Source organism: Carya illinoinensis, chromosome 11 (assembly GCF_018687715.1).
Source record: "Carya illinoinensis cultivar Pawnee chromosome 11, C.illinoinensisPawnee_v1, whole genome shotgun sequence".
NCBI lineage: Eukaryota > Viridiplantae > Streptophyta > Magnoliopsida > Fagales > Juglandaceae > Carya > Carya illinoinensis.
In genome coordinates, this window is record NC_056762.1 from 38,337,449 (window position 1) to 38,396,742 (window position 59,294).

Below are 59,294 nucleotides of genomic sequence, written 5' to 3' on the forward strand. Positions count from 1 at the left end.
ATCTTCCCAATATTTTACATGTTCCAAAAATTAAAAAGAACCTTATTTCTGTGAGTCAATTTACCAAGGATAATAATGTCTTTATTGAGTTTCACTCATCCCATTTTTTTGTGAAGGACGAGGTCACGAAGAAGGTTCTTCTGCAAGGCACGCCTAAAGATGGTCTCTACCCATTCCCATCTTCCGTCTCGTCGTCATCACCTTCTTAGTCTTTTTCCTGTCAACGTGTTTCTTTGGAAATGTAGCATTGCCGTTTGGGACATCCCAATTATCAAACCGTAAAGCATCTTGTGTCTAAATTCTCTCTTCCAGTTTCTTCAAATAAAACTCCGAGTATTTGTTCTGCATGTCAACAAGGGAAGAGTCATTGTCTTCCCTTCCCAGTTTCTCAATCTATTTCTGCTTATCCCCTAGATTTAATTTTTTTCGATGTATGGGGTCCATCCCCTATTTTATCCACCAAAGCCAATAAATATTATGTTTCGTTTGTTGATCATTTCAGCAAATTTATTTGGCTCTATCCTCTTGCAAATAAATCTGATGTCTTGACTACTTTTACTCAATTTCAAAAAATGGTTGAACGTCAATTTAATCGCCAAATAAAGTGTGTTCAAACAGACTGGGGTGGTGAATTTCAAACACTTAATCGGTATTTTCACAAAGAGGGAATTCAACATTGTGTTTCTTGTCCTCACACCTCTCAACAGAATCGGTCCGTTGAAAGAAAACACCGCCATGTTGTTGAAACCGGATTATCCTTATTATCTCACAGTCATATTCCTCATTGTTTTTGGGATGATGCTTTCCTCATGGCCACCTATCTTATTAATCGCCTTCCAACTGCTCCTCTCGGCATCTCCCCTTTTGAAAAATTATTTCACAAAGCACCCGATTTTTCCACCATGAAAGTTTTCGGTTGTGCTTGTTATCCATATCTCTGACCTTTCAACAAACACAAGTTGGATTTTAGGTCCAAACAATGCGTCTTCATTGGCATTAGTAATCTCCACAAAGGTTACAAATGTCTTGATCCTACCTCTGGCAAAGTGATTGTGTCTTGGCATGTAATTTTTGATGAGTCTCTGTTTCCATTCAAACCACCCACATCAATTTCAGTCCATGCCGAATTACCCCCTGCGTCGTCCACTTTACTTCCCTTTTTCATCCCTTCAAATGACAGCTACACTCCTGTCGTTCATAATGTCTCATCCCTCCATGGTCCCACATCCCACTCGGATACCACCGAAACGCCATCGTCTCATTTATCCTCTTCCCCTACTGAGTTAACAGTCTTTTCTCCCATGTTTTTGTCTTCCCCATCGTCCCCTCCAACTGCATCTCCGGTTCCAACTCCATCCGAAGCTGCCTTGCTGACTGAACCGCCTCCATCTCGTTCTCACACGATGACCACCCGATCACAGAACAATATTGTGAAGCCCAAACAATATCTTGATGGCACTACCAGGTACCCTCTACCCACTGCTCTACTCGCCGTTTCCACCATTCCCACCGATCCCACATGCTTCTCTGAAGCCCATAAATTCCCAGAATGGCATGAGGCCATGGATGCAGAATTTTTAGCTCTCATGCAGCAAGGTACGTGGTCCTTAGTTCCTTATGAAGCTGGCATAAACTTGGTTGGTAACAAATGGGTTTACAAAACAAAACTCCGATCTGATGGCACGCCTGAAAGACGGAAGGCACGTTTTGTTGCGAAGGGCTATCATCAACAGGACGGGTTAAACTATGATGACACTTTCAGTCCGGTCATCAAGCCTACAACCATCCGGTTGGTTCTCAGTCACGTCGTGTCTCACACCTGGCCTATTCATTAGATAGACATAAGCAGCGCCTTTCTCCATGGTTTTCTCTCTGAAGTTGTTCACATACAACAGTCGGTGGGTTATGTCCATCCTCAATATTCCACTCATGTTTGTAAGCTGAACAAAGCCTTATACGGATTAAAACAAGCCCCACGGGCTTGGTTCTCACAGCTTAGTGACAAATTGGTGGCTCTCGGATTTATTAACTCTCAGTCCAACAACTCTCTCTTTGTCTATGCCTCGGATTCACTTATCATGTATGTACTGGTGTATGTCGATGACATTTTAATCACCGGTTCAAACTCAGGTGCCATCACTAATCTCCTTGCTCAGCTCAACTGTGACTTTGCAGTGAAAGACTTGGGCCGTTAAATTATTTTTTAGGCATGGAGGTTATTCCTGTATCCGGCGGTCTTCTTCTTTCTCAAAGACAATACATTCTCAGTCTCTTGAAACACACAAACATGCTAGAGGCTAAGCCAGTGTCCTCTCCCATGTCCTCCTCACAGCAGCTGTCACTTTTTAATGGCAACCCGTGCCCTGATGAAACTTTATTCCGCAGTGTGGTCGGAGCACTTCAGTACTTATCGCTTACTCGCCCAGACCTCTCATTTGCAGTGAACAAAGTGTGCCAATTTATGCACAAGCCAACAGACATCCATTGGACTGCCGTTAAACGCATACTGCGGTACATTAAATTTTCTATTGATTTTGGTTTGCTCATCAAGCCCAGCCCCTCCACACAACTTTCCGTCTATTCAAATGCGGATTGGGCTGGCTCATCTGATGATCGTAAATCCACCTCTGGCTACTGCATCTATTATGGCCACAACCTCATTTCATGGAGCTCCAAAAAGCAGCCCACCGTGGCTCGCTCAAGCACCGAGGCCGAATACCATGCTGTTGCCCATGCTACTGCCGAGACTTTATGGTTATTATCTTTACTTCGTGAACTTCAGATTTTTATTCCTTCTCGCCCGATGCTATGGTGTGACAACATAGGCACAACTTATTTGGCTGCTAATTCCGTCTTTCATGCTCGTACTAAGCATGTCGAAATAGATTATCATTTTGTCTGCGAGAAAGTTAATAATAAATCATTGGATGTCCGGTTCCTGTCTAGCAAGGATCAAATAGCCAATGTGCTCACCAAACCACTGGTTTCTGGGTGTTTCTCTCATCTACGAGACAAGCTCAACTTGCAACTTCCCCTGTTGAACTTGCAGGGGCGTGATAAGGATAAACTCAACTCAGATTCAAATATTCAAAAGCTTCCAAGTCCATCCCAAAGTCTTCGGATACTGACGTCTCCAACTCAGATTTATAGGAGATAATGTTTACCATTTTATGTATATCACTTCATGTAACTGATTCCATATTTCTTGTAAACAGTTTACTATATATATACACTCTCTCGATAGCCATTAAAGGCAGAGAGCACAACCCAGAATTTCACCTTTTGTTATATTGATGATTTCATTTTAATGGATATTTATGAAAGGAGATGAAAGATAAATGCTAGATGTGTAAAGTGTGAAGATCAAAAAAATGAAGAGTGGCTGGAATGAAAGCAGGGGAAGAAGAAGATGAAAGGCCGTTGTGTGCATAAGAAAGGTTTAAAAACAAAAACCCTAAAGTGAAACTTTAGAGTGATTTTTTTTTTATATATATATATATAAATAAACAAATGGGCTGGGTTCTACAGTTTGATCAAAAGCCAGAATTATACCATGGTCTCTGAGCAGGTGCATTGATCTTCCAATTATATGAAGTCACGTAGATTCCACCCAACTCACCCAGGTATCTTAGAGAATCCCTTCTCCGCCACAGCCTTCCTTAGTTTCTTCGCACCATCCAACCTCTCGACAGAAGCATAAATGTTGGTAAGAAACAAACAATAAGTAGTTGGATCGAGCACCAGCTCAATGTCAAGCAGTTATCTCCCCAACCTCAACATTGCAATGTGGCCTGCAATCAAGAAGCAAAGCTCCCTAGACCTCAGCATGAGCTTGCATTGGCATGCTTTTTATGAGCTCATGTGAAGGCACGACTCCATGGCCCTTAATGGAGTAAAAGCACCAGTACCCTTCCTCAACCAAAATAGCATGGTTGTAGATAGTTAACAGCGCAATAGTCACCAGCATGGTGACTCTTATGCTGTTAACTGTATACATTAGAGGAAATATGGGCATTTATTATCCCTTCAAACAACTTGACCGCATAGACTATCTTACCATTTATCCCACATCCCTTCAAGCAATTAGATCCTTTTCCCCCAAGTCATGAAACCTAACTTATGTTGGGTTTGTAGTGTTTGGTTTAATGTTGTGGCGACCTAATTTGAAGACCTGACTTAGCAATGATTTGTTACAATTTTTTAGTAGATTTTCAATGAGACTTGTGTCAGGAGTGCAGGCTTGGGCCAATCAGCACTATTTTTTTTACTCAGAAAGCATTAGGCATAAAGTTTGCTCGACGTTTGCGCGACAAGTGGCTTGAGTGAAGTTCAGGCAGAGAGTTCTCTTAAGGCTCGCTCAACAAGTCACTCTAGTAAACATCGAACAGAGAGTTCGTTCGATGAGCGCTCAACACTCCGCTCAACTGAGTATTGCAAAAGAGTAAAAATTAAGGTTTTTGTCATTTAACCCAATAAATATGCTTATTATGAATAGTGTGGCTGAATAAATAGTAAAATTTCGTCCCAACATGTATTTTGTAATTTCTCAACGTAATAAGATTCTTTACAGCTATATGGATATAGATACGTTGTCGAACCATGTAAATTTGTGTCATATAATTGTTTGTTTATTATCTCGTTTCTTTTTGTTTTTATCATCCTTTTCACAACAACTTATACATATATGGCTCAATCCAAAACCCACATTTAGGATCTCAAAGTTGTGAACAAGTGTGAATCATTCGGTCATCTGGCTCAACCATCTGGTTGAACAGCTCAATGGCCTCCTTAGGTTGACTATTTTGAGCATAGCATGTGACGCTCCCAAATTTCCATTTGGGATTGGATGGACATTTGAAGCGTCGAGACATGCAACACAATGTTACCTGCCACCGTTCATGACATATAAGATGCAATGTTCCTAACATGCATCTAACATTATGCAATATTCGTAGCAGATAAATTTTGCTTTAGCAATACTATGCACCAAATTGAAAATATCCCAAATGCTTAAAACATACTTCATATATAAAGACCCATTGAACAACTAAGATCATAACACTAGTCTAAAATGCTTATGATCCAAAAAGTATTGGAGATGCAACTCCATCATACAAGTAGTAATTTACGTTAACTACTATATTAACATTGACGTCGCATCATCGCTCAGTCAACTGTGTCTAGTTGGTCAGCTCTTGATTCTCCTTCAGGTCCTGTAACAAGATCTACCATTCGGGAGGAATGGTAGTTGGGACTACCACAGTGAGATTTGATTACAAATCTCAGTAAGTTAACAACAACTTTCACATAGGCTAATGATGCATGGATGACAGTAAAAACATGAATGTATAATCAAATTCATAAGTAATTAAAACATAACTTGACGTACAACATAGCATAATTGGCATAACTTAAATTGAAACGTGAACTGAACTTGACTTGACATGAACTTGATCTGAAACTTGTCTTAACATGAACTTGTTCTGAAACTTGACTTAACATGAAAAATACATACTCCACAGTTGTTGTGGCCCCATGTACATAGCATAATTGACATAACTTAAATTGAAACGTAAACTGAACTTGACTTGACATGAACTTGATCTGAAACTTGACTTATCATGAACTTGTTCTGAAACTTGACTTAACATGAAAAATACATACTCCACAGTTGTTGTGGCCTCATGTATTCTACACATCACAATGCAGTTAAATACATACTCCACAGTTGTTGTGGCTCCATTCATTTTACATGTAAATACATACTCCACAGTTGTTGTGGCCCCATGTATTCTACACGTCACAATGCAGTTAAATACATACTCCATAGTTATTGTGGCCCCATATATTCTACGCGTCACAATGCAGTTAAATACATACTCCACAGTTGTTGTGGCCCCATGTATTTTACGTGTCACAATTGTTGTGTCTCACGTAGTGTATGCGTCACAATTGCTGTGATCCCATACTTCGTGTGCCATAGTTGTTGTGGACTTCACGAAACTAAATGTAACTCAAGATGAAACGTGACTGGAATACGAAAGGACTGAAACCCTGACGTAATATAACGTGACTTGAACATAACTTGAAATACATGACCAACTTGATATAGAAACATTTCGTAACATGGCATAACATATAATAGACAACATATTTAACATGACATACTTGCAACAGTGAATATTGCATGACTCGACATACATGTAATAGATGGCATACTTAGCATGATGTACTTGTAATGTACAGCAATACATGACAGAATATATTATGTAACAGATAAAAACTTATGACAGAATAAATTCTGTATAACAGACAATTACGTGATGACTTGGCATGGCATGACATATATGATAACACACATACATACACTGTAGTTCTTTTACTTAGCACACATACACAGTAGACTGCTAATAAGTTAAAAGCTAACTTACCTCGATCTCTCCGTTTCTTATAAAACCTCAAGCGCGATCACGAGGAACTGTAATTAGTGATTTTAAAAGTTAACACTAAATCACTAATAATTTGAAATATGTAAAATACTAATTTAAAGAGTAAAATAGAAATTTTACTCTTTACATGTAGGAAAATGACCGGTTTACCCATAACTTAAGGATTTTGCATACTAACTCCAAAAGTCACCAAAATTTACATGCCTCATGTAAATTTTATCCTCAACTCAAATATCAATTTAGAAAAATTTAAAACTAATCACAACTATTAAAACTCTATAGGGCCGAAATTCCCATATGCTATTTCCATTGATTTTTGTTTCTAACTCGTTTTGATTAACCTTTTGATCTATGACTTATAAAGATGTGATCTTAACCATCACATGGTTTAAAAAGATGTTCTAAAACATATATAAGTTTCTAATTCAAGATCACATGGTTAAACATTAACCAAAACATAAATTGAGCCAATAACATCCACACTTTGGCCTATCCGAATATCTCTTTGCATAAAATTTCATATCTTTGAAACTAACATCAAATATTTTTAAAATAATAATATAACATGTATATAAGATGCTTAGGATCCTCCAATAAAATTATCAAAGTCATTGGAATAGGTTTAGACCACCAAAGAGTTAAACTTTCTCAAAACAGAAACTGTTTTTCCTCTTCTAGTTTCTAAGTTTCTAAATCTAAGAAAAAATTTCATCAAAACCTTTAATCATGCAAAAATCCTCAACCAATAATCATATATACATGTTAACAATACTTCATAAAAGTTTCGGACCAATATCTATCCATTAGCTTGGTCAAAAATTTCAAACTATAACATATTCTCCAGTTTATCTCCCAGAATGACCTTTCTATAGTTTACACAATATTTGACTGACCAAATGATCTTCAAATGGGACAAATAATATATCCACGTAAATTAGACTAAAAAAGGAACAACTTATATTAAGGAGATTTTATGATAAAATACTTATAAAAGCTTCGAAATGGGTGTGCAAAAGAACTCCTAAAAGCTGTCCGAGAGAGAGTGTTTGGTATTCTTTTAATGGAAAGTGTAAATGAATATAATTTCATGGGGGGTGGCTGGAGATACTTATGGATGAGATATGAAATAGATGAGGCTGGAGTGAGAGTTGAGTGTAGGTCTCTCTTACCTAGAGTGAGAGTTAAGTGTAGGACTCTCTTACCTGATAATATCTACAAAAATCATCTCAAGATATTTTTTACCCAATAATATCCATGAAATTAGCTTAAGATATTTTTATCCAATAATATCCACAAAATTAACTTAAGATATTTTTATCCAATAATATCCACAATTTTGAACCGACGTTTCGTCCGAAAATATGAAAAAGTGTTATTGCGTCATAAGACCTTAAATGACCCTCCGAGTCTAATGGCACAAACCATAATACATTTTAACACTTCTAACTATCTCCAATAATAAAAAACATACTTCTGACACCATAGTAAATAATAACACTAACTATGTAGTTAGACTAAAACCTATACGATTAATAGATTCATGAAAACTTATGGAGTCTTCACGAGATTCCTAAAGCTAATAGAAATTTCACAATTAAATTTCTAGTGGGCTGTTACATAGCAAGCCATCATTGATCATAGCATTATATGAGAGAAGTTTTTTCTCATCAATATGCTCGAAGATTTTGCGAGCAGAGTCAACATTATGACCCATGCAACATTATCTCTTCGAGGCGTTAAGTCAATTCAATCAAACATGCCTCTAGCCGATTCTATACTCCCACAATCAATGCGTCGATGACAGTAATCATTGAATTCCAAGAAACCTAGCTTTTTTCCGGCATCTATTGAAACAAAGAGCATTCCTGATCCATATTTCCAACTCTCGCATACCCCAAAACCATTGAATTCCAAGATATAACATCTTTCCTTGTAATCTTATCAAACACCCCTCTTAAGTCTACGCCAAATTCGCAGATTTCAAATACATAGATAAGATGGAATTAGGCGATTGTTCAACAAGTTCGTTAGTTTTGTTAGTTACTACAAGCATTCATATTTGCAAAGTATGAGGTATTTTCATCCTATTCGATTAAACAGTTTTGTCTGTCGTTCTGGTTTGTTTCAACTTTTAAGAACATTCTTAATAGATTATGTAAAATCCATCCATTTGTAAAATTTAAAGAATTTTGCTCAAAATGCACCTTTAACCGAATCTTACATTTCTACTTTCCAGTTTGCTACAATATTATCGCTACATGTTGCAGGCATTGTTTACAAATGTAAACATTTTAAAGTTTATTTCTCTCTCTTCTTGTACTCTTTTATCCGCTTGACCCTATTTCACAAAAGCCCATCTATGTTTTGTGATTATCGGCTGCGGCTGGGTGGGGTTGGCACGATAACAATTCTTCAGGCCGTAATTTAATAAAAATGGATGGAGCATAGAAGTTAAACAACACATCAGATTGACTAACCGATTCAAACCTAGTGAAATTTATTAGAGTTAAATAACACATATCCATAATATACTTCGAAAATATTCTCATAATATAATCCTTCATATTTTTTGAATCAATTTTAATTTTGATTTAGTTTATAAATATGGATTGATCAATAAGACATAATTATGTGACATTGTATATGAGGAGATATTTCAAATATCAAAAGATATGAGATATGAGGATATCGTTGGTAGTTAGAAAAATTATTTAAAATGAATAAGAAATATTAAAAATATAATATTTAAATGATATAAAGAAAAAAATAGATAAGTTGATATATGATATATTGTAAAAGTCAGTATGAAGAGCATTCACAATGGATTCTTTATCCTATTCTTTAAATTACATCACCAAAACCCATTTTTTCAATTTTATATACTGATTTTTACATTACACTATATATCAATTTATTTATTTTTTATATTATTTAAATATTAATTTTTTATATTTTTTTAATTTCAAATATTTCTGATAACTATTAATGATCTTCTCATATCTTTTGATATTTGTAATATCTCTCCATATATCATGTCATATAATTATGTCCTATTTTAGATTAATTTAGATTTATAAATGAAACTAAAATTGACATTGATTCGAAATATAAAAAAAAAAAAAAAATTATGTCCTATTTTAAATTACATAGAAAAAAAAACAGAGAAAAACAATTGAGAAACCCAATTCCATTTTTAAATACACTTTCGTGGATTCTCTAGAGAAAAATGTAAATAGATAAGCAAATATGACCATGGTCAATGACACACAAGGGTTGAAACGAAATTATGATAAATGGAAAAAAAGAATTCAGAGGAGAGACAAATAATTTTAAATGTTTTACATGTATTAACAGCAATCTCTAAATGTAACGAAATTACTGTAGCTAATTGGAAAATAACAATGATTTAAAACATCCAATATATCTCTATTTTGATCAACATTATTCATATTTTAAATAAAGTTATATTTTACATGAAAAATTTAGTTACAAGCATAATTATGTAATAATATATATACCAATCTAATGTGATTGGTCAAAAAATAAATTTTATTAAAAATAATATTAATTTAAATTTTAAATATGAAAAAATTAATATTAATATGCAGACTAATATATGATTTTGTTTTTATATAGCAAAATCCTATTTTACAGCATCTTCGGGAAGAGAAGTATTAGGATGATGGGCTTGGACCAAGAGCAACTAAACGAAGTGTGATGTTGTGTAGTGGGTCTAGTGGCAATCTGCTGAGCCCAAGCTCCACCTCGATTATGAGCTTCTTTGGTTTTTTTCTTTTTTTCTTTTTGGCAATTTGAGTTTTTTTATTGTTAAATCCTCATACAAAGCTATAGGTTGGACTAGTTTAGTTATACAGTTTAGATGAAATGATATGAGATGTTTTGTTAAAAATTGAATAAAATATTATTATAATATAATTTTTTAATATTAATTTTATTTTAAAATTTGAAAAAATTGAATTATTTATTATATTTTGTATGAGGATTTAAAAAAATTGTAATAATGAGATGAGATAGTTTAAATTTGAATAAACAACCGAGGCGTTCACAAAAAACTCAAAACCCAGAGTCTTGTAAAATTATTTTTCTATGAAAACACAAAACTATATACTAAAGTATAGCAACTAGATTTTAAACTTAAAACCAACCAAAACAATGAAACATTAATTATAAACTGATGCCAGAAAGCGAAATAAGTATCAAAACCAGATTTTTTGAGGTCAACTGCAACTTCATTTGCTTTTTTCCCTACTTTATTTTGAAACATAGACAAGCCTAATTAGTAATTATTATCCTATATTAATTAACTAAGGTTGTACAAGCACATGTCACGAAAGCTACATGTTAGTGAGCCCCTACCATCCTCTATTATAATAAGTTGGGCCCCTGATTTTAACTATCACTATGTCTGGCTTTCAATTTCGGCAATTCTGACCCCCATCACAATAGTTTTGTGTTTTTCGCGACGACTGATGATTGTTCTTTTGAATACGGCTCTATATCCATATTTTAATCCATATGTAATATATTATTTGAATTTTTCTACTCAGTAACCCTATATCATATATCTGTTAAAGAAAAAAAATAAAAATAAATGTGTGGTATAAGACTATTGAATAGAATTTTTTCATATCATGAGCTTTATATGAATACATATTTTTGTAAATAAAAATTCTATTTATAAGTCAATGTGAATAAGATACATAATAAAATACTTACATGATATAATTTATTTTAAAAAAAAATTATAATTTAAATATTACAAATCAAATCTTACCATTTAAATAGCGTGGATATATATGTGCTTGATAATAGAATAACTATTTTAAAAATGTTTACAACATTTTTTTGGATGTGAATACTCTTCCACCTGGCTTGGATCTTTGTTAATTTATCCTCTCTAGTCTCTTCCATGACCTTCCAATAGAGACAAACATAGAGAGACTGCTTTATAATAAAAATTCTTCCCCAAAACCTAAAATCTGTTGTTGTAGTTTATAAGTTTGTGTCAAATTACGTATATCTTTGCTAATATATATCTTATTGTTTTCTTCTTCTTCTTTTTTTTATAGATAAATACTATAAAAAAAATCTTACATCACATCTTTCTACCTAATTAATATGTGATTTGTAATCAAGGACCTATGATATAATGGCATATAACCCAGTTCTAAATAATTAATCATATATTACTTAGCTGGATGTATATGATGTAAGATTTTCATGTAGAATTTTTCTTTTTTACCTATATTATTCTTCAATCAGTTGACTAATCATTGATCATCATGTCTAAAGAGTAATATTACATATAGTCGTAGAGTACGCAAACGTCATATTTTGAAAAAGAGTAAAGTTTATTATTAAAAAATTAATTTCTTTTATGTGTATCTTTTTTATTTATTTTTTTAAAATTATTATGTAATATTTGTATACTCACGACTATAACTATCATTTCTGATATCGAAATTCTACCAATAACAATACTTATATAATTTATATTTATATAATTTGGGATGGATCCCCGGAAATATAACTTGAAGGACGATCAAATTTAAAAAATAAAAACATTAAAATACAACGGCTGATTGTAGTAGAAAATGGGGATCCCCGCCAACAAAAACCATCAAGAACTTCTGAAGCGACTGCCCAGTACTAGTATTTTGAATTGTCAAAACAACTAGAAAGATTTTCCAAGGGAATGATTATTCAAAGCATTGAAAGAAGAGGAAACTGTGGAAGATTGAACATGCAGAATGAGCAAAAATGGCCAGCTTTCAGACCAAGTAGACCCACTGGTTTTAAAGCTTCTTTCAACGAAGCATGAACATCAACAGTCACTACATAAAAAACCCATCATTTTGGCGTTGATGATGCATCTTCAGGCAGGCCGCATGCAAATCAGTTTTTACACACATTGATCATCAAGTAATCCTAATATATTCACACACACGACAAAAGGGCATAAATAATAAAAGAGATTGGTCTTTTTTTGTTTAAATAAATAAATTCTCACAGCAAGTGTACTGCCACAGTCCACGCCCCAAATCATTTTCTCAAATCAAATCATCATCATCGTCCCCACACACAAGTCACCGATCAAACGGTGGGGGCCAATCATGGGGCTCCGAGTAGATAGCTCGATCTAGTAATCTACCCCACCACATCATCACATTTTGCTACGTATTTTCTAGTCTCTCTACCACTTTTGGTTTTATTCCCTACAGACCTAATGAAAAAGAAAGAAATAGAGTTGGATTTTAATGGAAAAAACCTTTAAAACAAAAGAAAAAGAAAAGAGAGAACAATGAATGTCAAGAAAATGATGGGTTTGACGTGCTTTTTGGAGTCAAGCTGAAATATTAACTATGTTTGAGTATGGAATTCATTTTAATTTATTTCAAATTAATTATTAATAGATTTATTAATTTTTTAAAATTTTATAAAAATTTAAACATATTTAAACTTATTTCATACATTTAAACGTATATTTTAATATATTTTATATATTTAAACATATATTAAAAAGATATTTAAAATATTACTATTTATAAATCAACTTAAATTATCTAATATCAATCCATTTCCAAAACACTGAGACATCTAGAGAAAATGGTAGGCAGTAATAATCAGTGTAAACATCTATAGATGTTAGCATATTTATGAGAATGTGGCTTTTTATTGTCAATCTGAGAAGTATAATAATACGCTCATAATCTGGGAAGAGTGGAGGTGTGCAGTGGGAAAAAAGCAATCATTGCTTAATAGGTGTGCAGTGGTAAGCAGCGTGAGAGGACAAATGATGAAAAAAAAGGAGTTGCAAAGACTCCAACCCAATCCCATTACTCATTCATGCTTCTTGAGTTATCTTCGATTGATTTTTTATTTTGATTTTTTATCTTTCACTTCTTATAATCTTAGCTCTATCCCTTTCCATCTTTTCCATCTCAATCTCAAGCAGATAGACATTCAAAGAGCCTTTTCATAACCCACTGTTTTCTGGTGGTGGATTCATGAGGGAAGATCATGGTTGTCAAAAGAGATTTGACACAGGTTGTTTGACATATATGGGGGTTGTGTACTTCCCTATCAGTGTGTTTCCCCCTTTTTTTATTGCCTTTTTTAAAGATTCAACAACACGACTATAATTTCAATCAACGTGGTTTTTTCTTTTTATTTTTTCTTCTATATTTTCTTATAAAATTTCAAAAAACGAGTCAGTTTATTCGGAAATTCCTCTCTCCTCCTGTCTTCTGCACTCTCTGCAGTGTGGTCACCGTTGAACGGCGCCTCCCACAAACTCTCAAACTGACGCATTACAGAAATTATTCTGTAAATTAGTTAATCAATAGAAACTATAGATTAAAATTGAGAAAAAATACAATACAGAAAATTTTGAAAAAATATTCATTATCGATAAAATTTGACTTTTTTTTTATATAAAATCTGTAAGTCGAGCTTAAATAACTTCAAAATTCGAGATTATGATGACTTTTTTTTTTTAAATGAGATAATCAAAATTATTATATGAAAATCAACAACATAGATAAACAATAATCTTGCAAAAATTTGGTTAAAATTGAAATCAAAATTATGTCCAAAACTTCAAATCAAATATTTAATAACAAGAAAAAAATGAAAGTAAATAGATGATTTATGGGAAAAATAATAGATATTGCCCCCATTATAAGAAAAATATTTAGCTTTTCTTCCCATATATGAGCAGATTCACCTTCTTAATGCAGTCTTACACAATCAACATAGAATCTAGATCATGATACCTCATATCAATTTGGGCATCATTTCAAATATTCCTCAAATATAAGATACTTTTTAATTTTTAATTTTTTATTATCTATTATTATCTAATCATTATTCAAATACAAAAATCAATATAACTTTTTGAAACTTCAAAACAAAATACAAAAATTAATACAAATTTTTCAAGCTTTAAAACAAAAATTATATATATTTTTTGTTTAAAATTTGTTTTTTTTTTTGTTTAAAATTTGTTTTTTCATTTTTTAAAATTCAACAAAACATTTTAATTTAAATCATTTTATTATTATTATTCCAAATGTCCAAACAAGTTCTTATCGTGCAAGGCATTGTTAAACCGTGGTCACACCGTGGGAGGCCACGGAGCGAAGGGAAGAGGGTTTTGCCTAGGCTCAAAAAGGAGAGAGAAGTTTTTGAACACTGACATGCTTTTGAAATTCAAAGGAAAAAAATAAGAGTGACAAATTGTGTTTTTGGGTTATCAAGACATGGACATTTAAGGTTCTCAAGACATTTAATTGTGTTTTTGGGTTATCAAGACATGGACATTTATACAGGTCAATCCAAATATAATTTGTTAAATTAAATATGTTAAACTTCCAAATCATAACCCAAAACATATAGATAATGGGTTGTGTCATATAACATATTTTGACCCGTTTAATAATTAATTAGTAATATATTAACACGATATGATTCATTTTAACTCGTTTATTTCATGTAAATGGATTGAACAAAAACGGATAATTCATTTGACCCGATTTATATAATTTTACATAAAATTTAAAATTTATATTTATTAATAACCACAATATCTTAAAAAATATATATTAATATTTTTTAAATTTTAACACATAATAAAACTAAGTTAAAATCAATATTACAAACTATACAATAACAAATATGAATATTGGTTTAAAATTATAATCCTAATAATAAAAACATAAGCATATTGAGAAATACTACTACTATAACTTAATAATAATAAAAATTTAATTTTGAAATAGGTTATAAACGAGTCAAAAATGATTAATTTCGTATTAAGCAGGTTGATCTTTTTATAAATCGTGTTTTAATAGGTCAATTCGTTATAATTCAAACTCATTAACATCAAACTCAAATTTACTAATTTTGTATCGTGTATTTATATTGAATTCACGGATCATGCCACATATTACTACCTTTAAAAAAATAATAAAAAGGAAAAAACCCATATGTTAAATCAATTAAAATACCATATAATCCTAAATTCTAATCATTCTCAATATTCTTAAAAACTGGTTTTTCTTTTATGATAAGATTAATAATGAGTGGTCTTTCTTGGTTGGTCCAACTATGATATGTCCTTCTAATTTCGCGAGCTGTGTTTCTGACGTGGATAATAGAACAATATCACATTGGGTATTTTTTTTTTAAAAAAAGTCTAGTTATAAATATATTTATATATTAATTTATTATAATTGATTAAAAAATAAATTTTATTAAAATCAATATTAATTTAAATTTTAAATATAAAAAAATTAATATTAATATATAAATTAATACACGAATTTATTTATATATATAACAAAATTCTTTTCTTTTTCCTCTTTCGTGCTTCACAAAACCGTCGGTATCGATAGTCGAGTGTCGTATGGTTTCCCACGTCTCCCCATTTAATCGTTGAGGGATGCCACTTGCCCTTTCATCGACGTGTTGAAGCGGGGATTCCGGATTCCGCTTTCCTTCTTGTCAGAGCTAAACAAGTCTTGGTCAGATGCGTGTTCTCTGATCCATTATTGGCTTTATTTTGTGATCTTTTTATGAGTAATACTTCTCATTACCTATTTTTATCTTTATATATATATATATATATATATTCAAATTTCTCTTTTTGACTTTTCTTCTCCCCTCAATTTAGTCATATTCATTTTTTCGTAATAAAATATTTAGATATTATAATTTAATTTCAAAAATAAATTCTAAAATTTAAATTTTAAAAATTTAATTTTATAATTTAAATAATATAAATAATATACTCTGCATAATTTAAATACAAAAAAGATGGTAAAGTAATATCACATATGGTTTGAATTTAGATATATGATGAAATGGTTTTAGATCAAACATGAAAGTTAAAATAAAATATTATTAAAATATTATTTTTTTAATATTATTATTATTTTAAGATTTGAAAAGGTTGAATTGAGATTTTAAAAAATTGAATTGTTTATTATCTTTTATGTAAAAATTTAAAAAAATTAAAAAAAAAAATTATAATAATAAAATAAGATAAAATACTTCCTAAATCCAAACGATCATAAATACTCCTTAAATAGTACGAATTATACTTGCATGGCAATTTTAAGGCACAACAATAGAGATATGAATTGGATGCTCGGACCCAAAAAAGGTAAAATTCATTAAAAAAAAAAAAGGTCCATTTCAAATCTAGGTTCAAATATTAAGAATATGTTTGAAAATATAATTATTCTTAATATTTTTAAATTATTTTATTATTATTTATAAATTATTTGAAATATTCCTAATATTTAAATAGAGAGTAACTCTGAAAAAAAAAATACAATTTAATTTACTAGGGAACGGAACAACAGAAATAAAAATTTAAAGCGAGAGAAAAAATATGGTAACAAAGGGTGCATAAAACAGTGGGGGGAAATGCATATGAGTTATGCTATTGATAATTCTCATGCATTATATATTACATATTTTTTAAAATTTTATTTATTTTTAGATATTTAAATTCTTCTATTGATTATTTATATATCACATATTTAATAAAAGAAAAAAAAAGTTTAAAAAATAATAAAAATAGTGATATATGTTAGAAGAGACTAAATAGAATCTTTGAATGCGTACTAGGAAGGGAGGTAAGCAGGCAGGCAGGCACTAGGCAGTGACCCGAGCCGTTTGAAATTCCCGCATAATATAACAGACAATCCAGATTCCAGCTCATCGCTATACCCAAAGACAAACACTAGTCCCTTGAATATATACGATCCAACCTGTCATAGTCATATTTCTACTCTCTCTCTCTCTCTCTCTCTCTGTGTATCCGCCGCTCGTTAAAACCCCCCCCACCGAACATTCTCTGCCTCATTCAGAATCCCCGCCGTCCGATCTCCGAACTCCAATGCTGCCGTACCAGACTCTCGACGAGGCCTCGGTCGCTCTCGGCCGAAACCTAACCTATGCTGAGACCCTCTGGTTTCACTACTCCGCCCGCAAGTCCGATTATTTTCTCTACTGCCATACCATTCTCTTCCTCTTTTTCGTATTCTCCGCCGTCCCTCTCCCTCTGGTCTTCATCGAGCTCGCGCGCTTGGCTGGCTTCGACCGCTACAAGATTCAGCCCAAGGCCAGGTTGTCTTCCGCCGAAGTGTTTCGCTGCTACAAGGACGTCATGCGCATGTTCTTTCTCGTTGTCGGTCCTCTGCAGCTCGTTTCCTACCCTTCTATACGGGTATTATGTTTGTGTGTGTACTTTCTTCCTGTGGAGAATTTTTGTAATGAGATTTGGGTTGAATTTTATTTTCTAAAGGTTATAGGAAACTTGGGCTCGTGTTGTTTTTGTTACTCAATGCTTTCTTTCGTGGGTTTAAAGAATTCTTTTAATGTTCGAATTTGATTTTAGGGTGAGAATCATGGGCTTTTGAATTTCTTCCATTTCTTAATTTTTAAACTTTATGATTATTTACTGGGTTTTCAATGCAATACAGTTTCTGTGATTATTGTTATGTGATTTCTCTGATTCGAGCTTTTGGCACTTGTGGAAGTACTCATTGCGAGTTTTGACATATCTGTATTCTGTGTAATGAGATTTTCAAGCTTTTGAGTTAGTAAGAAATTTTGTTTAGTTTTCTGTTCCATGTTTAGTTTTTAGTCCTGTTTTTTAATTAAGTAATGGGGTTTTGTATTTTGGGGAAATTCTCTTTTCCATTGCTTATGGGATTTTTCTTTTCTTCCTGGAATATCTTTTTGCAATATTGAATTTTAAGCAATTTCCTGTTCATTCACAGATGATTGGGATTCGATCGGGGTTGCCATTACCTTCGGGATTGGAAATTTTTGCGCAGTTATTAGTGTATTTCATGGTGGAGGATTACTCGAATTACTGGATCCACAGATTTCTGCATAACAAATGGGGTTACGAGAAGATTCATAGAGTTCATCATGAATACACAGCTCCAAATGGATTTGCGGCGCCTTATGCGCATTGGGCCGAGATTTTGATCCTCGGGATCCCATCTTTCCTCGGGCCGGCCATGGTTCCTGGTCACCTGGTTACATTCTGGCTGTGGATTGCTTTACGGCAGATTGAGGCGATAGAAACGCATAGCGGGTACGCATGCTGCACATGCTTCTTTTACTGCCCTCTTTATTGCTTTATTGGACTGCGACAAAATGATGCCGGCTTTAGAATTTTTTTCTCCTCTTTACTAATATAATTTCCATGTAAAAGTACGATGGATTTCAATGATCTGCAATAGTGCCTTTACCTTTTTGGTGGTGGGTACTAGGATCAGCGAGATGCCTTCTACTCGTCTTTTCTTTTGTTTTCTTCTTTGCTGTGTTGTTGTTCTGTTTTTCATTTGTGAGGTACTGTTAATTTCTATACAAAAAATTTGCAAAAATGATGATTTATTTATTTAAAGACTATAATGTGAGGAAAATATGTTGAATCTATGCGAATTTCAGTCAAGGAATATGTTGCAAAGTCAGGGAACATGATGTCTTTCCACATCAGTGAAACTCCATAGTCCATACTCTGTTTTTCTTTTGGATTGTTTATATATATCCTTTTGTTGATGCAAAGTTGTAGGATGATGGGTGTGAAATGTGAATGTGGTTGCATGAAGGGCTTAGTTACAATGGCTAAAAGGCAACCTAAAACTTCTGCATCAGTTTATTAAAAAATCGTGTCTCCTGCGTTACATGTGAGGTCTGCATCATTGATGATTATCATTTCCTTTTTGAACTTTATTATAAAAGCTTCTGGCCATGTAGACTTTAACTGATTGCTGGTTGGACTTTCTCAAAATCATTTTTGGTTATAGGTGACACTATAAAACTTTCTTTGCTCATTAATTAACTTGAAGTTTGACTGCCTGTTTAATCCAATATTTTATAATTCTCTTTGGATGTTATGTCTTGTTTTTGCACACCACAATTTTGGTCATGATTATGAAAAGCAACTTAGTAATTTAGATATGCACGATTGTACATAGCAGCGTACTAGAATTCAGTAAGAGGATGGGGAGACAAGTAGAACAAGAGGCAATGTTAAAAATGAAGGTCTAATTGCTGGAAATAACCGAGAACTCATTTTCCTTGTCCTTGAATCTAGGTCTTTGGACATGCCTCTGGAGCTGAGAGGTAAAATAGAAATTAGGGCCTTTTTCTAATTGCTTGGAAGTTTAATTCCTAAGAAGGCACTTGTGCCTCCCCGACACATGGAAGGCAGATCTGGCTATATAATGATTATGATGATCCCTGCTTTCTAGGTGGGGTATTAACAGATGACCACTTTTGGTCTTGTGAGTATTACAGCAGGTCCTAGGTGGGTTTGACTGAGAAGAAATATCCTAGTGACACTAGCAAGTTATTTCAGGTAGTTGCTTGGCCGGCATGCCTAATATTTATATGTTTTGAGCTAATGGCTTCTTACATTATTTAGATTTTTTAATAATCAGTTTCAGTAAAGCTGTATTGTTTCATTTTAACAAGCTAGTGTGTATCCTTGTTGTCTTCACTGAACTTTTACCATTCTTGTAAAAAGCAGATGATGTTATTTATGTGTTGCGATACAGGTATGACTTTCCTTGGAGCCCCACAAAATACATCCCATTTTACGGTGGTGCTGAGTATCATGATTACCATCATTATGTTGGAGGGCAAAGCCAGAGCAACTTTGCTTCAGTGTTCACCTACTGTGATTACATTTATGGAACTGACAAGGTAATTTACAATTTCTTTATTGTGTTTTTAATGTGTAGTTTTCACAGTGAATGCAAGTTAAAAATGTTTCTGAAATGACTTCTTTTGATTATTTGCATCAGGGCTATCGGTATCAGAAGAAGCTCTTTGAGAAGGTAAACCAGTAGTACTAGGTCAATGCTGCTTGAATTATTCTGACTATTTAATTAATTTCATTATCTGGAGCATAAGAACAATATTGAGTAACTGAGTAATTTTCTTGACACTTGTATCCCCTTCATTTTATTCTCATTGATTTAGTATACTGATATATCTAGTATGCAGATTAATTGGATGTACCTTAGGTTGAATCACCTTACTTTATAATAATAATTATTTTAAAGTGGTTGTAAATTGGATTTTTTTATTTATTTTCTTGTTCCTTCTAATGTTGTATTTTCTTTGCTTTTTATGTAATCCAGTTGAAAGGGGAATTGAAAACCGGTGGTGAACAAAATGGAGGCTCATACCATATTTCTACCCAAGATCTTAAATCTGACTAGCTATGGTACTGCAGAACCCATCTGGAACAATGCCCTTTGTTATGCTTCTCACCCATGACAATTTTCTGAAATATGTGATTAGAATTTAGTCCATGCTAGTCAAAGTAGAAATCTTTAGTGGCCAAGGAGGAAATTGACTTGGGGCTCTTCAAAATTCTGTGCGTGTAGCTTCTTCTGCTTCTTTGTTCGCAGCCCGCCAGAGAAGGGGGGGGGTGAACCTTTTTTCTTTGATGTTGTGCTTATAACGGATTTTCGTGAGATAGGATTATGGATGGTGATTTTTGCAATGTCAGATAAATGTTGTTCTTCAATCTCTGTTTCAGGTTTCAACAGCTAAGTATGAATGAAGTACGTATATGCAGCTCCTGCCATTTGAGAGATAAATTTTTCTTTTTGACAATGTATAATGAACAATTAGAGCCCTGTTTAGTATTGCTTGGTTGATTCCCAGAAGTGCATGTTCAAGGTGTATCTTTCAAATCGACTATAGTTGGAGAAAGACAAACGTCAGTTTCTTCAAGTCTAGTAAAGCGTTGCCCCGCATTTATAAAATAAAAAGAAAAAGAAAAAAGAAAAAAGAAAGAAAGAAAAAAAAGCGTCTAGTACCATGTTTCAATGGCTAAAGAAAATAAAATGCTTGCAATTTTGTAATGATTCACATCATCTGAAGTGGTGTCATGGACAATGATGAGTCATATTCTACTACAGAGATTCTTCCATTGTGATACTTTTTGACTACTTGAGTGGTGGGTGTCAGCCCAAGTGCTCTTCGGTTTGCAATTATTTGATAGCTCCATATCAATATGGGCTCTTTTGGGCTTTACCATCAGCGAAACGTTCTTCAGCCTATGCACAAAACCATTACGACTACTTTTATTTTATTATAAATCAAACAACAAAGAGCCCGTCTAGCTCAGTCGGTAGAGCGCAAGGCTCTTAACCTTGTGGTCGTGGGTTCGAGCCCCACGGTGGGCGTTATTCCTTCCTTTTTGCCAGTTTCTGGTGTATTCTTTTGGGGCTTACATATTGGATCTACTTTGCTTATCTCTCTCTCTCTCTCTCTCGACTGGCCACAAATATTTTGCTGCCTGCGTGAAGTCTTGTGTTGCATGCTTTTAAATTAATGTAGAGTTCCAAATTACAATATATTCTTGGAAGTAATGCTCGTGTTGGATTGTAAAAATGAATTCAGAAGATGATAACAAAAACATCAAAGGACGATATGTTTTCGTGAATGGTAAATACAAATAAAGAGGATTGTATTAATACGTAAGTTGCTATATATGGTTTCATGGCTTCGTTTAAATTGTGGGGTGATCTCATCTTATCTCATCTTATCATTATAATTTTTTTAAATTTTTAAATAAAATATAATAAACAATTCAACTTTTTTAAATTTTAAAATAATAATAATAATAATATTTTATTTAATTTTTATCTTTCATATAAAATTATCTCATTTCATCTCTGAATCCAAACTAAAAAAAATTAGATAGATAAACTAGAAAAACTGTGAAATTACTATTTATTTCAAAACCTTAAAGGAAATAGGTAAATTTAATTATTTATATTACATCTTGACACTTTCTCGGGCTAAACTCTTCATCAATCATGAGTGGGTTCAACAAATTAAATATTTAATTAAATAGAGTAAGTGAAAGTAAGATTCAAACTTAGGATTTTTACTCTCATATTAATATATCATCATGTATAATTATTATTTATCTTAAAAGTTTAAGTCGAGATGTAATTATTTATATTATATATTAACAAAAACAATTAGCAAAGCGAAGCAAGAGGCTTTACATTTACTTACCCAAAAAAAAACTTGTATCTGAAATAGAAGAAGAGTTTCGGCTAGATCCAATGTCATGAATAACACCGATTCCTTTTAATAGTGAGGCCCTCGGTCCTCCTGCTAAATTTATAACCAGGCCCGTCAATGCTGGTTGTTGTCAATATCATAAATCCTTTTTGGGTCTTTTAAGGCACCCTTAAATTAGAACAGGCTAGCTCCTGAGTTCCCCCCATTGGCCGGCCCATCAACTTTAGGAAGAGTTTTCAACTCCTCTCTTTTTTGGCAAGCACTTTGTTGATAATGCAAAAAACTATGAACACAACCTAGAGATCATCATGAATATTGGAAACCATTAATATTGATTGATGGCTCTCCATTTGGAAAATCATGCTGCATGGCTGCATTCCCATCATAGCCTCAATTAACTCCAAAGAGGCCCATCAAACAATTATCCCATAAGAGCACTAACTGTATGATCTATCATATAAATATGGTCTAAGGTGATGATGATCATGCAATCTAAGGGATATTTTATTTATTTATTTCTGGGTTCGATCTAATCTAAGCGAAGCGATCTCTAAAGTGGAACAACACAGACATTATCATAATTTCAATTAGCAACCCCCCCGGGGGGGCGCGTCACTCATGTGCTTGATCCATCAAGCAGCCTCTTTGTAGGCCTCCAGTCGAAGCTCCTTGGCCCATTTCTCTTTTCTACACTTTTATAAAGTTGGGAAATTTGCAAATTAGCATTCTCTCATTATGTCATAGACTTTATGCCCTAATTTCTTTTGTGGCATCATTGGTTCTATTTTCTCAAAATTCCAAATTTGACCCACATATAATGACAGAGAGAGAAAGTGAATAAGTGTTTTTATTATACCAATTGTTCAAAGACTTAAGAGGCGAATTTCACCAATTCATGTACTAGCCACAATCAATAAAATAAAAAACATGACGTAATAAATAAATCATGATATGAGGATATTTTGTTTAAAGAATTTTTCAAGAGAGAAAAACAGTTTGAATGTTCACTCAATGATCTAGAGATTGTAAGTTAAAAGCTTTATTGAATTTAAACCAACTAGGTTATAAGAATACTAGTAGTGGGATCAACAAATTTGGTCAAAATTTGACTAGGAATTTCACTTTCACAAATTTTGCTAGTCACTTTTCAACATCATTAAATAACTTACTCAATAAATCTATCACTATTCTATTACAATATTAATTTTGACATTTTCATTTATTTTAGTTATAATTGTAATTTAAATATTTATTCGTTATTAAAAAATTACACATTAACTTTTTAACTTTTATATTATTCCAACGGATAAAACTTTCTAACGGTCCATTTTCTATAACGGTCATATTTTTTCAATTGATATATTCTTTCAATGGTCATATTTTTTCAACAGTCATATTTTTCAAGCATAATATATATGCAAATTAAAGTAAAAAGCAATGCAAAGGATTAAATATATTTAAGAAACAAAAACTATGAAGTGCAACAAGTAAGAATCGAAAAGCAAGAGGGAGAGGAAATTTTTTATGCCAAAATAATATCTGGCCAGCAGTTGGGGCTCAACAAACTTGGCCAGTGGAATTAATGAAAGCTAAAATTACTATAGTTTTATTGAGTCTACTTCAACCAATTTTTATGCTTCCTAATCAAATGTTGGCTAAATTTTAATTTTGTTGAGCTCACTACTAGTACTCTAACATTAAATGAGTACGTAGCTTAATTTAGAATTCCGTGATGATCTCTTGTTTGCCAAATTGGAACTCAGGCCAACATGCTAGATAGACAAAAATAGTTTAGGATTGGAAGGGCAAATTAAACATCACAAAGGTTTTCTTTTTCTCTAAGCAAATTATAATAATTTTAAAAATAATGCTCATAAGATTGGAAACAGTAGGTAATGATATATGTTTGTATAGGTAGGGTATACGTACAATTGTCTAGGCAAAACGGAGGTCTAATGCAATTAAAAAACCAATTATTGCACATTTGGTTGAGCGCATATATATGTCCCACACATGACTGGTGTGAGCTTCGATTCACCTTGCAGAGCCATCGCGTGAGATCGAGTTGTGCCAGCATCGATATATATCTTGCGCCAAAGCTCATGCGAAGTAGTACTCATGATCATGCATAATGCATCGAAATCATGCGAATTTGCGAGTTTTTGTAGTACTGCATGTCTTCTAACCTAATTTTATTTAGAAATTTTTATTTAATTACCAGGCCAAATGAGTTTTTTTGTAATGTCTAACGTGGAAGAACTTCTTGTAATATTTCAAAATGATTAATGGCACTCTAAAAGCTCTCATGAACAAAATGAATGGAAGATCAGTGCGTAGTACTTAATTCCCAGCACCCACGCACGCAGAGATCAGGCAACGGATAAATGATCGATGCAGTTAATTAAAATTAGAATAATCTAGAAATATTTTAATTAGTTTTAACATGGGTTGGATCCTACAAGGTTTGAAACACAATGTGAAATCCAACACCATTAAATTCAAGCTGCAATTATACGGCTAGCAGTACTACTCGAGATGATAATTAGGGTTTGCTGAGATGGAGTACGTACGATCGAGTACATACCATAGCCAAGCAAACGAACGAGATCAGTTTGATCTCGTATAGTGTTCTTCATTTGGGTTGGTTCGTACAAAATAACAAGTTAATTTTTGACGTTGCTTTGAATAAGAAAAGAGAATTTGGTAGGGCATCAGTGCACTTGTCTGGTATGAGAAAACGAATTTAGTACGACTTTAAACAGGAAAAAGGAAAAATATATGGATCAAGCTAAATATATTCAAGGCCTACCAGATAGAGTAAAGTATCTCGGACATATTCCTTTATCTTCGGGATTGAAAGATCAAAAGCATTATATTACCTGAGGCCCACAGAGGTGAAAGGAGACGACGATCATCTGTTCATGCATGTCCTTGCGAAGGACAGTCTGCCCCAGTTAACAGAGAGAAATTGGAGGGATAAAGAGCTGACTTTGTAGACAACTATGTTATTGCCATTACGGATTCTGCAATCAGCTGGTTAGACTTTAAAAAGAAAACAGCCTGACCCAGGTAGCTTAGCCATAAACGTTATTCAGTAATATGGTACAGTATGCTGGTATATATATATATATATATATGTTGCGCAACTAGCTGTGTCATGGCCGATGATTTTTTTTTTTCATATATATTCTTTTAAAACCTAGTCAATTCCAAAACCAAATCAAAGCTTAAAACAAAGATGTCAATATACTAATTCTTGGATGCTACATTCATTCATGTTGTGTTTTATAATTCAAACTTTCATAAATACAACTACGTACGTACGTCTGTTTGTCGTTCCTTTGGAGTACTCTTGTCTCCACGCATGCATGATGCATCCCAATCTATAAGACCACTTTCTTGCATCGCTTAATGTTAATATGGATGTGTACCGGAAGAATGAAAGGTGATCGATCAGAATAACCCTATTAATTCGTTAATTAGTTTTAATTGAATGGAAATTAGAATCATGAGTAATAATGGATTAATTGCATGCATCGATCAAGTTTGGGATATATAGGTGATATAATTAGGTGATCCCAATTTTATTTTATTTTTATTATTTTGAAAAATGGATCGGCAGGCCAGGTGCTGACTAAATGGACACATTAATCCTACTAAACTTTAAAACAATTGGCTCAAAGGTGGAAAATTAAGACATAGATAATTAAATAATTTTAATTACTTTGGTACGTACGTATATAGACGTTATTCTAGGTCAATATTCTAGACGCGGTTGTGAGTTGTGATCATGTTATTATTATTTAATTTTGGTCACGATATATGTGCAATACTCAATAGATCAAGTAATAAGATTTGGTGACATGCAAGGTAAAAGTACTAGCTATATTTTTATTTATTTATTAATTAGATTTATGAGTATTTTGTTTGAAAAAAGGGGTACTACTCTTATATATATATTAATTAAAATTAAGGAGATCAATTCAAACACCCTGTCTCGATCGATCTCTCAATAACCCTCTTGATCGAGCAACGGAGATGATCATGATCATGATTTTTTTTGACTTTATAGCATATATTTTAGTTTTACAATATTAGTACGGCGTTTCTCAAATTGAGTAGAAATCAGACATTTCTTGTGGGCTTTATAATGTGGCTTTTATATATTAAATGGTGTTAGGTGTTCTTTTTATATGTAGACAACACTAACCTATTTTTACCCACAAATTACCAAATGATCATATTTTAACTATTAAATTATTAATTACTATCTATATATGTTTTTTTAATTTTTACCCACAAATTAATTACCACATCATGATACAGAAAAGTACTACTGCATCAATTAACCGATCCGATCCCTAAAGGAATAAGTTTTGATTGTGATGCATGGTTAGAGCACTATTAATATTATTTAAGCATCGATCAAGTAATGATCATGCATGCAGTTATCTTCTGCATTAACACTAACCAGCGCGGCGGATAGGATGCAATTAAGATGGCCGGACTCTTTCATGACGTTCTCGATCTGAAATTTGTTGGCAATTTTTAATTGTCATTTTGAAATTCACATGCAGATTGAACTATATATATATATATATCTTTTGTTATCCAATGTCAAGTTTCAGCACCATGGCCAAACCGCTGAAGCATCATTAATTTTAAAAAATATTGCGTTGGGTTTGTATACTCATTGCTCATATAAATAAAATCTTGATAAAAATTAGATAGGTCATGGCAACATTGTGAGTTAGTAATTTTAATTGTGCCTAAGATGACCTTCCTATTTTTCTTGGGTTGAAAAACTGAAGAAGATCAAAGCCCCAATTGCAACAAGATGCATGCTCTTCTTCATGAGTTGATTGCTGTATTGAGCGCTGGTAATGTTTGGTTCGATTCGCAATCTTATAATATGCGCTCAAAACAAAATTATAGGATAATTAAGATATGATATATATTGTCGAATTCGGATCAAATGTATTAATTATACATAATTATTAAACTAATCGAATTTGTCATTTGGATCATTATATTAATTCAATCATTTAACATACCATTAATTATATTAATAAATAGATCATCAAAACAAGTTGAAACAAGTACTCATGGGTTTGCGGTTAGATTACTCAATCATAATTTGACCAATTCCATGAAATCTTTCAAGTTTCAACTAATTTACGGGTTGATTAATTTGGGTCATCCATATTAACTGATTCAATAAGTCAATTTGTTGGACATAACTCAAAATTATGATCAAAGTAATATATATTAATCTTACGGTATACTCATATATATGGAGATCCAAAACTAACCAATATATGTGAGAAAGAATATTACATATATACAGTCTCACGGATTGTCTTTGTTTTCAAAGAGAATGCTAAATGTACTCAAGGAAAACTTATAACAAAAAACTTACTTTTCTACATGTCAGTTATTGATAAGCTGAAAATCATAAAATAAAACTAATTAAATTAATTTTATAAATAAAAGTGTAACTAAAATTGTAAGTATACGTAGCACTACTTAAAAATAAAACCACTTCTTAAGAGAGAAAAACAAGGCAATGATATATTAGCCTAATCCGATTAGGTAATTAGAGAGAAAAAAGGGGGACAACCTAAGCATTGGGTGCTAATTATTATTATTATTGTTGTTGTTGTTGTTGTTTATTCCTATATAAATAAAAGAAGCTAATTGATCATGAAATTGCTACGTTTCTAATTTATAATGATCCTTTTTTGGGTGATGAGACACTTATATAACTTTTATAGGCACCAGGTCACACATGACACAACAACAACGTCCTAATTCGAACTTAGTGTCACTCTCATTTCTTTTTATTATGTTTATTAATGTTTGTCGATAACCCCATTAGGGCCAAAGATGTCAAATCTGTTTTCAAAATTCTAAATTCTTGTGGTAAAACGGGGGTGGTGGATGACAGTTGGGGTTTATTGTATTCAGCATTGACTATTAATAAACCATTTTTATAACTTATAAAAGGTAATGATCTTAAGTAATTAAGCTAAAAGTATAGGGTAAAAAAAAAGACAAAAATCTTAGTGGCACAGCTATTTTAGAAACTGGAAAAATACGGGTTAGGTAACTTGGCTAAAGATTAACATGTTTGCCAATTCATTGATATTGTAATTTGTCAATGTTTAGGGACAAGACTTGATTGTCGTAACATAGAACAGGAAATAGAACTATATAATATTAAATAAAAAACAGTGACCAAATATCTTGATAAAAAATATATATATTTAAGTAATATCATAGATAATATGTAAATAATAATAAAATCATTTGTGAATAATAGTGACCAAATATATATATATATATATGCTTCTATACATATTAAATTTAATAACACAAGCATAGTTACCTTTATAATTAAATATGTAATATGTAACCTAGTTATTTATGCCTAGTCATTTATATTTATATATTGAATATTATTCATAATTATATGTTAGTTAATTAAGTACTTAAGTGATTAATTATAGGATGTATTCTTATATAGGACTTAGTAGTTTCATTATATACTACAATGTATAACAATAGAAGAAATATATTCATAAACATGTTATAATTTTATAGTTCAATATAAGGTTTATATATTAATCGTAAAAATTTCATTAAATTTAATATTTTATTTTTGTAATTTAGTATATTTAATTATTCAATATATATGTATATGTATGTAAGAGTAGAAACAAAATTTGAAGAATAATTTGACTCGATTCAATTCGTTAAAGAGTAGAAAAAATATCGATAAATAATTTGACTAGACTCAAACTTGTGTTTGATTCATTCAAACTCGATTTGATAAGTTCTATGACCCGAGTTTGAACTCTAACTCGACTAGATTACGCCCTAACACTTGCCAAAGGGGAAATATGTGAAGAACAAGAAGAACCCCAAAATTAACTAGAGTGATTTGGACAAAAAGAAAAAAGAAAAACGACGAAAAAGGGAAAGAAACGGACGAAAAAGAGTCTTCCCTACAAAGACCCACAACGAGACTGAAGACCCTAACGAAAAACAAAATTGAAAAAAATTAAATAAAACAGAAAAACATCAAAAGGGCAGCGGAGAATTGCCAAAACTCGTACCTTCTCAAGTGCGCGTGGTATTCACTCCCCAATCACTTGGCAGTTGGAAGTAACGACCAATCCTCAGTCTTCAGGTTGTGTTCGCATACTTGGGACTGTGGTTTTTACCTTCCCTTGGTACCGGCTCCCATCAACTTGGTTCCATCCTAACTTCCACGCGCATATAAGCGAAGCGTGTATGCGCGTCGCCTTCTCTTCCTCTTTCCTTTTCCTTTCCTCATTGCATCCTCTCTCTCTCTCTCTCTCTCTCTCTAACATAGCTGAAGTGACCCCATCAGTGAAACAAAAACCATTACCTTTTCTCTCGAAAAATCCCCATAGATCGCTGGGCTCCGGCATGGCACTTCGCCGGAAACTCAAACTCCGGCCACTCCAGACTCCTTTCCCTGGTTAAATGCTACCAAAAAGCTTCAACTTCAGCATCTCTATCCGACTCCGCAAGAATGACGACAACGACGACTCTACTACTGGATTAAAAAAAGAACCTTTGAAAGTTCGGAATCCCCAAACAAGACCACAGCTTTTGCCTTCCTTTTCATTTGGGTCCTCGCAATGGCGGCTACGAACACTTCGGCATCACAGCCAGTGGACTCAACCGCGGCCGCCCCCTCCTCAGTCTCAACAGACGAGCTGACGGCGAAGGCCGTACACAAGAGGTACGAAGGGTTAGTGATGGTTCGTACCAAGGCCATAAAGGGGAAAGGAGCGTGGTACTGGGCGCACCTGGAGCCCATGCTGGTTCATAACAGTGACACGGGCCTTCCCAAAGCGGTCAAGCTCAGGTGCTCCCTCTGTGACGCTGTTTTCTCGGCCTCTAACCCGTCCCGCACCGCCTCAGAGCACCTCAAGCGCGGGACCTGCCCCAATTTCAACTCCGTGGCCAAACCCATTTCCTCTATCTCACCTTCTTCTGCTTCCCTTGCTTCCCCGGCTCCTTCTCTGCAACCCAACAATCGTAAGCGTAGCTCGTCTTCTGCTTCAGCTGGTGGTGGTGGGGGCGGCTCGGGTTCTTCGTACCAGGTACCACCGCTGGCGATAGTGGATCCGTCGAGGTTCGAGCTGGCGTACACGCAGGCGGTGTCGGCGACGGCGGGGTCTTTGCTGCCACAGCAGCCGCATTTGATGCTCTCTGGTGGGAAAGAAGATTGGGGAGCCCTTGCTATGTTGGAGGACAGTGTGAAGAAGCTCAAGAGTCCGAAAACATCACCTGGGCCGACACTCAGTAAGAGCCAGATTGATTGCGCGCTTGATTTTCTCGCTGATTGGGTCTTTGAGTCTTGTGGGTCGGTCTCTTTTTCGACCTTGGAGCATCCCAAGTTCCGAGCTTTCCTTAATCAAGTTGGGTTGCCGGCGGTCTCCCGTAGAGATTTCACCGGCGCTAGATTGGACGCTAAGTATGAAGAAGCCAAGGCTGAGTCTGAAGCAAGGATTAGAGACGCTATGTTCTTTCAGATTGCCTCTGATGGGTGGAAATTTAAGAATTATGGCGTTTCGGGGGAAGAAAGTTTGGTGAACTTAACCGTGAATCTCCCAAATGGGACTAGTTTGTATCGTAAAGCAGTGTTTGTCAGTGGCTCTGTGCCTTCCAAGTACGCAGAGGAGGTTTTGTGGGAGACAATCAAGGGCATTTGTGGGAATGCTGTGCAGCAGTGTGTAGGAATAGTTGCAGACAAGTTTAAGGCCAAGGCACTGAGGAATTTGGAGACTCAGAATCACTGGATGGTTAATCTTTCTTGTCAGTTTCAGGGGTTCAATAGTTTGATTAAGGACTTCAGCAGGGAGCTTCCGTTGTTCAAGACGGTCGCTGAGAGTTGTTTCAAGCTCGCTAATTTTGTCAATTACAGGTCTCACATTCGGAATAGCTTTCATAAATATCAGTTGCAGGAGTATGGACACTCAGGGTTGCTAAGACTACCGTTGCGCGAGTGTGAGAGTGTAAACTTTGGGCCTGTATATACATTGGTGGAGGATATACTGAATTCAGCTCGAGCACTACGGTTGGTTTTACTGGATGAATCGTACAAGATGCTAGCAATGGAGGACCCAGTTGCGAGAGAAGTTGCAGAGATGATTCAGGATGTGGGGTTTTGGAATGATTTGGAGGCAGTGCACTCGTTGATTAAATTGATCAAGGACATGGCTCAAGATATTGAGACGGAAAGGCCATTAGTTGGGCAATGCCTCCCACTTTGGGATAAGCTTAGAGAAAAAGTGAGGGATTGGTGTTCCAAGTTCCACATCGCAGAGGGACCGGTAGAGAAGGTGATTGAAAGGCGTTTCAAGAAGAATTATCACCCAGCTTGGGCTGCTGCTTATATACTCGACCCTCTTTATTTGATTAGGGACACTAGTGGAAAGTACCTTCCACCTTTCAAACGCTTGAATTCTGAGCAGGAAAAGGACGTGGACAAGCTCATAACCCGGCTTGTTTCCAGGGAAGAAGCTCATATTGTGCTAATGGAACTTATGAAATGGAGAACAGAAGGGCTCGATCCAGTCTATGCACGAGCTGTACAGATGACGGAGAGGGACCCCGTTACTGGAAAGATGAGAATTGCCAACCCGCAGAGCAGTAGGCTTGTGTGGGAAACGTATCTTACTGAGTTTAAGTCGCTAGGGAAAGTTGCAGTTAGGTTAATCTTTCTTCATGCAACTTCTTGTGGATTCAAATGCAATTGGTCTTTCTTGAGATGGGTGTGTGCCCATGGGCAATCAAGGGCGGGTATGGACAGGGCTCAGAAGTTGATATTCATTGCAGCTCATTCGAAACTTGAGAGACGGGATTTTTCAAGTGATGAAGATAAGGATGCAGAGCTGTTCACCTTGGCCAACGGTGAGGATGATGTGCTTAATGATGTTCTTGTCGATACCTCCTCAGTGTAACAATTTTCTTTTCACTTGCTTAGAAATTAAATTTGTAGGATTTATTGAATTCTTTCCACAACTTCTTGTTTTTCTTCGTTTCCATTTTGTTATTTCTTTACTTTACGAGATTTTGGGGGAGTCGGGTGGGAAAGAGAGGTCATGATGGGGGATTGAATTTTGTACTCCTGCTCGGCCTCATGAATCGAGCAACTGTCCACCTTCACCCTAAATATTGGAGTTTTCGGGTTTGCAGAAAAAAAAAATCTTCTTGTTTGTAAAGATAGAAAATGCTGCACGAACAAAGTTACCCAACAGTAAGAATGTTGTAAAATTTTTGTTCCTCAAGTAATACAAAATAAATAATATATATGAAGGGGAAAGTATTTTATATTTCTCCTTAACTATTACGATTGAATTTCCGTCCTAACCTTTGCTGTGAGAATTTAGTGGACTAAATAATGGATGGAAATATTTGTGAACAATAGAGAGGTGATGACTTTTATTTTCAGCAATTATATATTAGAGATGATGTGATAAATTTCTTCTTTTTCAGCTTGTATATCAGAGTTGATTCCTTTGTAACATTTGAACTTTAGGACTTCAACAGATACATTTACAGGCTCTAGTTGGTTATATCAAGAGGACATTGGTTACTCCAAACTAACCCCGGTCATTTCCTTCTCAGAGCCTAAGAAGGTGCTGCTTTATTCTGCATTCACTTCTTATATTACTAATCTTCTCTTTTTCTTGATCAATAAAATAATTTATCTTAAGAGGCAATAAGATTAGTTGGAGAAAGCTTGTGCGAATGTGCACATTTTTTTACCAAAGTTCAATTGAACTTTTGAAACCGATGTAGCCGAACTATTGGCCCCATGTTTTCAGATTCCACAGCTGTGTGGATTCCTGGTAGTTCCTTTGTTGGAATGGCACGATCAATCCTCTGTATAACAACACTGTTCATTAGTGCTCTTTTGTTAATATAGGAGAATGATCGAGAGGGTTTTTGCTTGGAAGATCCAATTGTTCTTTTTGCAAGCCTCTTGTGGTCGGTCTCTTAGCTAATCCATGAACTCCCTCAAGAAGCTTAGGTACTTTTTTGCTTGAACCTTTACTTATTTATTTCACCTCTACTTTAAAGTAGGTTTTAGCTCATTATCTTGTCGAAAATGTCTGCCCGTTGACAATCCACTTCTCCAAAAAAAAAATCCATGCACACATTTGTTATTTTCCTTTCAATATCTATTAAAGGAGAATAAGTTCCTCTCTTTTAGAGAATTTTAACTTTTTCTGTTGCCAAAAAATAATAATAATAATAATAAATTATTGCCAGTCGAACTGAAGCTGTGCATATGATGATACTGAGTTTATCTTTTTGGTGGCAGAAGCATTCGACAAAGATATAGTTAATGGCCTGGAGAGGCCACCATAAATGGTTGGTTGTTAGTAGAATAGGTTGGACCATGATTTTTAGAAAGAGGAACAGTTTGCCAAAAGGATCCGAGAAGTATTTGACTAGAAATTTCGGCAGTGATGAGGCGGCATCTTCTAAAGGCCTGCAGAGAGAGTTTGCTTCCAGCCGGGTATAGTTATGTGGGTCAACTACCTCGTAAGGACCTAAGAGTACACCTTTCTAGCTGGAAGAGCACTTTGTTACTGTTTCCATCTTCAAACATATATCCTGGTTTTTGTGTCTTTGAGAGAGTGAAGCCCCACAATTGCAACAAGTGGACGTCTTTGTCCAAGATTTGTTTATCAGAGAGCAATCAGGGATTTTAATATTATTTTTAACCCAATCAAATCAGGGTTACTTCTCTCTTAAACATTCTAAAGCTCATGAAGTTCATGCAGACTTAAATTGGGTGATGCCCCCCGTGATTACGAGAAAGGTCTCGAGAGGTCCCAGAGCAAAGAAGACTTGTCGGCTCGAAGCAACACAGGAGATAGATGCTTGAGACTGATTCTACAACAAACTTTGAATCGATTTTTCTGGTTTCAAACAACCTTGGGATCGTTGAAAACCATATTCAACAGAAACTGGTAGTGCATGCAGTACTGGTTTATCATTATTTTTTAGGATATGTTTGCAAGCAATCGCATGCAGTTACATGTTGGTAGGTTCATTGATTATCCAAGAATATGTTGTCGGGATATGCATGTCGTCTCAAAAAATAATCAATTCTCTAAAGCTATTATAGCGCCATTATTTCCAACGAGTGTCCATTGAATGGCATTAAATGAGATGTTTATGTACTGAAGAATGGAACGCGTATTTACGATCATGTTAATTTGCAGGCCAGAGAAAAGATGTACGTGCTATGCTAATTGGAAGTACTGCAACATTATTGGCTACCATGTTGTACCCTAATGTTTTTGCATGGCATCACACGCTATGGCTACTAGATACAACTTTCTTTATGCCAGAGGAGCATAATAATTATGCAGGTGACTTGACACCAAACGGGAAGTGAAATAAAGCGGTTCGATGATCTGTTGGTGAATCTTTTCTCAAGACAGCAAAATTTCAAAGTTGCTTATTTCCAATTTCTCGGATTTCTATAAATCTTATATTATCTTATCAAAAAGAAAAGTGAATTCACGTATTCATTCAGTTTTCGATCTTTAAATGCCCCCTAGCTACTCTGAGGTCTGAACCCTATATAGATATGATTGATCATCATCTACATATTCTTCTGTAATATCCTTAGAGCATTCATATTGGTTTAAGCATATGCATATGTAAAATCACATCTTTTAAAGATTTAATTTGTCATATAAGCAAAATTTCCACATTGGCTTATGCAAATTTGAGACAAAATAATAATAAAATATTATCATTTTTTTTTTTTTTTTACTTTTTTTTTAATAGGATTTGATATTCAAATATGTAAAATATTTAAGTAAAATATTTTTTGAGGAGTGAATGAGTAAAATATGTAGTAAAATATTTAAAGGTAAAATATGTAGAAAGAGAGTGGGAGGAGAGAAAAAGAATGAATAAAATATGTTTTGGAAAGTGAATAGTAGATCTTTAAACATGTAAAGGTACTGTTCATAGTTATGTAAATATTTGAAGATGCATAATCCAATGTAGATGAATTTAGGTTCATATTATGTAAATATAACTTTGCATATGCATATGCATAGACCAATGTGAATGCTCTCTATAAGTTCTTTATTCTACGTGTGCAACCTGTTTTGAATGGAATAAAGGCAGACGGGCAAAAATAGATCTTGAATTGTGGATTGGCCGGTACTGATCATTCAACGTACAATAGCTTGGCATCAACCGTGCATTTTTCACTGCAGGTAAAGGGGTTGCCCTATCGATCCAGAAGGCCATGATCACTGTTTACTTTGCATCTTTTCTTACGTAGTAAAAGAGAGAAAAGATTTCCCAAAGATACCGGCATCCATTATCCATATATATATATATATAGATCATTTATTTGCAGATCACATCATACAAAGTCCCCAAAGCAGTTTGAAATATGCACACCCTCGATCTGATCTCCCTCTTGATTGATTTCAGAAATCAACCACACACCTGCACAAACAGTTAAAAAAAGGTTAAAATATCAAGTGGGTCTATCCCCTTTTTGTAGGGAATGAATTGAGTATGGTATTATTTCACCATGCACCTCGGTCTAATTACTCATTTAGTGGAAAGACAAATTCTTGTCGGCAAGACTTACTAATGCTATTGCTGACTGCTCACCAACTAAGGCCGTGTACTCTCTCTCTCTCTCTGTCTCTCTCTCTAGAGGTTGATCTTTTCATCAGTATGGTATGCTTCACTACTCCATTCTTTTTTTTTTTTTGTGTTAAAGGGAAAGGAAATATCATGATTAGTATAGGACGACCTCTCTCTTTATACAAGAATCTTCTCCATTCCAATGCTCCTCATCATACAACTTTTCTTTTTTCTTTTTCTTTTCCCTCCATTCTGTTCATATTATTATATAATTCAGATTTCTTTCAACACTCATGAAGAGTACTACTGCAGATACAGAAAAAGATTACTGCAGCTTGCACTTTGTCAATGTTTCAGGTGATTTAAATCTTAAGTTGATGGTCTAGCTAGCTAGTAATCACCACTGAGTTGACTATCGTGGGAATGATCTAAAGCAATTGAAATGATATTATCAAATTAAAAAAAAAAAAAACGTATATAAGATAATAATTAATACGAGGCAGCCATGGGAAAGTCAAATCCGAAATTGTCTCGAAATTACGAAGTTTTTATCCACATATCATCACTACATCCATGCATGCAAGCGACAGCAGCAGCAGCAGGATTTGCCATTAAAGCTTCTTATAGATTCTGCATTCTGATGAAAAACAAAAACATAACGATATTCAGTCAAACTTTAATAATGTGACATTTTCTAGCTAACACGTCGTTCGTGACTGACAAGGAGGTTTCACATGAAATAAGAGAACATAGAAATTCTGCAGGCAGGATTCCAGAAAAAAGAAAAGAAATGAGTACTGAGCATACGTTAATTCAAAATAATTAGACTAAAAATAGATACGGTTGAACATTATTCTTTAATTTGTAGCCATGCAGCATTTGGACCACAAGTTTTTTGGGGCCGTGTGGCTTTTTCATTGACAAATCACAATTAAAGAAATAGATCGATCAGGCACATGAGGAATTAAAATAATTTCCTTTTGGAAAGAATGATATGGTCTACGTTGCTTTCACTGTTATTTCACATGGTACACTAATTTCTGCCAAGTCCTTCGAGTAAACTGGCACATTATTCTTGGAAATATTGGTGCCAAAAAAGTCGTATCTCTTTATGTATTTTTCACCAACCCGCCCTCCCCCTCCAACTTGGTTTTGTTTAAATGTCCTTATTTGTGTCATTACTTAAATTCTGTCTGTGGACCCCATTCAAAAGAGACACTAGCTAGCTAATGTATATATATATATATATATATATATATATGCATGTAAAGAGAGAGATCAGCTGAGGCAATATTGGCATCATTTATCCAATTAATTATATCTTCATATAGTCCAGTAGTACTGATGATGATGATCTATGCAGTCTCATGTCTACATCATTTTCTTTTCTCACCACCCATCTCCAATTTTGAATATTCCTATTATGTTCAGTGGAGATAGAGGAGAGGATCGGAAAAATTTGGACTCTCTATTTTTTAAAGAAGTAGCTAGATTATTAATGTTTGAAAAAGAGTTGAAATTCCTTAGAAAATAGATAAGAGAGGATCTAAGCTATTATTTATTCTTCCATTACTCTCTGTCTGATGCATGCAGTTTAGTTGTAGGAATTAATCATTCTGGTGAATTTAATAGTAATTTTACATGCAATTTTTGCCAACAAACAAGGGCACAAAAGCAACAGATCATATACTGTTTAAGAGGGAATTTGTAAAGAACTTGAAGATCAAGAGTGTGTATTGCGTTAGATGTGTACTACTGGAGGGAGCAAGCCCTCATGATAGCCTTTCTCTTGCGAGTATAATTGGGCTCGGTACGTGGCCACGTGTCAAAATCATGGACTTTATGTGAACTCCGTACGTACGTGGATCCCACCACCAAAGAAATTATTGTATGGGAATCACAACCTATATAAGTGTATACACACATATGACATACTAAGTAGCCTGGCCCCCACACATTGGTGGCTATTATTCCATTTGAGGACCCCACGCCGGCCGCCGGGACCTACAGGCGTTTATCACGGACGTCCAACGCAATTTTGACCGACCGCTGGACTTATCTTGACATTTGTTCTAATTCTGCAGACGTTAACCAGAGTCACACCCTCCACGTCGGATTTCGAGTGACCTACTTGCCCCCCACCTCTCGTCCCGCTGTCTGGATTCTAACTTCCAAATGAATTTATTAGCAAATCTTTTACTCGAAATACAAAATGATTTATAAATTATTTTTTTGTATTATATAAATTTGTGTAAACAGAAGGATCAGAAATGTGACTCTCAGAATTTAACAGGAACGTGGACGGAGTACGGAATCCGAATCCGGATGGCAAGTTGATATCCTGATTCTCCAGACAAGGATGTCGTTTCGTAAAGGGTAAGTTTGCGTTCCATGTGAAACACAGGAGGTCACGTGCAACAGAAGGAGCTGCCAACATCTGTTTGACGACCAGAGAAAGAAGAGTGACTAATCTTCATATCTATTGTGTCAATGTCCGTACACCATGACGCATAACTTTCTTGGATAGTGATGTCACTTTCATTATATTCATTCTTTTAAGACTTCCCATCCAACGTAATTGTCCTCTTTTTTTTTTTTTTTTTTTTTTTCTTTTTTTCTTTTTAATTTTTTTTTAAGTCCCCATCAAGGTAATTGGAATGTGCAATTATCATGTATTTTGTTTAGATTTATTTGAAAAAAAATTATAATTTCAATAATAATTTTTTTTTAAAATTATGTGATATTTATATATTTTAATATTGTATCTAACATTATCTATTATATATATATATATATATCATTCTTGGATTTTTTTTGGAAAATTTATTAATGTCATTTGTTGCCATTATTTCTATTTGTATGTTAAAACTAGAAAATGTTTTTTGTATAAACTTCTCATTTCATTCAAAAATTAGAAAATATTGGTGATGAAAGGTCTTTTTTTTTTTGTTTTGTTTGGGGGGGGGGGGAATTTTTTTTTTCCTAAGCAAGATACTTTCGTTACAAAATCAAAACAAAGTCTAGAAATACAAAAAGTTCAAATATAGTTCAAAGAAATTTACACAAAAGAAGGGGGATCCTTTCCACTATGAAAACTTAAAAGACATGAAGGAATAGAAATCAGGGGTTTGCTTCCTTAGAGAAAATTGGAAGCTGCCCATTGCGCAATGTCATGCACGCATCGGTTTTGAAACCGATGAATTTTCACATTTTCCAGTCTTCAAATTTGCTCAAGAGGTGCTTGATGTCTCTGATGATTGATTGCATTTTCCAGTCTGAAGCTTGCTTTAGATTATTGGTCGATTGTACTACTTGCTTGGAGTCTCCTTGAATGTAAATATTTCTCAAGTCTCTATTGTGAGCTTCTTGAATAGCTAGCAGGGCTGTTGTAGCTTCTCCTACATTAGGATTGGTGTTGTGCAGAAAATTTGTGTTGACAAAGACCGGGGCTCCAGTTCCAGTTTGGTAGATTGATGTTGCGACACTACCATGGCTTCTGACTGCGACATCAAAAGATAATAGGTGAAAGCCGTTGGGAAGGCGTCCATGAAGTGATAGTTCCTCTTCAAGATGGTGTTTCGAAATCCAAGCTTGACTATGATCCTTGTAGGCACTATAAACTTTTGAAACATATTGATCAATGATTGGGTTCAGGGAATTGTGAATGACTTGATTTCTGGTAAACCAAAGGATGTCCATGGCAAGGATAGCAAAGAGCTCAAAATCATGAACTTCATTTTCATGAAAGGCTAACTCTACTTCCAGATTTAGGATGATTTGGATCCAATTTGTGATTGAGAGGGGTGTAATCTAGTCAATGCTTATGGGCCATTTTGAAAAAGATGAGTGAGACTTTTCTCTCCGGAATTGCACAGAGGGTAAAGAAACTGTTCATCTTCAAGAGGAATGATTCTTTTAAGCAAAGATCTAATTGGCAAGATATTGTGGTGAATTTTTCAAAGAAGAAGTTTTAACCTATCTTGCACTTTAAGCTTCCATAGTTTTTTTCCAAGGATGTCCAGAGAAGTTTTAACCTATCTTGCACAAAGGCTAACTTTAATTAGTCTCAAAGTATGAATATACGATATTTTCATCCTATATATTAAAAGATAGTTGTTAAAGACGTGTTTCACACCATCAACTACAGAGATGACCTGTAACAAATAAAGGGGCGACACTGGTTGCCCTAGGAATACTCTGATGTTAAAATCAGAATAATATGAGGGTCAGTGTATAGAAAATGAAGTAAATTTAGTTGATTATTTGTTACTCTTATAGCTATTTATAGAGATATTGAAAGAAAATATAACCATCATGTACGAGTCACTACAACAAAAAACATATTTTGGGACGAAAATTTTCGTCCCAAAATATATCGATTTCGTTCCGAAAGATTTTTTGGGACGAAAAAATTTCGTCCCAAGCTCGTCCCAACATCACTGTCCCAAAAGATATATTGGGACGAAAAACACAATTTCGTCCCAAAATATATCTTTTGGAACGATTTTGAAAGTGACCGTTCGATACCGTTCGAACGATGCTTTTTTTTGTCACGGTTAAAATTCGTCCCAGAATGGCGTTCGAATGCTTCTCATATACCGTTCGAACGTCAATGTTTGTTTTGAACGGTTATCAAGATACGTTCAAACGATCAGTAGAAATACGTTCGAACGTTAAATGAGACGATCGAACGGTATAAGAGATCGAACGGTGATGATCAACGTTCGAACGATATGGTAATGTCATGCGTTTGAACGGTTTTTTGAGCATCTGGTATCGTTCGAACGGTTTGCGAGTTGACGTTTGAACGTTACATTATCGTTTGAACGGCATGCCCATTAATGTTCGAACGTGACTTTGTCGTTCGAACGGATATTATTTTTATTAAAACCAATAATTATAAAAAAACTAAATAGACATCCATATTATTTGAAAAATATAAATTAAGAACTGTTTAATTACTCACAAAAGTTTTATAATAAGTGCGAAGAAATAAATAACCATAAAACTAGCATTGTTCATACATAATTAGATAATGTCATAAGCTAGACGTAAAAAACCATCAGTTGGTTGGAGGCCTGTACTGTTGCATAAGCTGTTGCATTTGGAGTTGCATATCTCTCCTGAACTCTGCTTGTTCTTCTTCATGTTGTTTGAGGCGCATCTCCATGTCTCCTTGTCTCGCCAATTGAGCCTCTAACTCTTGTTGTTTTGCAATCAATTCTTCAATTCTACGATTCGCATTCTCTTGAGCTATAGAGGCAGACCCGGAAGAAGAGGAAGAGGGAGAAGGTTTTACACAGCGACCCAAACCCCTCAAATATCCTGAACGTTCACCCAGAACTTGTGTAAAAATCTCAACATCTGTATTTGAGGAATTTTGATCTGAGCAGATTCAGCACGCAGGGCAACCATTTTATCCTACACATAAGATAAAGAGTTAATATCATCATAAATATTCAAATATATTTATTTAAAACAAATTATAATACTTACATAATTTTCACGGGCATCAGGATGACTCCACTCTCCATTACGATTAGTATGTGATGCAGCATATAATTTTGTCAGATCATAATTGGCATCTGAATCTTGCTATAATAAAGATTTGTTAAGATATAAAGTCATTATGATTGATATATTCAGTTAACTATATACAAATGAAAGAATAGCAATACCAATTTTTTAGAGAGGCGGTGGAAAGATCTTGAGCCTGCATGATGAGTAATCTTCAATTTTGATCTATTTGTTTTGTTTATAGAACTTCGCTCCTACATAAGAATTGAAAATATTAGAAAGCGAAATTAAAAATAGGACTAAAATAATTAAATTAATTATACCTTATATGATGAATCCTCAAACATGTCACAAAGTTTTTCCCAATCAGAAGGTTGCACATCTTGAAAAGGATGTTGGCGTGCTTCTTCACTATTCTCAAACTTATTATAATGCTCATGACACCTCGCCTTATACTTGCGGAATGCATTACTCATAAGCTCTTCCACAGTTTTACGCTCCTCTCTCCGACCAAAATTTATTTCGAAATCATCCTTACAGACAAAAGTTTGGACAAAAATATTATCATTTATAATATTCTAACTTTAAAGTAAAATAAAATTATAAGTCCAATTAAATTTCATTTATTAAACATTACCAAACAACGCTTCTTGATAAGGTCCTTAACATCTTGGGGGACTTTCTTCCATGAACTTGTTGCCAAAGGTGCATAAGTTCGTGTAAGAGCACCCACATGCGATGCAAGCCAAGCTGCTGGTTGTCCTTCGCCTCCGGTATGTTCATCAAGAATGTTAACTTTGATCTTACCCACCTTACGATATTTTTCCAACGTCACGCCTCTCGTAGTGCCTCGACCTTGACGAGATTGTACTGTGAAGTCATCATGATATATAACATTATAATCAATTTTCTATTATAATCTTAATTAATAACTTTTATGACTATTAGAATTTTACCTTGTTCTGTAGAGTCAATCTCTAATGGTGAGTCTGAAGGAGAGCTAGGAACAGGTGGAGATGGGTTGCGCACTTCCTTTCTCTTCGGAGGCATAATTTCAAAAAACTGATACAATATTCATTAAGTAAAATAGTGCTCATCATCACGTAATGTGAAAATATAATTCGTCAATCACTATCTGTATCAGTATCATTTGACAATTCAGTCTCATCTTCTGTAGATAGTTCAGATGAATCAACACTTTGCTCAAGTGTCGCATCAACAATTTCAGCCTCAATATCTTCTCTATTCAATGGAATCATCTCATACTGGCTCAAATCCACAAACAAATTAAAGACGGGCTGACTCTCTTGGTATGCTTCTTGAGTAGAGGCATCATCTTCTTCTTCATCTCGCCCTTCTGCCTGAGGGATAACATCATATATATTTCTTGGAGCATATTTTTGTACTACTCGCCATTGAGTTCCCAACTTCGGGTCATCTAAGTAGAATACTTGAGATGCTTGAGAAGCTAAAATAAATGGATCATCCTCGTACCATTTTCTTGATGTATTAATACTCAAGAAATATTCATCATCACGGACTCCAGTTCGAGGATTGCTTAAATCCCACCAATCACACTTAAACAGATACACTGCAAGCTCCCCCAAATATTTCATTCCAATTATATCAACAATCACTCCATAGAAATCAATATTTTCTCCATCATGACTTCCCTCAACTAGGACACCACTATTTTGTGTTTTCCTATAATGATCTCGATCTATTGTGTGATACCTACTACCACGAGAAATACATGCAGAATATCTTGTAGCCCGTCTCGATGGGCCACGCGCTAATGCATACAATTCATCTGATATATCGTTTGGATTATTGGCATGCATTTGTACAACCTACATATTAAGTAAAACGTCTATTATATCAATAAAAAAAACAATCAATATTTTCTATTTGTATTGAATGAAGTGTCGCATATGTAATGTCATTACCCGTTGTTCAAACCATCTCGGAAACTCCTCTTCATGTTTCCGGTCTATATCATTTACTCCTAGTTCCTTGAGCATGTTAATATGATCACTGAAATTGATGATTACGACATGTATTTTATATTATTAGAATTTTGCGAAAGTAAATGAGCGAATACTAAATTAAGAAAAGATTAATACTTACTTCAAGTAAATCTCTATGTCAGGGCAATTGTTCAGCACGTACCACTGAGCTTTCTCAAACTCTCTTCCACATAAGTCATAACCACGCACTGCACCAAGTGGACGTACTTGTTGGGAAAACACGGAAAACACATTTCGTTGTCTTGCTCTGTCAACGTCAAAGTTTCTTTCTGGCCGATCAAACCTAGTGTCAACTCCGTGGAAATATTTGGAACAGAAGGTATGCCACTCATCATCAATATATGCTTCTGCAATTGATCCTTCTGGGCGAGCTTTATTACCAACTGTTCGTTTCAACTTCCCAAGAAATCGTTCAATGGGATACATCCATCTATACTGAACTGGTCCTGCAAGTCGAGCCTCACGTGGCAAATGGACGGCCAGGTGAACCATGACATCGAAAAATGACGGTGGGTAAATACTTTCTAGCTTACACAATATGATGGGAATTTCCCGTTCCATTCGATCCAAAGCTTCTACATTTAATGTCCGTGCACATAAGTCTTTGAAAAATAAACCCAACTCAGTCAAAGCCACGCGCACGTCTCTAGTCAAGTACCCACGTATACCAATAGGCAAGATACGCTGCAAAAGGACATGACAATCATGACTTTTTAACCCAGTTATTTTCCAATCATTTGTTCGCACACACCTTGTCAAATTCGAGGCATAACCATCTGGTAATTTAATTTTCATTATCCACTCACAAAAAGTAGCCCTTTCATTCCTTGACAATGTATACCACCCAATCGGCATGTAAACGGACGAACCATTTTCTTGCAACTGCATTTCCGGTCTTATTCCCAACCGCTTCAAATCCTTCCTTGAGTTTAATGTATCCTTCGTTTTTCCTTCAATTGACATCAATGTTCCCAATACGGATTCGCATATATTTTTTTCAATATGCATAACATCAAGACTGTGCCGTAATTTTAACTTTGACCAGTATGGAAGATCGAAAAATATACTCTTCTTAGTCCAATTCAACTCAGAAGTAGCTCGTTTTCTCTTTCGTTGTTTTTTACCAAATTCATTACAACCAACATCTACAAATTGTGCAAGTAAATCTTCACCAGACAAATATGGTGGAGGTTGGCCCCATTCAACAGTACCATCAAACATTTGTGAATTTCCCCGCCATCTATGATCACCAGGTAGAAATCGACGATGACCCATGAAACATAATTTTCTCCCGTAAGTGAGCCATTCAGATTTAGTATGTTTGTTACATGTTGGACATGCCATTTTCCCCTTAGTACTCCAACCTGACAAGTTTCCATATGCTGGAAAATCATTTATTGTCCATAAAACCGCAGCATGCATCTTGAACGACTTGCCTGTTGATGAATCAAATGTGACAACCCCATTCTCCCACAAATCTTTCAATTCTGCAATCAATGGCTGTAAGTGTATGTCTATATCATTTCCCGGCGATCTCGGACCTGGAATGAGCAAACTCATCATGAAATATGGATCTTTCATACACTTCCACGGTGGTAGATTATACGGCATAAGTACGACTGGCCAAGTACTGTGACTAGTACTCATGTTCCCAAACGGATTAAATCCATCTGTTGCCAACCCAAGTCTCACATTACGTGGTTCTTCTGCAAACCATGTATGCTCCTTATCAAATTCCTTCCACACCTGAGAGTCAGCAGGATGTGATAAAATATCATCGTTTCTAACTCTGGCTGATGAGTGCCATATCATGTCTGCAGCTGTTGCACGTGACATATATAATCGTTGTAATCTAGGTGTCAATGGAAAGTGGCGTACTACCTTTTGCGGCACATTTTGTTTGTCAGATGTCCATCTTGACTCGTGGCATATGGGACATTCGTTCAACTGCTCATTCTCTTGCCAAAATAATATGCAGTCATTCTTACATGCATGTATTACGTTGTAATCAAATCCAAGTCCTCGTTTCAATTTTTTTGCTTCATAGAAGTTACGAGGAAGTGTATTATCTGATGGCAGTGCCTCCTTAAACAACTCGAGTAACATATTGACAGCCTTAATTGATAATCGGCACATTGATTTTATGTGTAGCAGTCTTACGGTAAATGACAACTTACTGTGTCTTCTGCATCCTGGATATAGCTCACGTTGTGACTCATTCCACAATCGTGCAAAAGTATTATGACCCCCATCATTTGAACTTGATGTGTCCGTGCCACCTTCATTCATAAACATTCCCGCACCGATGTCACCTAACATTTCTTCCATATCCTCATCATACTCATCTCCAACAACATCTGGTTGTACATCTTCATCGATAGCTTCTTCTTCATGTGGAGTATCGAATGAAGTTGGATATGGTTCCCCGTGTAAGACCCAATCAGTATAACCCTTGTCAATACCTTTTACAAACAGATGCTCTCTCACCAAGTCTATCTTATGAGAGCGCAAATTCCTACATGTATTACATGGGCATCTAATACGTCCATCACTATCACATGTACCCAATGCAAACTCTAAGAATTTCTTAACACCTTCAGCATATACGTTGTAATTCTGACCCAAACGATCGCTAACTCGCATCCAACTCTTATCCATGCTGACTATCTTCATTATAAACAAGCACGTGTGCATCAACAAACAAGCATGTATCATGTATCAATCAAGGAGTATGCCACCTTACACCGGGTAGTTGGTCCTATCCCATTCGGAACTGTAAGATCATAGTCGCAAACCTATCCTCTATAATCTGTCACGCCCAACAAAATTTCGGCAGCATATCCCCATAGTTCTCCAAATATGCTCGTCTGGTTGTGTGCACCGACTTATCCATCGTCGATACAACATCACCGAAACTGCATATCCGGAGAACAAGGGATAAATCTGCCAAAATCTTAATGCTGGACGTATAACAGATATAGCTCGATAGTTTGCGAGAATGATCTTACAATTCCAAACTGTCCACTCTGGACAATTCAAGAGTTATCAATCTTTCAATTAAGGCGGATTGATAACTCTCGAACGGGTCTAAGGCTAATATTGATGAACAAGCAATATAAGATATGCCAATATTTAACATGTATCAAACAAATAATTCAACATCATAAATAATTAAGTTTTGTAACAAATCTTAGATGATTTGTAATTTAATTCATTCTCATTTGATTATTTGAATCTTTTAAGTATTTAAGTATTATTAAATGTAGATTATATATATTTAATTTTTAATTACACTCCTGCATTTAAAATGTTAATTATTTTAACACTGCCCAAGAAATCGTTCAAACGGTGTTCGTGACCGTTCGATCTCCTATACAGTCGTTCGAACGGTACACGTACCGTTCGAACGGTTTACATCCAGAAATCACTCGTCTTCAACCTCCGAAAACCCCAAGTAATACAGTCCATATTACATCAAAAGATAGCAAAATATATGACTAACTCATGTAAGCAAACGAAAACACTTATATAAAAACTAAAATGAGGTCAAATTTAAGGAGAATACCTGATTTGGAGAGATAAAGCTTCAAAAATTCCAAACGGTAAAAACTCTTCACCAAACGGTAAAAACAACCTCTTAATCCGAAAATATAAGAGATTGATAGGAGTTTGTAATATTTGAGGGCTAGATTGAAGAATAATGGCGTTGGTTGGAACAAAATGAGCGTGGGAGTGATGCTCGGTCGACTGAAACGAGTCCGAGATTGTGAGGTTCTGTCGTGTAAATGCAGAACATTGCCGTTCGAACGGTTGTTTAATGAACGTTCGAACGTCAAATCGACTAGCGGGAAAAATTTCCCCCGCCGATTTGACGTTCGAACGTGAAAATATACGTTCGAAGGCTAATAATTAACGTTCGAACGGTTATATTATACCGTTCAAACGTCAAATCGATTAGCAGGAATAATTTCCCCCGCTAATTTAACGTTCGAACGTTAATATAAACGTTCGAACGTACTATTAAACGTTTGAACGCCAATAGTAAACCGTTCGAACGTTTAATTATATTGTTGCTTATTGTATTTTTTTTGCACTATACCTTTAAATATAATAATTTCTAAATATACTATAGTTTAGAGCCATAGTAATATAACTATATAATATATAATCAAACATATATTATATAGTTTAGTAACATATATAGTATAAAATATCATATTACATCTAATATAATCAACAAGTACTACATATATTAACCTATTATATATAACATATATATGGTATCATAGCATAGGGTTATATGTATCACATGCATATATATAATGTTTATTTCTATAATATTAATAGTAGATATTTAATAATAGAATATCTACTATTAATATATATAGTGTCATCTATACTAGTATATATATATGTGGTACTAGTTAATATCACATATAATATATATGTTATATAAATACATGAACATGGCTTCATGTATATAGTAGTCTATATTATATTAATTATACTATATAATATAACTTATACTATATACTATATAATATTCAATAGTATAATATATTTTAATTAAATATAATATAATATATACTATAAATTGCCAAAAAATTATATATATAATACATAGTGTTTAATAATATATAAGTGCATTAAATATATTGCATTTAATATTTTTAACAATTAAAATATATTATAATTGAATTAATTATTATATTTAATATAATTAATACGGAATATTGCATTTAAATATTTGAAAACCGATTAATTAGGGATGGCAATCAATATTTAGTTAATTCGTTCGAACGGTATAACGTACCGTTCGAACGGTACTGCATATATAAGCCCATCCCGACGTCATTTTCACGCATTTCCTCCGTGAAAAAGCCTCCAAACCGTCGATCTCCGCCGTTGAACGCCGTCTTCGCCGCCGTCAACAGTGCCCACTCGAAGCCCCTACCTCTAACAACCGGTATTTTTCATTTTTAAAGCATTTTACCGTTTAGATTTAGGTTTTTGATAGATTAATTGTTTAAGTTAGGGTAAACCGATTTATACATCAAAATAATCGGTAGATTTGCATAAATCCATGTTAGGAACATTTATTTAGGTTTCTATTGCATTTATTTTGGTGTAAAATCCAGGGAATCGAAGGATTCCATGGATTTCAATGGCCGAGTCGACTCGGCCTGGAATCCCGATCGACGAATATCGTTCGAACGCTATGCTTAGCGTTCGAACGTTATAACTTAACGGTCGAACGGTCTGTCTGTAACCGTTCGACCGTTACAGTAAACGTTCGAACGATATAAATCAACGGTCGAACGGTTTGTCTGTAACCGTTCGACCGTTAAGTTACATCGTTCGAACGATATAACTAAACGGTCGAACGGTTTGTCTGTAACCGTTCGACCGTTACGGTAAACGTTCGAACGGTGTTTAATATTATATTTATATTATTAATATTGATATTGAGTGACATATTTATTGTTGATAATGTTGTTCAGAATGGCAAATATTATTAAATTGCTGTTTGTTTCAAACTACTGTAAATAGTTCTTTATTGTATTTTTCTTGTTAATGTTATATATCTAGTTTGTAATTATAAATTTCAGGTTGATTATAATGTCTACTTCTAGACCGGCACGTAAGCGACGCAATCTTGGTGAGAGTAGTAGTGGTCCAGTTCGGGAGAGGACAGTTTCACTGGAGCGACCAGTGAAGATTTCTGATTTCCAGAGTCTTATCTGGGAGGGTCATTCATTGCCCTCAATATTCAGTGATCGTGGTTGGGGACCTATCTTGGATGAACGGGAGGAAGCATGGGAGCCAGTCTCCTACATTGACATTGTTGCTGAGTTCTATAGAGAACTCGGCAGTGCCAGCGCAGATGATTCTGGGGCCTACAGTATCACTGTCCGAGAAGTACCCGTTGTATTTTCACGAGATGGACTTGCTGAGCATCTCGGTATTCCTAGGCTGCCAGATGCATATCCGAATGTGGTGCCTAGAGAGTCTGATCCTTCAGTTGAGGCGGAGACAGCTGAGGAGGAGGCATCAGTTTATACTGATGAGGTCGATACCCTTGCTGATCACGAGGTGAGGGATTTGGTTGTCGGTCCAGATGCTCCACCGTATGACGGGACGAAGAGCATCAAACAGGCAGATTTATCTTCTTTCTTTAAGATATTAAATTTGATAATTGCCAATAATATTGACCCTCGGCAGCACAAGACAGAAGTTGGCATTGATCGGACGAAATTTATGATACGGGTCGCTCGTGGCATTCCTATCGACTTGGTGGGATATATATTCGATAGGATTCGATCAGAATCTCGGTACATTTCGATGGATATACTACCATTCGGAGTCCTGATCACCCGATATCTACTATGTGCTGGTGTTGTGCCAGATGTTGCTGAGCGTAAACGGGAGCCGATGGGACCGATAAACAGCACCACCCTCTCACGCAGCACGGGACACTCGAGACTGCGTTTTCGTGCACATGTTCCAGAACCAGTTGATCCTCACAGAGATGCACAGCCGGGAGATCATGGAGTCTCAGCTGCAGCTGCAGAGACATCTACACGGGCCGAGGCATCAGTCCACAGTGTTACTCGTGAGGAGATGGCTGACATAGTGCGTGCAGCGATCAGCGAGCAGACATCAGCAGTGATCGATGCAGTGCGTATGGAGATCCATTCTGCTGTGTCTGAGCTTCGTACAGAGTTTGCTGCCATGTCTGCGACTCAGGTCACCATCAGTACTCGACTGACACAAATAGAGGAACGTATAGCTGCAGTCGAGGAAGTGTGCAAAGACTTGGGGTCTTAATTACTTTATGATAAATTTTATTTATTTATTTCCTGTTTTTTGTATGGACAATATTTTGTGTTTTGTAAATTCAGTATTTAAGTTATATGCAATGGTATTGTTTTATATTTTCTAAACTAATTCTTAATTTAGATTATTCATATTATTTAATTAACCAATTTTTTATAATTACTAGTTAATCTAAATATAATTTGGCAAAAAACTTAAAAAATTAAAACTCTGTCACCGTTCGAACGATTCAAATAACGTTTGAACGGTGAATATGCATCATTCGAACGGTTAATATTAACCGTTCGAACGGTTTATCAATTTCCCTCCAAAATAATTTTGCCTATCGCGCCAATATTACGTTCAAACGGTGAAAATTAAACGTTCGAACGGTTAATCATTAACGGTCGAACGGTTAACTTATTTGGGACAAAAATATTCGTCCCTAAGAATACCGTTCGAACGCGTTCGAACGGTATGGCATAACCATCGTCATTTTGGAACGAAATTCAAATTTCGTTCCTAAATCCCACTTTTTGGGACGATTTTCAATTCGTCCCAAAGTAATTTCGTCCCAAAAAATCATTTTTGTTGTAGTGAGTAAAAATAACCATCTTTCATGAGTGAAGATAGTCATTCCTCCCGAGTGTATCCTCAACGGTTTTTCTTATTAATTGTAGTGATCCATTCCTTACCTGGCGGCAGTGTTATCTTGTTAATGCTTTACGCCTAGGCTACTATAGGCTATTAGGCTTATGGGCGTTATAAATTTGTATAAATGTGTTGGGCCCGATTCCGTCCAATAATACTTTTATGATAAGAGTATAAGTTTGTATACCTTACATATATAATGTCTGTATATTCTTAGTCATGAATTTGACAGTTAAGATCTTATTTTTAGACAAAACTAACTCCTGCTAAGTACAAAATCTTCTCACAAATAGTCCGACAAACTATGGTGAATTAAACGATATGTTAGGTTAGGGTGAATTAAACGACGCGTTAGGTTAGGTGTATGATGTTATAATTTATAGCTATGACTTTAGTACATTGACAATGACTACATGCATTAATAACTTGAGAAAAAAAAGACAAGAGTAGTTTAATATTAATGAAAAAAATTCAACATGAATACTATTATTTATCCAAATTATGTACTACCATTCATTTTATGAGTAATATTATGTACAGTTATAGAATGTGTAAATATTGTGCAGTCGTTTTAAAAAATAATGAATTCATCATTAAAAACTTAATTAATTTTTTCTCGTAGATCTCATATTTTTTTTTATTTTTTTAAGTAATTATGCAATACTTATATAACTACGACTATAATTATTATTTTCCTAAAATATTTTTATTTAGTTGCATCATACGAACATATGGTTTGATACTTTGGTTTCTAATAAGTACAGGGATTAATTATAAATATAGGAATTTGTAAATTTTGTTGCAAGCCCCAATGAATGTGTGGTGTACGTTGATAGAGACTCATGATGGTGTTTAATGAACCAAATCCTCCATGTTAAGCAACCTAATTTACCCAATCCCAAATGCAATTATTGGATGTTCTCATCCACAACTAATCAAAACATTGACAACAACCTAGCTAGCTAGCTAGCTAATTAACAAGTATTGGCACGTGCAGAACATGGACGTACGGATTGACCACGTGCGTCTTGCTGCATCTGCCACGTGTAGGCATCATTCATGGGAGCAGCTGGGATCTCACGCGACAATACTCATGGCTGGCTAGGCAAAGCACATTATATAATATATATGTGGGTGGGAGGTGGGATGATCTCATTTCTTTTTTTTCATTAATTAATTTGCATGAAAATAGTATATAATTAGAACTAATTATTATTTATTTATTTCTAATTAATTAATTATGTCTCAGTTGAAACATAGCTTTCACAAACAACGAACGAAATCATTGTAACCATTCTTCCCACTTTTTTCATGTAATCACTAATTATTATTTTAGTAATTAATTAACTTTCTTAATCATGTTCTTGCGGCCCATAATTGCATTATACTATTGTATTTCTTAGGAGGCAGCGATATTTCTATCTCTATTTGATTGGTTCAAAAACAACGGTCCATGATTATTCAAAATTAAGATAATAAGAATATATAGTGCCATATGCATTGTGAGTTCATATGCATGGCCGGGTCAGTTCAAAAATCAGTCTTTTTCTTTTTAAATTCTAATTAATAGTCCTAATGTGTAGGAAAATGCCAAATTTACTTAACTTGATTAAGTAGTACCCTTGTTTTGCTTAACTTGTCAAGGTTAATTATTAAAATAATTCTTATGATTTGTATTAATTTTAATAGGTTTGACACATGCACTTTTAAAGTGAGATTTGGATAGTGATTAGTTGAGATGGAAATTGAATAAAGTATTATTAAGATATTATTATTATTATTATTTTAGGATTTAAAAAAGTTAAATTATTTATTATATTTTGTGTAAAAATTTTAAAAAAATTATAATAATTAGATGAGATGAGATGAGTTGAAAAATTAAAATTAATTTTAAACATTTTATTTTTTATTCTTTCAACGTTATGAAAATATAAAAATAAAAAAGGAATAAACATTCCCACATGCAGTGTCTCGATCGGTGACCCAGACTTTTTGGGGAATTTATTGCTTTGTTTTTAATTTTAAAATGATTATTTGTTTAAAATTAAGAAGTCATATATATATATATGTGTGTGTGTGTGTGTGTGGGGTTTGAACATGATGATTTTAAATTATATGTGGAAGCTCAATTATTTTATGCAAGGTGATAATAATAATCATCCTCGTAGCGAGAGGGCCTAGCTAGCTATAAGCCAGTTGCTCAAAAAGAGCAGCAAGTACTACCCTTTATTATTATTATTAAGTATAGGGAATCTTATTATAGGATTTGGTAGGTAAATGTATTCCCAGTCTATTGGATTGCTTAACACAAAAGAAATGGTGGGATTACGTGACCATTTTGAAGGCAATATTCACCTTATAATTAATATATATATATATATAATTAAATATTTTTAAAGAAATTAATTAAAGCTTGAACCAATGGAATTTATAAATTAAGCTGAAAAAGATTAATTAAGGTACAAGCAAGCAATATGAATACCATATAATAATAATAAAATAAAAAAAACCCCTGAATAAATGATATATTCTATGTGAAACTACCACTACTCCCATTACTAGCACTGATCATCGATCGATCTAACCCAGAAAGCTGAGGAATTATTATTGAAAGAAATTAAAGTTGGCTACACATTGTTTATTGCAATTTTCTTTTTAGTACTGACTTAATTGGGAACTTCTATAAGGTGAAAATTAATGTCTATTACGAGCTGGGTGAAAGTCCTGCATGCATGCATGCATGCTCAAATCAATTTGTCACTTCGAATTAAAGAAGTTCCCGATCATGATCTCTTGCCGTGGAAGAGAAGATAGGAACAACTCATGTGCACGTACAGCCAGCAGCTAGCAGAGCTAGATTAACGTACGTACATACATCATTTTTCTCTTTGTTGACTAAATAAGTAGGCCGTGGAAGTTGGGAATTACAGCTTCCCTTATCTAGTTCATCATGCTCGCCATTAATCTCTCTTAATGCATGTAGAGGAAGTTAATGCTATCGAACTTACTCCTGCCGCCCTGAACTGGCAATGCAATGTGCATGAAGAAAACATATTCATTGGGGTTTTGAGTGAGATTAGTTTCTTCCCGGCCACCTACCTGTATAATTCAGGATTCGACTCATCCAACTGCCAACTGGTGTCAAGTTTGTAAGAATTGCATTTCTTCTAATGTGATTACCCATCGTATAAAGGCCTCCTGATAAAAGACAAAACATTATAGGGGCTCTGTAGGAAGCTCAAGCCCAATACTTGAATTCTAGGGCCAACACTGGCCCGCCAAGCATTTGGACAGACTTGGGCCCAATAAACTGCTTTAACGACCATATGCCACGTTTCTTAGTTGAGTGTCCGCCACGTCCACCCTTTCAAAACCACAAGTTTAACTGTTCCGCTTCCCTCCTCTAGACTGTCTGTCTCTGTCTTCCTTCTTCGTTACCCTCCAAAAAATTGCAGTCTTACGCGACATCCCCACTCTCTCTCTTTGTCGTTCTCTTAACCTCCGCATCGTGGGTCGCGTCATCCTCCAACCCCACCACCTCCTACATTTCGCTAAACCCTCTGCGAACGTTAGCCTCTTCCACGCCTTCTCAACTATGGCCTCCTTTTCTTCTCCCCCCAGCAACTCGACGTGCGTACCATCGGGCCGGATCAGGGTTTTGAAGGAACGATCGCGAGCATTGGACGGGGAGGTGGGTCCTGTTGTGTATTGGATGTTCAGGGACCAAAGGATCAGAGACAACTGGGCGTTGATCCACGCCGTTGATCAAGGTAACAAGGCCAATGCACCCGTAGCTGTCGCGTTCAATCTGTTTGATCAGTTTCTAGGGGCGAAAGCTCGTCAGATAGGGTTTATGTTGAGGGGTTTGAAACAACTGCAGGGTGATCTCGAAGAGACCCTTCAAATCCCATTCCTCTTGTTTCAGGCAAGTTCAAGTGTACATTCGAAATGCCTATATGGTTTTTTATGTTCACCTTTTGTTTTGGTTCCGAGGAGTAGGAACTAGGAATGAAAGTAAAGATTCTCAAGAAAAACCTAATGCTGTTTGACAACATGATTTAATACTTGTACTGATGCGTTAGGGGTAGTTTTGAAAACAATCGAAATATCGTGGTCATATAGAAACGCATGCAAAATTTTGCAGCAACTATTTCTGGGGAAAACCATCGTTTTTTAGCAGATAGGGAACAATAGGTTTATCTTACTATTGAAGTATATATTCAGCATCTGAAAATCATCCAAATTTCACTTTATCCCCTTAAAAATTTAGAGTGCCAACTGCCAAGTTTATCCTGTATCTTTTAAAAAGCTTTGTTTTGCCTAGCCAGCAACAAGCATCAATGAAATTATAGGGAAAAAAAAAGTACTGATTTCTTACTAGATTTATTTGTTGTTGAAGTGTTAAATGTAATAAAAAAACTGATGCCTCATCTAATTTTATCACTCTATGACGGTACAATGCCTTAAAATAAATCAAAACGGAATTTCTTGAAAAATATAGGCACAAATTTTACATGCAAAATCTTCAAGCAATTAACTTGAGAGTGGGTGAATTTTTAAGGAGCAAATATATGCTTCATTTTTTGGGGGGGCTTTGTTAAAATTATGGAGAACTTACTGACCTAGTCAAATATAGTTGTTTGGGTTCACTTGAATGGATTGCTTGAGTTTCGGAACCATTTAAAGTTTGAGAATCTTGTGGTTTTGTGCATAATCTTTGAAGGTAAATGATACAATATTTTGCAAATCTTATATCTTGTGGGTGAATATCTTTTAGGGAGAAGCTGAAAAGACTATACCAGATTTTTTAAGAGAATGCGGGGCTTCCCTTTTAGTCACAGACTTCTCACCTTTACGTGAAATTCAGAGGTGTAAAGAGGAAATTTGCAAGAGGGTGAGTGATTTGGTGACCATTCACGAAGTTGATGCCCACAACGTAGTACCTACTTGGGTGGCATCAGAGAAGTTGGAGTATAGCGCCAGGACCATAAGGGGAAAGATAAATAAAAGGCTTCCAGATTACCTCATTGATTTTCCTACTTTGCAGCCTCCAAGTAGAAAATGGACCGGTGTAACTTTGTCGACTGATTGGGATGGCCTCATTGCCAATATTTTGAGGTTAGATGCTCTATTTGAATGAGTTGACTTGAGAGATTCTATGGGATTGTAGTGTTGATATAATGGTCTTGTAATATTAGGAAAGGAGCAGAAGTTCCTGAAATTGAGTGGGGTGAACCAGGGGAGAAGGCAGCAATGGAAGTATTGGTGGGAAGTAAAAATGGGTTCTTAACGAAAAGGTTGAAAGGTTATTCAGCGGATAGGAATAATCCATTGAAACCTAGAGGGCTTTCATGTCTCTCTCCATACTTGCATTTTGGGCAAATATCTGCACAGCGATGTGCTTTAGAGGCTCGCAGGATCAGGAAAGATAGTCCTCAGGTTTGTTGTGTCAAATCTCAGCTTCATGGATTTTAGCTTTTATATATTTTGATGGAATTGGGATTAAGAAAAATGAGCATGCGTTTTAAAATAGTCTATTTATTGCTTTTTGTTCTGTGGTTTTTGGCATTGCTTGATCTATTTTCTACCTGCTATTCTGAAGGCAGTTGATACATTCTTGGAGGAGTTAATTGTGCGCCGAGAACTTGCTGATAACTTCTGTTTCTACCAACATCATTATGATTCACTGAAAGGGGCATGGGAATGGGCACGTAAGACCTTGATGGACCATGCTCCTGACAAGCGAGAACATATTTACACGTGAGTCAAACTATGCTTTAATTGTTTTATGCGGATTCCATACCTAGAGTTCTCAAACTTCTAAATGATTATGGAATTTGCAGCAGGGAACAATTGGAAAAGGCACAAACAGCTGATCCTGTAAGCTGAGTTTTTTTTTTAATATGAATATCAATGACTCTCCCTTCGGTTCACAAATTCTTTGAGTGTTTTTGGTCTCAGTTATATCTATATGTGTTGCCTGTTGTATGATTGTTATAACAATCTTTATGGCTTGAATTTCCAGCTTTGGAATGCTTCTCAGTTGGAGATGGTCTACCATGGGAAGATGCATGGTTTTATGCGGCAAGTGACTTCCTCTGGGACTCCCCCCCCCCTCCCTCTTCTTGTGGTGGAGATTCATGTTACTTGCATCTAAATTGGCCTATGCTAATTGGAAGAAAGTCTTCGCTCTTGTGGTCCATAATTGATGTGTATTCTTTATACTTCTTAATGTGTTGACGCATCACGTAATCTTAGGAATCTTCTTTCATGAATAAATTATTCTATCCATTCAGGTCACAAGAGTTATAATGTTTTGAAGTAGGGAGTCACCTTTTTACTTGCTTTGTTTACTTCCATCATGCTTTGTGTGTTTATGGGGGTGTATTACTGTTTTTTCCTTAGTTTTTTTTAAAAAAAAAAAGAAAAAGAAAAAGAATAGGGCAGTACCCCCTTATTTTTATTAAATCACCCCCACTTGTGGCAGAGGAATAGTGTGGTTACAAGTCATGGTACATTGGTGGTTACATTTCTTCCTTGGCCTTCTCAATCGATATTTATACTTCTTAATTTTGATTTCCTGGTTGCTAGTGCCGTTTCCCAGTGATGGTTTTGTCATGCAATTTATTGCACTTGATGAATATGTACAGAGGTGGGATTTGCTTCATTTTGGTGGTTGAATCATTATCTTGCATGAACACAGCTTGTATTTTCTTGGATCTTATATCTATTACTTCTAGTAACTTCTTCATTTTCAATATGTTATCGACATGTGTTTGAAAAACCTACTGCAGAATGTATTGGGCCAAAAAGATTCTTGAGTGGACAACATCACCGGAAGAAGCGCTTGAAATATCGATATATCTGAATGACAAGGTATGTTCACTACAGATTTGTTGTGCTTCAATGGAGGCTTTTACCAAATGTCTTACCGAGTTTTCTTTATTCATAACTTTCGTGTGCAGTATGAAATAGATGGCAGGGATCCAAATGGATATGTCGGTTGCATGTGGTCAATATGTGGCGTTCATGACCAGGTATGGGTTGACCATTCTCTTTGTAGCCATGACAGAGATACTTCTGATTCTTAGGAAAATGAGTGCCACCTATTTCCATTGAAATCTGAATGAAATGTAAATCTGAGGCAGCCCTACCTTTCTATAAACGGGCAGGGACCTTAAATAGAAATTACGACTCGATTGAATATTGGCAAAGATTCTTTATCTTACATGATCCTTAGCTACTTGCTGGCATTTCAGGGTTGGAAAGAACGTCCAGTTTTTGGGAAAATACGGTACATGAATTATGCAGGCTGCAAAAGGAAATTTGATGTGGATGGATACATTGCTTATACTAAAAGGCTTGTGGGTGAAACTAAGAAGAGAAAAGCAGAAAGCTTGCAGAGCCAGAAAGTAAAGGACCTTCGAAGTTAGTATTGGGTTCGACAATGAAGGTGAAGAGTAATTTTTGAAGACGAATATGTGAAGGAAGCTAAGTTGGTATCCCCGAGGAAGAAAGGCCGATGATCCAGAAACATAGTTTAGATTATATATAGATGGTGTTGCAGATCTATTCATCAAAGTTCGAAGTTCAAACCTCTATTTTGTACTGGTTACCGACTTCTTTTTCTTTTGCAACGTAGTTAGTCTGTAGCTAGAGTTGTATGTTTAACTTTTGAGAGGCGCTTCGGGCCAGTGGCACCTATAACTTGTGTTTATTGGAAACCAATTGCGAGCTAACACGTAACGGGCACATAAAAAATTGGTATTGGCAGCATAACAGGGGATCAGCTCTTCATCATCGAATTGAAACTCCCTTCTCTCCTTCGTCGAACTCTGCTCTCTCTCCTGCTCGAATTCGCTCTGCATTTCTCTCCTTCGCCGAACTCTGCTCTCTCTCCTTCGTCGTCTCCTCCTCCCTCTCCTGCAAGCCGAAACCCAACCACACGCCGTCTCCCCAACCAGAAAATAACTCACCCGGAGTGGGAGTAGGAGTCTTTGTGAACCACTGGACAGCAGCAGCAGCAGTAGTTGAACGCGTGAAGGGGAGTCGACATGAA

At 35.0% G+C, this 59,294-nt stretch overlaps 3 protein-coding genes and 1 non-coding gene across 16 annotated transcripts; all 4 read left to right on the forward strand.

Annotated features, from left to right (window-relative positions):
* Nucleotides 1-17,210: 17,210 nt before the first annotated feature.
* LOC122282858 (methylsterol monooxygenase 1-1) lies at nt 17,211-21,247 on the forward strand. 2 transcript variants are annotated; one of them, XM_043094914.1, is made up of 6 exons: nt 17,211-17,706; nt 18,263-18,585; nt 20,054-20,201; nt 20,303-20,335; nt 20,642-20,727; nt 21,046-21,247. In XM_043094914.1, the coding sequence occupies exons 1-5, from the start codon at nt 17,377-17,379 to the stop codon at nt 20,720-20,722; spliced, it is 915 nt and encodes a 304-aa protein (XP_042950848.1). In that variant the 5' UTR covers nt 17,211-17,376; the 3' UTR covers nt 20,723-20,727; nt 21,046-21,247. The 2 variants fall into 2 exon arrangements, with proteins under 2 accessions (XP_042950848.1, XP_042950847.1); XM_043094913.1 differs by lacking the exon at nt 21,046-21,247 and having other exon boundaries at nt 17,213-17,706; nt 20,642-21,033.
* Nucleotides 21,248-21,624: 377 nt separating this feature from the next.
* Nucleotides 21,625-21,697, forward strand: TRNAK-CUU. The gene has a single exon. It is a non-coding gene; the product is annotated as a tRNA-Lys (tRNA).
* Nucleotides 21,698-29,805: 8,108 nt separating this feature from the next.
* Nucleotides 29,806-35,141, forward strand: LOC122281780. 11 transcript variants are annotated; one of them, XR_006230314.1, is made up of 5 exons: nt 29,807-32,498; nt 33,138-33,226; nt 33,517-33,621; nt 33,916-34,570; nt 34,826-35,141. XR_006230314.1 is itself a non-coding variant. In XM_043093550.1 (4 exons), exons 1-3 carry the CDS (start codon nt 30,218-30,220, stop codon nt 33,589-33,591), a joined length of 2,445 nt encoding a protein of 814 aa, XP_042949484.1. In that variant the 5' UTR covers nt 29,807-30,217; the 3' UTR covers nt 33,592-33,621; nt 33,916-35,141. The 11 variants fall into 11 exon arrangements, 10 of the variants coding, with proteins under 10 accessions (XP_042949483.1, XP_042949484.1, XP_042949485.1 ...); XM_043093550.1 differs by having other exon boundaries at nt 33,916-35,141; XM_043093551.1 differs by having other exon boundaries at nt 33,919-35,141.
* Nucleotides 35,142-54,633: 19,492 nt separating this feature from the next.
* Nucleotides 54,634-58,974, forward strand: LOC122280768 (deoxyribodipyrimidine photo-lyase). 2 transcript variants are annotated; one of them, XM_043091787.1, is made up of 9 exons: nt 54,634-55,160; nt 56,013-56,353; nt 56,434-56,674; nt 56,838-56,995; nt 57,082-57,115; nt 57,261-57,319; nt 58,030-58,111; nt 58,201-58,272; nt 58,495-58,974. In XM_043091787.1, exons 1-9 carry the CDS (start codon nt 54,831-54,833, stop codon nt 58,666-58,668), a joined length of 1,491 nt encoding a protein of 496 aa, XP_042947721.1. In that variant the 5' UTR covers nt 54,634-54,830; the 3' UTR covers nt 58,669-58,974. The 2 variants fall into 2 exon arrangements, with proteins under 2 accessions (XP_042947721.1, XP_042947720.1); XM_043091786.1 differs by having other exon boundaries at nt 54,635-55,160; nt 57,079-57,115.
* The last annotated feature ends 320 nt before the right edge of the window (nt 58,975-59,294 follow it).

Bases quoted from the DNA above. Each gene is read 5' to 3' on its own strand.
- LOC122282858 (XM_043094914.1), top strand. From the start codon at position 17,377: ATGCTGCCGTACCAGACTCTCGACGAGGCCTCGGTCGCTCTCGGCCGA. The intron at 18,586-20,053 runs GTACGCATGCTG...GTTGCGATACAG, and splicing joins GCGATAGAAACGCATAGCGG to GTATGACTTTCCTTGGAGCC. The intron at 20,202-20,302 runs GTAATTTACAAT...TATTTGCATCAG, and splicing joins ACATTTATGGAACTGACAAG to GGCTATCGGTATCAGAAGAA.
- LOC122280768 (XM_043091786.1), top strand. From the start codon at position 54,831: ATGGCCTCCTTTTCTTCTCCCCCCAGCAACTCGACGTGCGTACCATCG. The intron at 55,161-56,012 runs GCAAGTTCAAGT...AATATCTTTTAG, and splicing joins TCCCATTCCTCTTGTTTCAG to GGAGAAGCTGAAAAGACTAT. The intron at 57,320-58,029 runs GCAAGTGACTTC...AACCTACTGCAG, and splicing joins AAGATGCATGGTTTTATGCG to AATGTATTGGGCCAAAAAGA.
- LOC122281780 (XM_043093549.1), top strand. From the start codon at position 30,218: ATGGCGGCTACGAACACTTCGGCATCACAGCCAGTGGACTCAACCGCG. The intron at 32,499-33,137 runs GTGAGGATGATG...GGACTTCAACAG, and splicing joins GCTGTTCACCTTGGCCAACG to ATACATTTACAGGCTCTAGT.